Source organism: Impatiens glandulifera, chromosome 2, assembly GCF_907164915.1.
Source record: "Impatiens glandulifera chromosome 2, dImpGla2.1, whole genome shotgun sequence".
NCBI lineage: Eukaryota > Viridiplantae > Streptophyta > Magnoliopsida > Ericales > Balsaminaceae > Impatiens > Impatiens glandulifera.
The window spans coordinates 45,143,325-45,215,125 of NC_061863.1; the positions used below are offsets into that span (position 1 = coordinate 45,143,325).

The following is a 71,801-nucleotide window of genomic DNA, read 5'->3' on the forward strand; positions in this document are numbered from 1 at the left end:
TATCTGTAAAATTATCAAATCATTTCAGTCACCTTAATTTGTCTCTATTGTTAACAAACGTGAATAAATGGAATAAGCCACCGAGATTCCTAATCACGACAGAGCGTTCAATCAGAAAACATCCCTATCCCAAGATTGAAGATCATCTGCCATGGGTTAATGTTACGTCTCTGAAACAATATCATTGTGCCTGATAACATAATATTTATTCCTTCTATAACTAACTGTGATGTGCAATGAATCACCTACGTCGAGAGGAATGATGATCCAAAATATATTATCTCCATTACGACCCACACTACGCGTCTTTTATGTCCATGATTCTCCACATTTTGTAAAAGCGGAATTGTGGCATTTTAGACCATTTCATCAATAATCCCACATCCGTAAGGATTAAATGGATACTTCGAGGACGACGCGAACCCTTCTCGGTGCATATGATAACTATCTTTGTGTTTCGCTTTCTTTCAGTTCAAGAATTTTGTCACCAAATCTAATAGAGTGACACTAATGTCGTGGAGAGTTATTGAGAACCTCCAAATAAGGGAGATTTTATGAGGGCTTCAATATGGGGGTAGGTTAGGTTGAATATGTGAGGTTTTATGAGGGTTTCAATATTGGGGTAGGGCTGCTAGAGGAGATGTTTGAGGTGAAACATGAGTTTGATAGTGGGTTGGAGAATTAACGACTAGGTTTTGACACGGGTCAGGCTGTGGATTAAGGTGGTGGAAAGCTGGCCGTTTAGCATTGAGTTGAAGTTCCAGATAAAGGGCAAACAAGGAACAAGAAAACTAGCCAAGACTCTACCTCTCATACAAGAAATCTAGCCAAGACTCTACCTCTCATCCAAAGACAATAAATGGTTCTATATCATTATGATTAAAATGCCAACACAATAACTTTACATATTTGTCCACAAGCTGAGAACAAATATGTAAGAATTATATAGCCTTTTCAAGCCAAATTCCCTATAAGATCAAGTGTATATAAAGGAAACTAAAACTACAAGAAAAAATAATAACAGAGACACAAAATCAAGGAAAATGGAGATCAACTGAAGAAGAAATGGACCAGTATAACAATCTCAATAAGGAATATTCTTTTTATAGATGTCAAACATTTTTCCTAAATAATAATAAAAGAAACTCAATCACAATTCTGAAAGAAAAAAAAACACAACCTGCTTAACTTTTTGTTACATTGTTGGGACTCAATAAATTCCACCTGCTCATCTTCCATATCTTGACCCCTCCTCTTTCTTTTGGTTGGAAGAACCTGTCACCGGTTAGGATAAAGTATCAAAACCTATTTTTCTGGTTCTAGACATTAATAATCGCTATTCTGGATCAATCTCTTAGAATCGATCAATCAATCAAAGCAAGCAAAATATCAATAGTATTTCAAATTCACAAGATCAAGAGATGGATGCAAAACCTCAAGAGATTATAATCTCTGCAAGCGTTTGATTGCAGCAGCTATCGCTTTAACTCTCTTCTTCCCATGTTTCTTCATCTTAGGTTTCTTCACCTCAGGAGGCATTTCCACTATAGGACCAGGACGGACTCCCTTTTTAAGTGCACTACCTCTTGGAGTAAGGGATGGTGGGATCCTTAAATTTTGAGGAGGCAAAGGACTATGAGGCTTCCACACTAAGTTATTTTTCATTGCGAACCTCACTTTTTTTGCACTCTTCGAAATACTTCCAGTATCAGCAACATTATTGACTTCCTTCAAATCACCAACTTGAGAATCCTGCACATCCTTGTTTTTTGTTCTCTTTCGCTTAGTGGATCCAGGGCCGTCGACCACTGTGATCTTACGAGCTTCCTGTGAACTACCATTCTTCTCTAGGTCAACTTCAGCAGCCACCTTCGCAAATTGAACTTGAAGGTTAGAAATGAACGCATCATTTAAAATTAAGTTACCATCATCTTTTGAAGTTATGTTAACAGAACTGTTGTCACCATTAGCAACCACAGAACTCAGATCACCATCTTCAGTCCCAGAAATTTCACTCTTTCTTTTCTTCTTCTTCTTCTTTTTCTTATCCTTCTTGTTCTCAGTGTTGTCAGTGTTCTCATCTCCATCCTGTGCTTTATTGTTGTCAGTCTCAAAAGCTTTCTTGGCTTTCCTTTTATTCTTCGAACATTTAGTGATGGGAACAATGTGACCGCCTTCACTTGCTTCTTCCACTGGCTCCATATCTTCATCATCAGCAACAACAACAGGAATTGAGATTTCAATCCCGCATGATGCCATATCCTTCTCCAGTTTCAGGAAACCTTCGTGCAAACCAAACAATGTCTTTCTGTTTCCTTGAAAGCATTCTGGGGATGAACCAGATTCATAGAACTTAGCTGAAAAGTTCATCTTAAGAGCTATTGTTCCAAGAAGAAAAACATCACCTTTAGAGTCTGATGATGTTTCACCACCAACCAATTTCTCACGCACCAATAGGTCTATACCCATTTTCAATAAAACATCAAACATATTAGAACCAACTTTAGTAACCAGCAACTTATCATGGCTCTCAGTCATCGCCTTAAGAAAAGGCTTGAAGATAACATCAAGAGTTTCGAGACTAAGTGGAAGGAATTGTTTGAGTTCATCAAGGAAAACCGATGCAATGTGGTAATTAACACCACTTCCAATAAGATTATCTTGAGCACATAAAGCATCCTGTTCAAGCACACACACCAATCGACGAGAGAGCTCCAAATCCCAGGAGTTCCCTTTAAGAAGACGAAAAGAAGCGTTTATGAACCGGCGAATCAATAGGTAAAATTTGTCTAACCTGAGATGATCAATTCCACTCCATTCACGGCGCATGGTTATTAGAAAGGTAGAGAAGTATCGAATAGATAAATCGATAGGAAGAGATACGATGAGAGCGGAGAGACGGTTGATAAGTTCCAGTTGAACTACAGCTTTATCGGCGTGCCAAACGCAGTAAAACAGTCCCTTCCATAGCTTCTTCAACTCGTCGTCGGTGACCTGTTCGGGTTGCTGAGAAGGAAGCCAGGCTCTTAGAACACGCTTCAAAGCTCGATCCCTGACGACCTTGTCACAGGAAGCTAAACGCTTTATTAGCGACAAGGAAGATGATGTAGACAAAGTAGTATCGCCGTTGCCGGCTGCTTCTATGGCACCTCCGTTCATGGTCGAGGAAGCGATTAGAAGCAGGAAAACCCTAGAAAAATACCTGCTTTGATCTAAGACGACGGAGAGAGAAAGGGATATTTATTCATTGACGAAGGAAGCTGTTGTAAAACGAGATTCAACACGGCTGGCAGCACGATGCAGTCGAATCTGTAAACCCTAGGGTTAATTCTGTCATTATCGTAAATAATAATACTTTTTATGGGTACTATTACAACCGCCCATTTAAATAGGGTTTTTTTGAAAAATAAGTCATGTTATTTAGGTTTTAATTTATTATAATGTTTTTTGCATTTAAATTTTATAAAAAAAATATATATTTTATCATTCAAAGTTCATCTAGCTATTTGTTTGTAATTAAAAATACCTCAAAATATATTACTATTATTATTGGCCAACAAAAGGGTGTTTTCGTTAAACCAGATTACGATATGATTGAAAAATTTATAAAAGTTTGATGTGGGATATAGTTATTATTTATTTTATAGAATCATTTCAACTAAGTTGTACTAAGAGAAATTATAAAAGTTTAAGATTCTAACTCAGATATTTTTTTTGGTGGAGTGCGATCCACATTAGTATTTTAATTTATGATTAGAGTCGTCAATTTGGGTTAGGCCCGTTGGGTTGGCCCGCCCCGCCAAATAATTTAGATGGATTGGATTAAAATATTAGAAACTCATTTAGAAGTGGGCCTACACGGGCCAGCCCGCTCGGGTCGCGGGCCTAGGCGGGTCGAGTTTGGGTTGGCCCGCGGGTTGACAAAAAAAATCTAATCTGATTTATAGCCTTAAATCCTAGGCATATGTCGCATAACCCTAGTTTTTTCTCTCCTAGGAAATACTACAGTAGTCAATACTCAATACTTCGTTCATCGGTCGGCGTCGGCTACTTATTTATTATGCATTTCTTCTCTTCGTTCTCGCCTTCAAGGGTTCGTGGATTCAAATTTGGTTCTAGACTACAGCAATTAATACTCAATACTTCGTCCATTGACCGTCAGTTACTTATTTGTTCCGCATTTCTTCTCTTCGTTCTCGCCTTCAAGGGTTCGTGGATTCATATGTTCTAGAGGATGTTGATGCAGACATTGAAGAGAAAGGCGATGAAGGAGAAGGATTTGACATGGATTATATCTGGATTGATGATATTCAAAGAATGTTGACTTTACTGAAATTTCTATTTTATGAATTTTTCAAATTTTAGTTACTTTGTTGAACTATTTGGTCAATTAATGTGTAATAGACAAGACTCTTGTTTGGTGTATATTATGACTATTTGATCATGTTCTTGAACTTTTATTTTCTAGAACTATTAATGATTTTTATTTATTTTTATTTGTAGTGAGACAACCTACGGATTGGTCCGCCTAACCCGCAATCCACCTTGGGTTGGAGATTTTCAGCCCGCCGGGATGGTGGGCCGACCCGTCGTCGACCCGTTAAATGATGAGTTTTGGTGGGTAGGCCCACTCCTCCATGGATTGGTTTGTCTGGCCGCTCTATTTATGATAGATGTATGTGATATTATCTTAGTTAGTCGATGTCGTCTATGTCTTAAGGATGTGGAGACGAACTCTCATCTCCTTTTACATTTTAAGGGTGTCGTTAGTATTTGTAGTTTATTTTAGAGTATTATTGGTATTCATTGGGTTATGCCAAAAATTATTGGTGTGTTGGGGAAACGTGGATTGAGACAACTTAGATTTGTGGGCCTAAAACAATGGGGTTATATTCCCATTATTTTATGGTGGGTAATTTGGTTAGAGAGAGATCGTAGAACCTTCAACAATCTCAAACGATCGTTACGAAACCTTCACAATGTTATTATCCTAACATTATATGAGGTTTGATGTAGAAGCCGACAAATTCAATCGGAGAGTTCATTGTCGTTTTGAAAATCTTCGCACACGTTATTTTTTTATTATTTGTGTAATTTACTTCACAAATATAATATTTTTATCGTTTTACTTAAACAACTATATATTTCATAATATAATGCCTTGATCATTTTTAAAAATAAATAAATAATATTTTGATTAATTAATGAGAAATAATTTCTTTTATTTTAATTAATTATTGTAATGGGGAAATTTGACCAAATGACCCTAAAAAAGGCCTTAAATGAGCTGGTAACCACTTTATATTTTTTTGACGAAAATACCTTCATCGCGTTTAGGGGTGTTCAATATTTGGTCTGAACCGAATATCCGACCGAATTCGAATTCACCGAATTCGAATAAACCGAATTCGAATTCACCGAATTCGAATAAACCGAATTCGAATTATATTTTCGGTTTTCGAATCGAATTTTAAACCGATTCGAATTCAAATACGGTTTTCGGTTTGGTTTTCGAGTTTAGGTTTCAACTCGAAAACCAAACCGAAAACCGAATTCATTTTTATTATTCATTATTATTATTTATTTTTATTATATAACTTATTACATATTATATATTAAATTATCATGGCCTCTTACTAAATATCTAAATTAAATTCATAATTCCTCATTCATTTTCCCCTTTCTCTAGCTGTCCACACCTCTCAACCTCCATATATTGTTGTCCTCGACACTGTTTTACTTTCGTCGTTCAATTGTCGAATATATATTGGCTTTAATCACTAAGCTAAGTTTGCATGATTTATATTTTTTATAATTTAAGTAGATAAGATCTCTTTAACAACTTATTTATTTTGTTAACTCTTTTAAAAAAAAATATAAGTATGGGATGTTCTTTATTTGGTCTAAACCGAATATCCGACCGAATTCGAACCGAATTCGAATTCACCGAATTCGAATAAACCGAATTCGAATTGATTCAAATCGGTTCGGTTTTCGAATTTGTTTTAAAAAAATAAAAATTCGAAGAACCCGAACCGAAAATTCGAAGAACCCAAAAACCGAACCGATGAACACCCCTAATCGCGTTACACGATGGATTGGATCGTCATGCGAAGGGAAAATGTTCTTTATATAAATACTCAAATTTTTTTCATTTCGTTATTTTCCTTTCTCTTTATTTTCTCTCTACTCCGTGTTCTTTCTTAGACGGCGACGGAACCCTAAACGATTACAACACATCATACAAATCGACGACCAAAACCCGTTCTAATATCATGTGTTCATCTTATTGTTCATCATACGGATCATTTTATGTTCTTATTTCTATTATGTTCATTTTCAAACCCTAAACCATGAGTTTGTTCTTATTGTTCATCTTGTTCATATGGATTGTTCATCTTTTTTATGATGATATTTGCATATGATGCTCTAAATCGGTTCCATTTCAGGGAAGATTCATGTTCACGATGGGGCTTCCCGCGAAAGGTCATCCCCTCTCTTGATGGGTCTTCTCGCGATTGGAATCGGTTCCGATGGGACTTCGCGAGACGGTTCCGTTTCAGGGCCAAGATTTGAAGATGCTCTAAATCGGTTCCGTTTCAGGAAAGATTCATGTCCGCGATGGAACTTCACGTCTCACGATGGAACTTCACGTCTTGTGATGAGCCAAGATTTCTTATTTTTTATAGTTAATCATGACTTCATTTGGGAATGTATCAACATCACTCATGGGTTTAAAGAGAATATGTGTTAGCAAAATAAACCTTAATAATCGCGATGGGACTTCACATCTCGCGATGGGCCAAGATTTCTTATTTTTTATAGTTAATCATGACTTAATTTGGGAAGGTATCAACATCACTCATGGGTTTGAAGAGAATCCGTGTTTGCAAAATAAACCTTAATAATCTTACATGAAGGGATCTTAAAGAACATTTATTTTTTTTCAGAAAAGACCTTTGAAGAAACGATCATTGAGTTTCAGATAAAAGAAGACGGTTTAAAATCGATTCGTAAGTCCATTGAAAAAAAGTAAAGAAGAATTTGAGTTGTTAACAAAATGATGACATTCCACTTCAATTATGTTGTGGTTGAAAATAAAGTGGATTGTCCTCCTTTTATTTAACAACTCAACTTCTTCTTTATTTTTCTTCAATGGACTTACGAATCGATTTCAAACCATCTTCTTTTACATGAAGCTCAATGATCGCTTCTTCAAAGACCTTTTCTAAAGAATCTAAATGTTTCCATCTAAGATTAATAAGATTTATTTTGCTAACACAGATTCTCTTCAAACTCATGACTTTATTGTTGATAACTTGTCAAACGAGAGAGATTACCTATAAATAATTTTAAAATTTTGTATTTCGTGATGGGAAGTCGAAGAGGCGCGCGATGGGAAGTCGAAGAGTCTTCGCGATGGGAAGTCTTCGCGGTGGGAAGTCGAAGAGGCGTGCGAAGGGAAGTCGAAGAGTCTTCGCGATGGGAAGTCGAAGAGGCACATATTTCTGCACACACTATACTTTATTTATAATAATGACGCGATGAACATTTCATTTCTTCACTCTGTCGCGAAGACTCGTCTTTCTCTAGCCTCTACTTAACTTCACTATTCCCTGCCTCGACGATTCTTCATTCTCATCTTCTTCATCGTCATCATTAATCAGGTTAGTTTAGTTTTTGGTTTAAACCGTTTATGGTTTATGTTAAGGTTGTATGTTTATGGTTTCGCGATGGGTCTTCTCTTCTTGCTATGGGTTTAGGGTTTATGCTTATGGTTTCACGATGGGCCTCTCGCTATGGGCTTAGGGTTTATGTATAGGGTTTCACGATGATATTTGTATTTGTTCTTACATTTTTGTTGTTGTTCCTTTTGTGGATGGCAGAAACTACCGTTACTGAGTTTCCTAGTAGGATTTCTTGGAAAAGCGCCATTTGCCTCAAGAAGATAGTTAACAAGTTTGATACAATGGATCTTTTGGAGAGGGTTTTGAATACCCAATTCAAATATTTATTCACAGCCCCAGACTTGCAGTTCTTAGGAACAATAGTCCATCATATACTTCTTAGGAGGGTAAGCTCAAACTCGAAGAAGATTACATTCATGGTCAATGGGCAAGAGTTTGTATTTGGTATGAAGGAGTATGTCTCAGTTACAGGCTTTAACTTCGACAGATTTCCTATGAACGAAGAAGAAGATGAATGTTGAGGTTGTCCACCTCTCTTGATGAAATATTTTATAGGGAAAATAAATGTACAAATGAACGAGTTGGAGTCTTGTTTTATGTCATGCACTGACAAGGAAGATGCATGGAAGATGGAGTTGGTATGCCTGATTTGCCAGTATCTATTTGCATTTGACCCAAGGAGGATTGTATTTGTCAAAATCCTCCACATGGTGGAAGACGTGGAAACTTTCCTCCGATTTCCATAGGGGAAGGTCTCCTTTAAAGTCACTCTGAAGGGTCTGAACAAGAACAAGAAGGAGGAGAAATCGAGTATTAATCATTTTGATTATAATGTTTATAGGTTCGCACTAGCATTTCAAGTGTGAACATATGAGGTCATCAAAAGCTTTGTCCCTAAATTCTCCAATAGGAAAGAGCTTAATGAGCCTCTACTCCCAAGGTTGTTAGTCTATCATTCCAATAGAAAGAACACCTTACAGGAGATAAAGTATGTCCTTCAGACCACGGATCTGACTGAGATCCTCCATGGAGAAAAGGTTATACAGTGGGGTGGACTTTGAACAAATAGACAAGTCAACTGATGATTTATTTGAGAGATTTACAGATGGAAAAAGATTCAAAGGTGAAGATGAAGATAAAGATGAAGAACCTACTCTCAAATCTGCCACCAGGAAGAGAAAAGCTGAAACTACTCTCAAAGAAGTCAACCTGAAGAGAAAGCTTACTTATGATGTAGAATATAGTCCCCTGAACATTATTCCAAACCTGCCAACATTTTTAGTCCCCCCACCGCGACATCAGAGCATCATCATTGACAAGATGAACTCATTTGCATTCATTTAAATAAACAATAAAAACAACAAACAAATCGAGAGTATCAGTTGTCACTGTACTTGTGCTCGTCGTGCTCATGGTGGTGTCCGTCGAAAATCGTCGACGTTTAAAAATAAGGAGGAGAAGAGCGGAAAGAGAGAGAAGGAGGAGAAGAGAAATGAAAAAAATTAAGCCGAAGTTGTATTAAATCATAAGAATATTCTGGATTTTTCACACTTTTTTTTCATCGCGTGACGAGAAGGCCCAACGCGTTACGCGATAGAAGTATTTTCGTCAAAAAAATATAAAGTAATTACCAACGCAAATAAAATTATGTGCTGGTCACCGACTCATTTAAGGTCTTTTTAGGATCAAATTTCCTTTAAGTAATGTTTGATAAGAAGGTATGAGTATTTTAATAGGCCCGCTGCCTATTAAAAATAAAAATATGTCTAATTATTTTTATAATAAAAAATCAAAAAATAAAAGATTATTAAAATGTGTGACACTGTGACACATAAATATATATATATAAAACAAGTAGGGCCTTTTCAACTTGGCTTTGTAGCTGAAGAGTTCGACGCTACCCCTCTGGGCAGTGCCCCTATTCCATTCATTACTTGACACGTGTAACATTATGTTTAACCTTTAACCAAAACAAAAAGTAACTATAGTTTATCTTTTACTCATTTAAACCTCAGGTAAAGGTAAATATTAACTTTACTACAGTTTGTCTTCTTCTTAGTTAAACCACATGAGGTAAAAGTAAATATTAACTTTTTACCCTATGCTGCTGCTTCTTCTTCAGCTAACCCCACCTATGTTGTTGCTTCTTCTTCAGCTAACCCCGCCTATGCTGCTGCTCCCGTCCGCCGCTACTCTAGAATCGACTTCGTTATAAGTTAACATGTCTCTCGTCAGTCGCTGCACCAGAAGCGGGATTCAGGATTCTTCGTTGCTGCAATAGAATCGTCGTCCGTTACCGATCGTCTTCGAAACACCGCTGGATGATGATCAATATAGAGCTCATAGGTACGTATCATCTCTTAATACTATTTTTTAATTAACTAGTTTCATAATCTCAAACAATTTTAATGTTATTGTCTGTTTTAGGAATTTCTACTTTAAGTGGGCATTTTCGTTGAAGGAATATAGATATAGATAGGATCTCAACAAAAGTGAAAAGTATATTTATCCCTGTTTATCCTTGAATGTCTTAATGAATGAGTTTTATCTCCTTGTGATGAAGTTTTTAGGGAATTTCATATCTGATTTGTAAAAAAATTGAATTAGATTTAATTTACAGCTTGTTTATATGTGATTGAATTTTTTCATTTTAAGTATTTATGTTTTAAAAATTTTTATGATTTCAGAAAATCAATTGATTTCTTGATTTAAAATGGAAGATAACTTAGTGTCACTTGAAAAGTTGGAGAGACACTATAGTCAAGAAGCCTCAAATTTATCCATGCCAGAAAATATTGAAGAACAAACTGAGAACTCCGTTGTTGATGTTTTGGAGAGTAAACTATTAGTGGGTACGATTGTGAGTAATCTTGAAGATGTTTATTTATTATATTGTCAATATGCACATGCCAACGGATTTAGTGTGAGAAAGGGTGATCAAAGATGTTTTCCTCATACTAACGAGCTTCAATCAAAGGAATTTAATTGTTCAGGTTTGAAAGACGAAAAAAGGTCTAGTAATAAAATTCTAGTTTATCAAAAACTGATCACTAGAACTAATTGCAAAGCCAAATTGAAAATTACAAGGGAGAAAGAGGGTGAATGGAAGGTGAGTAGATTTGTTATGGAACATAACCATGAGATGTTTGCACCTGATCAAACTCATTTGTTGAGATCAGCACGCAATATATCATATGCAAAAAAGTCACTCTATAAGCTATGGTAAATGCTGGAATATCTATCTCTAATGATGTTTCTTTTATGGAAAATGAAGCATGTGGGCCAGAAAATTTAGATTTTGTTAGAAAGGATGCATATGATCATTTGAATCGGTTGAGAAGACATACGAAAGTTGAGAATAGAGATGCTACTGCACTTATTCAATATTTTATAAGTAAGGCGAATAAAGAGACTTACTTTTACTCGAAAGTGCAATTGGATGATGACGATAGGACGATGAACTTTTTCTTTGTATAATTTATTTGTAAACTAATTTATAATTATACTATTTTAATTTTAAATATAATTTTATTAAGTAATTATTATTAATATTTTATTTTATATAAATAATATTTTCTAATATACAAATATTTATAATAATACATAAATTTTAATTAATAATTAAAATTTATTTATATAAGTTGAAGTATAAAGAATTATACATCAAATAATATAAATTATATAATAATATTATTTATTTTAAAATGATTTAATTTTTTATTAATTTTAATATAATTAATAATATAAATTACTTAGATAAAGATTAAAATAATAATTTATATAAATATAAGGACAAAATATTATTTTATATTTCTTAATTTTAAATTATTTTAAAATTTTATAAAAAGAAAATATAAATTAATATTTAAAAATAAGTTAAAACAGTTATATTTGTTTGGTTCGGTATTTAAATAAATATATTGATATATTATTTATTATTCCAAAACGATTTATAGGCATTAATATTTTATAATCGTCGAGAATGTGTATTCACTTGATAATCGATTTTTGCCATAATTTTGCATTTTTTTTCTTCTTATTTTTATGTTTTGTTTTCTTTTTCTTATATTCTCACAAAATTAGATTTATATGCATTAATATTCTATAATCGTCTTCTCGAGTGTTTATTCACTTGATAATCGGTTTTTGTCATGATTTTGTAAATTTTTTTCTTATTTTCATGTTTTGTTTTCTTTTTTTATATTCTCACAAAAATTAGGTTGAAATCTATCTAAATTAGTCTTTCATATTTTCTTTATTTATATAATTAGTATTTTTTTATTTAAAACTTAAACTTAAGTTTTAACATAATTTTTTTTCAACTATATATATAGTTTTAAATTTATAAATTTGTTTTTTTAAATTGAATATTCTTATATTTTATGAAATTTTGTATATTTATTTTATTTTAGTAAGGATATTCGTGGAATGTTTTGATTAATATGTTTACTTATTACCCGTATTAGTGTAATACAAAAAAATAAATTCATGAATTCGCCCTGTATTGGAGTGCCTCAACACGAACCTCCTATTAGTTGGGACCACTTTACGACTATAGACGACCACTTCCAACCAGACTAACTCTCTGGCTGGCCCGACAAACCTTGATTATAGAATCGACCATACCTCCTCCTAACAACGATTGACTATAGACCGTGACCGGTTGCGTTTCTCTACCTTTGGACTTTAATATTTCATCTTCAAAGTTTATTGTTCACTTCTTTCATAGACTTTAGTATTTCTCTACCTTTCCAATCTTATCGTGTTCTTTATCTTTCACCAATATTTCACTGTCCAAATGGATATGGTTGAACCGATTGAGCGCATTTGATCACTTAATGTTAAAAATTGGTGGGAAAAAATAGACATAATATTTCTTATTCTTTTGTTTTTTAGTATGTGAAATTGTTAAATAATTAACCCAAAATGACAGATATATTATTTGTTTCTTTTGAATCTCTTTAAATAGATTCTATTTGTTTAACATATTTAATTTGGTGTTGCTTTGAATACATTTGATGGGTACCCTTTAGTATACTTAACAATATTGTACATAAATTTGAAGATGAAATTCAATAGTTCTATCGTAGAGAAATCGCAATACATCGCAATCAAAATCACAATCGACAATAATATGTAGTCGAGTGTCACGAAAATGTGGAAGTGGTCGTTGATGGCCACATAGAGGTCCCAACCTTAAGTTGTAGTTGAAGGTAGTGAGGAGGCAATTTGATATGAAGTTGTCTTAGATGGTCGCAGAGAGGTTGTCTTTTATAGTTAATACGTCATTTAAATAGTCTTAAAGTTAATGTTAGAAATGTAATTCCTAATAAATTAAATATAAATTAATGTTCGATCTCATTTAAAATAATGATTACTTGCATATTCAAAATAAAATGTAATTAGTTTTGTTGCTGAGTTCTAGTTTAAAAAAATAATTTTGTTTTTAGAATTTAATTTATAACCAAACAAAAAAAAAGTTGTTTTTATCTTTAAACATTATACTACGGCATTTATACCTAAAAAAATAAATATTTTAAATGTCCCTGACTTTTTAAGAGTCTCTTCTTATTTTATATTTTATATTTTTATAGTATTTAATATTTCGAAATCTTATTTTAATTAAATAAATTTTATATTATAAAATAAACTTAATTTATTTAGTAACATATAAAAATATATTGAGAAAATGAATACAAATTAGACATGCTTCTTTTTAAAGTATTTTAATAAAGAAGAAGAATGAGGAATAATGCTATATTATTGAGGTTGGACATTTTTTTAAATTTATTCCTGATTTAAAAATATCTTGGTATGTAATCTGTATCACTAATAAAAATAATTATTATTTAAAATATATAATAATTATATATTTTTTTATAATATACAATTTTAAAATAATTCTTTAATCTATTTAAACTTTTACAAAAATTATATATATTATTTTATAAATTTTAAAATGGTTAGAGGTTAGTATGATAATTTAAAAAACTGACAAAAGATTTTTTTTATCACGTCTCAATTTTAAATACAATTAAGTTAGAATTTTTTTAATCTTGTTATATATAATTTTATAATTATAGTTGACCATTATCATTTTTTATAACTTGCACAGTTGTAATATTAAACTTATTATATCAACTTAAAATTTAAACATGGGAAGACTTTTTGAATTCGGTTAATTTTTTAAATTCACTTATTAACTTCCAAACATTTTAATTTTCTTGAATAATATATATAATTTATTAAAAAGCTTAAAATAATATATTATAAATATTGTATTAAAAGTTATTTAAGATTTTATATTATAAAAAATTTACACTTATTATAAATTTTAAATAATTATAATTTTTATTAAGGTTGTTTGTTAATAATTAGCACAATTTAAAATGTGTAAAAGAGATTATACATGTTATTACACTTATTAATGGTTAAAAAAAATATTAAAAATAAAATAATTAACATTTAAATAAAATAATTAAAAATTAAATAAATTATAGAAAATCAAGTTAATAAGAGAAGGCTCTACATTATTTTGAGCCTTCCTCTTTCTTTCGGATTTTTGTGCTCTATTTAATAAAGAGTAGGAGCATTTAATATTTAGTTATTTTAAGTATTTTTTTGAATTTTATTTTTAAAAAATATGTTTGATTTAAAAAAATATGTTATTTAAGTTTTTTATTTGTTAAATTATTATAGTGTTCTTTTATATTTAAAATTTGATTTTTTTTTTAAGATAAATAAGAATATTTTAGTATTTAAATTGATAAAAGGATGATTTAATAGTTAAAATGATAATGATATTGTAATAAAGAGAATACTTAAAAATTAGATAGAATTTCAAAAATATCTTAAAATACCTATCTCTTATCGGGAGAGTCAGATCTGTATCGTGCCTTCAAAAACAAATAAATTATACATTATAAATAAATAAATAAATTTTATTGTTGTTTTTGAAGGGTGGTTCAGCAAATGAAACATGCACTGTACAGCAGATCTTACCGGCCTTATTATTTATATTCAAATACAATTTCAATAAAATTAAACAATATAAACTTCATTTAAATTGAGTCAATGGTAATAAAAAATATTATAATTTATGCCCATTCAAATTATATTATTTTTACTCAAATAATCAAATTCTTATTAATTATCAAAAAAAAAATGATAAGATAAAGATAAGAAGTCTATTAATTACTTCTTACATTTTAAGATCTATTCAAGATTTTGACAATAAATATTTAACGAATTTCTTTTAAAAAAATTTACCTTAGAGAGAGAATGAGTCAGATATCTTTTGCGGTAATAATTCTATCACATATATTTTAAAAGTATTAAATAATTTCTAAATTCTGCTATTGGCTTAACCCAAATAAATAAATAATCAAGAAATGACTGGTTAGAGAGAGAAACAAAGAGGAGAGAGTATCTGGGTTGGTTCCTTCCGAGCTCCAATTCATCATCTTACGAGGAAGAAGAAGAAGAGTAAGGAGAGGGAGAGAGATAGAGAGAGAGATTTCAATGGCAGAGAGAACCGAAGAGTCATCTTAGGATGAAAGAATCGGTTCATTGAAAATACACACTACTACTAATTACCTTCAATAATTCCGCTTAATTCCCATATTACTACAAAAGTTTTTACGGGAACGACTTATCCTTCTCCCTCTCTCTCTCATTGATCGTCTTTCCTTCGTCGTGTACTAGATTGATAGATAGATAGATCTCAAATGTCGCTTACATATAATATAATGGAGGATCGATCAGTTGATCATGATGCGCTACGCCATTTTCTCTGATTTTCCTTTGCAGATCTCATTGCACCTTGTTTCAATCGTTCAATCAGGTATTATTATTGTCTTTCATGCACTCCTCATTGCTCATGATATCCATCTTTGTATTATTATTATTATTATTATTTGATGATAATCATTTTTTTTGGCTTTTTATGGGATTTACAAAAGCCCTAGTGTCTGTCGTCTAATGAATCTGCATGTCTTATAACACGACAAACATGATGTTTCATTCCAATGTTGTCGTATGGAGGTTTCATGTTTTTTTTTCTCATTTTATGATGAATCGTTTAATACGAATTCTAGGATTATTGTTCAAGATAGATTGATCATTGATCTGTTGTGGAGGCAGTTCCTAACATGGATTTGAACTAGCCTTTTGTGTTTTGAGAAATATTCTTGCCATTTTTATGTAGTCCTGATGATTTTCTTCTTGCTAGCTTCAGGTATCACTTGCATTGCTTGGAAAGAATTCTGTAACTTTCGGTTGATAGATTTATTGTCGGGTTCAAATTAGAAAAAAGAGGATAATTTTGTGGAGTTGAAACTGTTATGCTTTAGTTTCCACATGAGGACAGCTAAAGGATGGCGAGTAACTATGAAAGATGTGCAGTTTTCGCCAACATCTCGCCACCGTGGTCCATTAAAGAAGCCAACATGGATTATTGTTCTGATATCATTAATCTGCATGTTCTTAATTTTTGCTTACATATATCCACCACACAATCGCTCTGCTTGCTATGTGTTCTCTTCTACCGGTTGTAAAGGGTTTTCAAATTGGCTTCCGCCTCGTACTGTAAGAGAACTCAGTGATGATGAGATTGCATCCCGTGTGGTAATAAGGGATATATTACATGCACAATTAGCTAAATCTGCGAATTCCAAGATTGCTTTCCTTTTCTTGACTCCTGGTGCTCTGCCCTTTGAGAAGTTATGGGACAAATTCTTTCAGGTAAGTTTCTTCGCATTGTTTAGACAGCCAAAAGTTATCACAATCTTGCTGAAACGGCTACTAGACTTCTGAAATAGGTTAAGTGGAAGTCTGAGTTGAGTTTCACAATGGTTGCTGAAATTTAAACTATTTATCATTCCATTTTCTATGTTTTCCTCACTGATTTTAATTGTGAAGGAAGAATGTCACTTGTCGTCTATAAATGTTTTGGCAGGGACATGAGGGCAGATTCTCTGTCTATGTGCATGCATCTAAGGATAAGCCAGTTCATTCCAGTCGTTATTTTATCAACAGGGAGATCCGCAGTGACAAGGTATTTTGATCCACTTGAGATATATACTTGACACTCATTTCATGTCACTTATTGCTATTGTTTTGAGTAGAATTTGAGCACTATTAAGTGATAGCAAGCTAGCTAACCTTTTTACTTTTTGACCAATATGCCTAATTCTCTAAAGATGGTACTACAAGTAGACGAGCTTCTAAGTTACAACTTGCGTTGCTTCTGGTTGTGGTTTTTGAAATAAATATGGCAAATCTGAATCTTTACAGCATAATTAGCTCAAGATTAATATAATATGTATGCCCCTGTAAAGATCGCTAGTGATTAGTCATTAAGGCAACAGTAATCTGTCTAGCTCTAGGTAAGAATTTCAATCCATCCCTTGATGCTGATGTCTTCAACCCCATATTGGAGTATTGGGCTTTATATGCTTTTGGCCTTGTTTGATCTTGGGTTATTTAAATAACCAGATACTTATTTGAAAATAACCTTGTTTGTTGTGCACATTCAAATAACCGGTTTATTTGGGGTTCTTTTACCAAATTTCCCTTTTAAATATAGTTTTAGTAAAGCAGAGGATATAGAAGTAGTTTGGTTGATGATTTGAGTGATGAGGGGATATAGTTTTAATAAAACAGTAGGTATCTTCTATTTTTTTTATTAACTTGGATTATGTTGTTAATATGCTTCTATTAATTTAATGTATAGGTAGTATGGGGAAGGATCTCTATGGTTGATGCAGAAAGACGCCTACTGGCAAATTCACTTAAAGACCCTGACAACCAACATTTTGTCTTGCTTTCTGATAGGTGGCTGCATGATTGGAATTCCATTGTTAATGCTATTTCCTGGATCATGTTATATAGTCCAATGAGTAATCTTTTTTGAACTAACAACTTATTGTTTTATTGCAGTTGTGTACCAATACGTGATTTCGATTTTGTTTACAGCTATCTGCTGAACACAAATGTCAGTTTTATTGACAGGTATGAAGGGCATGTTTATTGCCCATATATTTAACATGGTCGTTATTGAACTGGTCATTTAGATGCTTAACTGTCTATGCATTTCAGCTTTGAGGATCCTGGTGTGCATGGAAGTGGCAGGTACTCAGATCATATGTTACCTGAAGTTGAGAAGAAAGATTTCCGGAAGGGAGCACAGGTATAAATAAATCTGCATTTCTAATAAGATGATATTTGTTGTTAAATCTCAATGATACTAATTATTTACCGGGCCTTTATTACTGAATTTATGCAGTGGTTCACTATGAAGAGGCAACATGCAATTGTTATAATGGCAGACAGTTTATATTATTCAAAATTTCGGGATTACTGCAAGGTATCTGGTTCTTTTTGTTTTCTATCACCTGCTTGTGTTGTATATTTGACAAGTCTAGAAAAGAAAAAATGGGTATATAGATTTCCTTTGTAGCTTCAATACTTTTAAAATTGTGCAGCCGGGGATGGATGGTCGCAATTGCTATTCAGATGAGCACTACCTACCAACCTTTTTCTATGTGAGAACGCGTCTTGCCTTTTTCATGCTCTGGTTCTGCAATTTCTAGCATAAGCTACTTTATAAGGAATGAACTATCAATCTTTATGTTGTTTCCCTTTAGATGCTTGATCCAAGTGGCATAGCTAATAGGTCAGTAACACAAGTTGATTGGTCTGAAGGGAAATGGCATCCAAAATCTTACAGGGAACTAGATGTCACTCGCGAGCTTCTGAAAAATATGACTGTATGTCTCTGCAACGTTTACTTTGCATATAATTACATTCTTTTTCTTCAAAAAAACTGCACTATGAGAATGCAAGTCATTGTTTTTAGAAAATTTTGCATTTAACTCGGATAATTGAGTTTAATTTAATCATTTAGAAATAGCTGCAATGCAATTCATTCGCTTAACCTACTTGAAAACTGATGTTTTTGTCATAATTTATGGTTCAACCACAATATAAAGTGATTTTTCTTGGTGTGACGAGTTATTTTAATGAGTTTGTACTTGACATTATATGAACTGCAGTCTATTGATCGGAGTGAGCATATAACTAGCGAAGAAAAGGTGTGAATTCTATTTGAAATGCCTCCTCCCTATTGTGTTTTTCCTTTTTGAAATGGCTGATTTTTTTTGGTTGTAATTTGTTGGCTGCAGAGGCGATATCTGACTGCGCCTTGCATTTGGAATGGAATTCAGCGACCATGTTACCTTTTTGCGAGGAAATTCTTACCGGAAACACTAAACAACTTGCTGGTGCTTTCCTCAAATTACACTTCTAAAATTTGAGTTGAAATATCTTTGGCTTGTAATTCTTTGGTCGTTAGAGCATGCACAATATTGCTTGCGTAGCGAAAACCGCTTTTCCACAACAGTAGGGAAGAATGACGATGACGTCCCACTAACATTTTTCGGCAAAGTCGTGGCTGGAAAATCCAGCTTACGAGTGGGGAAGGATTGATTTATTTTCGCTTCTTCTAGATATTTTGGTTTATTTATATTTTTAGAAAATTTTGTCTACTTAATTGCAATTCAGACAGACAGGTAGGTTATTGATTGACAAAGTTCTGTGGTTCTTGTATCTTATTTTTTACTAAAAGAATTTGATGTCTTTATAATTGGCCCTGTTCCTTTTATGAGTGTCACAAACTAGCACAATTATATAAGCAAAAAATAAATAATTTTGTTACATCAAAACTTACTGTAGAAAAGTAAAAATATAAGTTCCCCAGTAAAAAAAATAAAATATATATTTCTGAGGAATATATTTTGTAAGAGAATATACAAGATTCATTGAGTTTTATTTTAAATATCATACATATATAATAATAAATGAAAAGTTCTGAGTATTTTGCACATGGGTGGAGGAGGGGTGCTTAGATTAAGATCCAAAATGAAATATTTAATCTTAGCTCCACATGTCTATTAATAATTATTACTTAAAAAAATTGAGTAATTAAAGAAATGAGCGGCATAAACGGAAGTAGTCGGAACAGACTATGTCTCAATCTTGGACGTGGGGAATGAGATGTCATTATTGTTTGCAACTAGACCTACTTTTAATATTATATTTTTTTTTTCTAATTTCACTTTAGAGATGCAAGGCCAGATTCCAATTCAATTAATATTAAAAACGGGATTAAGAGTGAGCATAAAATTTACTATCCGAAATTCGAGTCTGTATTTAATTTTTTTTTTCGGATTCGGATAATCCGAACTTTTTAGTTCGGATTCGAATTCGAAATGAAAAAAAATATTTTCGGATATCCAAACTATCCGAAGCTTAATTAGACTAATTGTAAGTTGTTTTATAGTAATTTTTTATTTATCAAAAACTCATTTTCTATATATTCCATTGCAGGTTTTAATGATATAGTCGTATACAATAAATATATTAATTGATGTTATCGAATTATCGTAAAAGATGCTACTGTGACATGGATGATGCTACACTACCTATTGTTGTCAAATTTTTGATTTTACGAACTTATAAATATTTAACTCTTCAATTTAATTTTCGATTTGGACTAATTTATAATTGTATGGAACATTATATTTAAAATATGTGGTGTTTTGATGTATTACTTTCTTAAATATTTTTAATAGTGATTATACATTCAAGACAATGTGCAAAATATTTTGGACAATTTGGATTATATCTGTATTTGAAACAAATCGGATAGATCGGATAGTTTAAAATTCGGATAGTTCGGATTCGGATAATCTGAATGCTCACGACTCGTGACTATGATTTTTTTGAAGAAAATAAATCATGATCACGACATGTTGATATTGATTGAGTTGAAGAGACTTTTGCTAACCGAATTCATCCATACACCTAGACCACGTCTAACCAAAGCGACGTCACGACAACATTCAAGGATAACCTTTGGACTAAAAAGTAGGGTTAATGAGGAATGCTGAAAGTTGTAACCTATTCTGAAAGGTGAATTAGGGAATTTTCTAAGACCTTCCCAGGGATTTGATTTAACATTAATTAAGTTGAGGGACTTTTCGCTGACAGAATCATTTACCATTTTCACTCCATTTGAACTATTTTTTATTCATGTAGGCATCATTAACCATATATATATATATACTTCTTAATTTCAGCACTTATTTTATTCATTCAAACACTGAAATACTCTTAATTTAGTATAATTTTTTTAACTCATATATTTAAGAGAGAGAATAGTTAATAAATTAAAAAAAAACTAATTTAAAATAATTAAGTCAAACAATTTTTTTATACAAAACTTAGATAAACCCATAAAAAAAGAGAGTAATTTAAGGTAAATTAATTAAATATATATTTTTAATTTTTAATTTTAAAATTTAAAATTTTAAATTAACAAATTAAAACAATAATATTTTAAAATTAAATAATTAAATAATTAGGTAAATAAAAGTTTAAAAGAATTTTTTTGTAAGAGAATATATGGTAAAATAAAATTAATAATTTAAAATAAATATATAAAAAAATTAATATTTAATTACGTTGTCTTACCTAAATAATTATGTAATATATAATTTTATTTTAAAAACCTAAAAAAAAAAAAAATCAAAATAAGCATATCAGTATTGGTTTGGCTGTCAAAAAAAAAAAAAACATTAAAAGTAATAAAATAATCCAGCGAGGCGATGATCAGCCAGGGAAGCAATATTGCCACGTCTGCAGCACCACCCACGTGGAGACGTACTAATCACGCGCTCCCATCTGCGTCTGTGCCGGAAACATTTGTTATTGAAAAAAAATCTAATTGCAATAATTGTTCCTTTTCGCCGGCTCTTTGTTTTGAACGAAAGAGGATTAGGGAAAGCTAAACAAACCCAAACGGTTAGAGAGAGAAAGAAAGAGAGAGACCGGTTTAGATAGAAAAGAGACATACATTCATACAAACAGACTGAAGAAGAAGAAGAAGTGTTTTGTCTCCTGCCAAGTTTCAACTCATTTTCTTGAAGAAGAAAGAAGAAAGAACAAAGAAGAAGAAGACTTTTCTTACTAAAAATGTATAATGGATCCACGTCTATGCTATGCATATTCTCTTATATCCACTTTGTTTAGTTTAACACATTTATAATCATCACTACTTCTCCTCCCTCCTGCTCACCTACCCATCTGTCTTCTCAAGCCCTAGATCTGAATCTCCATCACTACATTGCTGTGTTCTGTTCTATAGATAGATCTTCTATATCAAGATCTCGTCTTTATAGCTTATTCACTATTGGGTCAATCAGGTATCAGCTTATTCTCATATGAATTCCATCTTTCTGTCAAACCCTTTATCATGATTCTTTTTTTTTTTTTTTATCTATCACAGCTAACTAATCAAACCATATAGCTTGAAGCCTGTTTAATTATGGTTTAGTTCTATATGAAGATTGTTCCGGGGGGGTGGCATATAAGCATGAAAGACATGCATAATTTACATGCCTCCCGTTATCATCGTGCTCATCAAAGGAAACCAACATGGATTCTAGTCTTGGTTTCATTGGTCAGCATGTTTTTAATTTGTGCTTATATATATCCTCCTCGGAGTTATTCAGCTTGTTATGTATTTTCTTCAACTGGTTGCGAAGCGATTTCAAATTGGCTGCCTCCTGCTCCCAAAAGGGAACTCACTGACGACGAGATTGCTGCTCGTGTCGTCATTAGGGAAATATTGAACACGCCTTCGATTGATTCGGAGAATTCTAAGATTGCTTTCATGTTCTTGACTCCTGGTTCTTTACCTTTTGAGAAGCTTTGGCACAAGTTTTTTCAGGCAAGTAGATAGATAGATAGATAGATCCAACTGCAGATATATATACCAGCTTATTTTGTTTCTAATAGGATTAGTTTTGACAGGGGCATGAGGGAAAATTCTCTGTATATGTGCATGCCTCCAAGGATAAACCAGTGTTTACTAGCCGATACTTTGTCAATAGCGAGATTCGCAGTGAACAGGTTTCTGGTGCTATAGTTTTTCACAATTTTCGGTTAATGGTGCTATAATTTAGATAGTCCTATTGATTTTGGTTTACTGCATAGGTTGTTTGGGGAAAGATATCGATGGTTGATGCAGAAAGGCGTCTGTTGGCCAATGCACTTAAGGACACAGATAATCAACATTTTGTATTGCTTTCTGACAGGTGAGGCGGATTGGTTTGTTTCCTCTGTATCATGATTTCATATCCTTGAGGAACATGCTGATCAATTTTTGTTTTGTTTTCTTTTGCAGTTGTATACCGTTGCATGATTTTGAATACGTCTACAGCTATTTGATAAATTCAAATATCAGTTTCATTGACAGGTATGTGACATGTTCTTAGTCATATATATTATAAAGTACAAAATCATATACATTCAATTGCATTAGAATTAGAATTATAATTCCAATTTCAATTTCAATTCTGATTGAAGAAAACATAGCCATATATTTCTTTAGAGGGTTATTTATTGTGGCTGATATCTGATTAAACAAACTTTTTGTTTTCCTTTAGTGATGCATGTTCTTTGTGTGTCCAGCTTTGACGATCCTGGACCACATGGAATCGATAGATATACAGAGCATATGTTACCTGAAATTGAGAAGAAACATTTTCGGAAGGGTTCACAGGTAAAGTGAAACTCTTGAGATATTTCAGTATTCAGGCTTGGCTTCTGTAATGTAGATGATTCAAACTCATCCAAAGATAAATATTGTTGTTTACTGATGAGCTCTTCGGATGCTACACAAATGATTTTATTTATCAGTGGTTCACAATGAAGCGTCAACATGCAATTGTGGTGACGGCTGACAGTCTGTATTATAATATATTCCGGGATTACTGCAAGGTAATTTTTACTCTAAATAGTTGTAACGAAATTGAGAATATTGGGCTAACTCGGATGTTGTCCCATCTTTACACAGCCGGGATTTGATGGAAGGAACTGTTATTCTGATGAGCATTACCTGCCCACTTTTTTCTATGTGAGGGAGAATAATATTTTTCTTCCTGAACTCGCTGAATCAACCGCACCTTTAAGATTATAATTTCTTATTTCAATTATTTTACCATGTATTATTGTATAGATGCTTGATCCGGGTGGGATTTCCAATTGGTCAGTAACCCACGTTGATTGGTCTGAAAGAAAATGGCATCCAAAATCATACGAAGCACAAGATATCACTTATGAACTCTTGAAGAATATCACTGTAGGATTTACAATTTACATCGTTATTGGCTGTCTTCTGTTAATAATAATAATAATGTGACTTGTTTTCTTGTTGTTGCAGTCGATTGATGTAAGTGTGCATGAAACAAGCGATGAAAGGGTATGTGTTAAGATTTTTTACTTTATTTTTTTTCATTTGGAGGCGAATTTGTAAATAAAATAAGATCGTGTGGTGTGCTGTGTTGCAGAGGGTTCAACAGCTGAGAGCTTGCATATGGAACGGAATGCAGAGACCTTGTTACTTGTTTGGAAGGAAATTTATGCCTGAAGCACTTGATAACTTGATGGATCTTTTCTCAAATTACACATCATCAGTATAAGTGGGAAAATCATCATCGATTTTTAATTCTTTGGTTGGGTCAATGTCAACAACAGTTGGTTGGTTTATGACCATCAATCACCACCTTCATTCTTCCTTCTTTTGTGTAGCTAAGCTTATGATTATGCTGTGAAGTAGCGCGTTTCATTACTTACAGAAGAATAGATGATGACGATTCACAAGAAGGATATTGTCAAAAAAACATTATCTCATTGTTCCTTTGGGGTGGTCAAAATTGGTTTAGCTTTGTATTATTTATTGTAATTTGTAAAGTGTGTCTTTTACAAATTGGATTGAACTAACAGCCCTCCTCTATTTTGAAGATGCAAAACCATCTGTTAGAGCAGTTTGAGGGTGATTTGTGGTTCCAGCCAGACAGTTTGGTGTTTCCTTATTTAGTCCTAGTTTGAGAACACTTCATTTGTGTTATTAGCAGATGGAGTGTATTATTTTTTCTCTTAATTATCTTGAACTTTAATGATAGATTCTAAATGTGTCTTGAACTTTGATGATTTATTTAAGGGGAGTATAATTCCTTCACTTTAAATAAGTTAATTGTGTAGTGATGTACTTTGTTGTTTGTATACCATTCTCTTTGAACTAGATCCTCTTCTTCAGCTTCAATCTCAACAAAATTGGTGTTTTCTTCCGGGTTAGGGCACTCCTATGCGAAATGCCCCCAACTTATTACAACCATAGCACTTTAATTTATTAGGGATATATCATAAGATCTTCATTCATTTCTTCCCAATTATCATAAAGAGCTTCTAAAGAATTTGGGTTAAATTCAATATACAGACATATTAATTTAGTTAGTTAGAAAACACCTAGATTCAGAGTTAGATTTAGGTTTTAACAAAAAGAAAATATAAATTTATTTTAAATATTTTTTTTCCTTAAGTATCTCATTTGAATATTAATTTTAAATGATGAGATAATATTTTGGAATATATCTTAATTATACATATATTAACAAATTTAATTAATGCATATTTTTTTTCAAATTCATCTGCATCCATGTGTTTTCAAATAAAACTGCATGACAGTTTTTTTTGTCCAATTTCCTTTTAATTCTCTCTTTGTAGTTTGTATTATTTCTACATTTCTTTCTTTTATGAACCACTTCTCCATGAAGTAAAAATAATCATTTCAAGCTTAAGAAAAAAAACACATCCCCTCTTGAGGGAGTCGGGATCCAACTTCCATATCTGAAATGAGATTTAGAGGCCACAAATGTTGTTGGGTCTAAGAACTGGATATGATATGTGGGTCTGTGTAACAAGTGTTAAAGAGGGATGAGATGAAAATAGTTAGAGAATGGATTGGATTCCGGCATGCGAGTTGCAGCCTGCAATAGAATATACTGTTAAACCTAGTGATTAACATGGCCTGGTCCTCCAAGAACTGAGCCTTGTTTCTGCCAAAGGGATAAAAATGGAACCCAAAATCACGCGAGCCAGATGGGTCTTATTCTGAAAGGTTCTTCTACTCCTCTCGATCTACCAGAAAATCATTTGTACATTTCAATCTAATCGTCCCAACATAGCATGATGAACCCCAAAATGACCCATGAGAAATTATCCAATCATTACAACTAGTTCTCTTGCAAACCAAAATGCATGCACAATTGAAGGGTCTTAAAAACTTTTAAATGCTCAAGTCAGTTGCAGAATAAAATACACCATCATTGGGTTATGTATGACAATAGTCTATAGCAGAATAAAAAGGATATAAGCAGCCTCTGGAATGAAAAGAAAAATGATTCAAGCTTTAATGACCAAATAAGTACCAACCTCTTCTTGTTCACAGTTTACACAACACAAGACTGTTACTCTGTACAAACTGAGAGTGTATATAATATATCCAAGCTGGGCCCAACTCGCTCCAATTGAAATAAATGGTTATGAAATAAAAATACAAATGTGAAAGCACACAAAAATCGCACTCACAACAATAATATGAATGAATGCCAAGCAGTTAAAAGCAAATAGACTGAAACCAAAGAAATACCACTACATATCATTGAGACTGCTAGATGGAGACAAGAAATACAAAACTCAGGCCGACCTTCCTTCCTTCCTTGATCAACGACTACGTACGAGAATATCACTCAGTACAGAATCAGCAAAATAAATAAATAAACACACACAGGTGCAGCAGCAATCCCTTGGACACCCACCACTCCCAAAGTAACTGATGATCGATGTAAAGAAATTTTTTAAAAAAATAAATAAAAACATCATAATAATATGTCATTTCAAAAGGGGAAGAAAAACAAACTCACATGTAAAAACCAGTAGAGAGCATTGACCGGGATCAAAACAAGTGAAGGGACATTTTCAGTTTGTTTTGCTTCCATTTTGGCAGTTTAAGAAAAGCATCTTTTGTCATCCCAAATTTCTCCCTGAACTCTTGAGAAGACAGATATGTCTGCACATACATTTTATCACATGGAACTAGTTAGTTTCAGTTTTCACACAATAAATGAAGACCTCTCATTTTTTTATTATATATTTTTATTTATTCTACCTCTCGTTTGGTGATGTCAATTTCTGCAATCGGATCTGTTGATGTCGTTTTAAGTCGATCATACGGGTATACAGGCAGCCCATCATCATCTTCAGCATCATTCTCTTTTACGTCTTCCTGTATGGTTGAGACATCTATTTTGCTGCTTATAGGGTTATCCTTAGAATTTGTCTCGGGTTTTGGCTTAGAGACTTCGGGAAGCACTTCAAACATAACGAGAGAATGCCACCAAATTCAGATCATAAGAAAAACAAATTGAGATCATAGTACATTTTAAGAATCTGGAATATGTATTTACCTCTGACAACGCGTGGTATAATAGTTTGTTGAGAAGGTTTTTCAAATGTTGAACCGATTGAAGAAATGACAGATGATCTAGGAGCCACGGTTGTGGAATCGGGAGTTACAGACTTTGGGTAAATCTTTCTCACAATTGGCGGAGGTGTTGAAAGATTCCTTGCATTTGCATTCTCAAAGTTAGCAGCTAATGCATTGAAGGCTGGAGATCTTCCCCTCACTCTTACTCGTTCAGGACTGAATGACATGCTTCGAGTACGTTGGGATTTATCAGGAATTGTGCTGGACCGTCCGCTGTATGCCACTGTTACCCTCCTTTTAGGCTTCTGAAGAAAAAATTTACACAGGAGGAAGTAAAGAATTGAATGTAAGATCAGATCTCATATAATCTTGAACTGAACAATAAGGGTAACAGGTAGGAGGAATTATTTACATCTAAAGGTGGAGCACCCCCACTTTTGACCATAGCAAGTTTCCGCTGAAATGAGTTTCCAGGAATCTGCATAGAAAAATACATTATGAACTCTCTTTTTCTTTTATTTTTTCAAGTATCTTGCCATCATAGTCCACATGATTACATTAACATATGCACAATACTACTTACTGAAGATTTTGAGGAGTCCCATTCAAAGAACCGTGTGAAGAAAGGTGGTTCACTTCCTTCCATTACAATATAAACTGGAGCTTCATGAGATAGTTTATCCAGAAGAAAATCACACTGAATAAATTTCTGTGGAAATTGGAAGAGACATGAATATTGTTAGAAATCTCATTTTGTAATCAATTGAGTGAACATTATTTGGGGAAGAAGACATAAATATCAAAATAGTTGCCGGACAGCATGAAACTTCTAAAACGTAATTCTTAATTTCCTGCTCGCCATGGCATATTCCACAATCCACCATGGACAATTATTTATGTTTTTAAGACAGGTGAAAAAGCTCTCAAGTCTCAATCAAGACATAATAGGTCAGAATCTTAAGTATACTTCAGATTTATTGTTATGAAGTCCTACCTCTGCAATACTCAATGCCTGAATCTTAGTCTTGGAATTGACCTCTTGGCCAACCCAGATGAAAATATCTGAATGGCAGTCCAGGATAAATATATCTTCTGTCATCAAGTCATCTTGACTGTAGTTATATATTTCTGTCACCTGCAAAAAAAAAATAATGTCACTAGACCACATAATGATACTGTCTATAAATTTAGTGAATGGAATATATAGAAAATATATATTCTTGCTTGGACTTTTATAAAACCCATCTAAGTATGTGAAAAGTAACATATTCAAAAGATGATCTCACCTTTAGATTTCCTGCAGCATATGTGAATTCAGCAGAAATTCCAATGCGAGCAAAGAGTTATAAAATCATTAGCCTTTACAACAAGTGAGATACAAACAGAAATAGAGATATAAACATGACTGACTAGTTGGAGACATCGCTCCTCACCTTTTGTATAAGCACATGTGAACAAATGAGGATCACCTTCAGCAACTCTTCCAAGCTTTTGGCTGGGATATTCAGATTTTCCACCCAGCAAATCCCAAAATTGTTCAGACTCTACACCTTCTTTCTGTGGTTTGGACTGCATGTTTGGCTGCAAGAACACATCTAGCAAGCAGTTTTAAGATTGGAACTAAATTAAAAAGAGGAGGCAGCTTGACATAAATTAAGCATGTACTGAAAAAAATGGAAACATGACTTTCCAATAAGGCTAAGAACAAATCGAGCAGAGCTTCAGCTTGATTTGCAATATATGCCTTTAAATTTTCTTATTATGTTTAGAAAATATAATGTTAGAAAAATACATTTTTATTTACATCATAGTAATAAAAAGAACATTAAGATATTAATATGTAGGATATTTTAAAACATTTTCTAAGAATTTGTTAATTGAACCTAATCAAACTCAAGCACGAGCCTATAAATTTTATACACAAATCAAGTTCAAGCCTAATTAAACACGTTATTTTTTCCTTATTTTATTTTATGAATTTAAGAAGCTAGCACGACCCTCCACTGTCGTGACAAGACTCTTGTCACTTGAATTACCCTAATTCTAGAACGACCCCTATTTGTACTATCAAGATATTTTTTTAATAGGCTCAAGTCAGGTATTGTCCTATTTCCGTTGATTGGTTAAGTAGAGAGTTGACAACTAATTAAGAAATATTAAAAATAGTGTCACTGTACCTTTACTAGGGGTTTAACTACCTACTGCAACTTCAAAAAATGTAGATAGTACAAATGACCAGCAAAGAAAGGAAATGATTCATCTTATGTTATGCTAACCTTTATCACATCCAGCAGCCTCTCAATAAGTTCCTGGTCCACTGAGGTTGTAAGGCTTCCAGACCACGTAAACAATGTAGAACCATCGTGCAGTATGTAGCAATAGGAGGAGTTTAGAGACGATGCCACCTGATAAAAAAACAACAAAAAAGGAGAAATTTTATTCTCAAAATATGACTACACGTATATAGGGCTAACAAATAAAAGAGCGAGCAAAATCTAATCAAAAGGTTATGGGTATGGAAACCATAGTTTTGGAAGTGCAGCAAGCAGGATCCATATTGAGCTAACACTACCGTGAATCATGAGATCAGATAAGTGAATATGTTCGGTTTTGACAGGATTAGGCTATGTACCCTAAGGCATTATTATAACTGGATTTAGCTAGATATAAAATATTGCTTTTAGCATCTAAGTTAGGCATATAGTTTGACAAATTATATGGAAAATGCAGCTAGATGAAGATACCCTTTTGAAAAGAAGATACTAAACAAAATTTAAGATGACTGCCAGTGCGCAGCATTTACAATGTGAATTCCTACCCATACTTTGTAAGAGAGTCTCAAGGAAAGCCACTAGATTATCTTTGGAGACTGATGGAGAATCTCAAGGAAAAAATGATTTGTAGAGACAATGCTAGAGATGTGGAAAAGAAGACTTACAGGTTCAACTTGAATTGCTTGCATATTTTCAGGCCCTGAACCCTGAAGACGAAATAGTGCAAGTCCTTCCTCTGAATATGTCTTGTCTGGGAGTTCTTGCTCTGAAACGTACTTCTTGTATGCCTCACTCTTACCACCCTGACAGGTTTAAGACATATTTTGAAGAAAGAATTACATATTTTTCTAAATTCTCTATTAATTAAATTTTAATTAGAAATTGTCACACCTTGTAAACAACAAAGCTCTGAAAGATAGACAAGAACTGAATCGGTTCATTGCCCTCATAAAAGCGTGCCTGCGTATCCATAATAACTCAATTATTAACATGATTAAATATGCAATGCTAGACAATGAAAAACAACTATTCAGGGAATAGGAGTGTACCTGGACAGCTTGAAACTTAAGGGACTCGACCATCTTGCTAGCCTGAGAAACAGCTGAAGCTTGATCTTCCTACATATATTATCAGTAATAACATGATTAGAAACTATCTTCAATCTTTAAAAGAGAAAAAGAAGGTGAGGATCATATGTCTGCTAAATAATCCATTCATGCAAACATGGGTTGTTTTCTTGTTTATTTTGATAGTGGGCTTCGGGGAGATCCAATGTTTACTCCCTTTCATTCCAATTTAAGGCCACAGTAATACTAAATGACAATTTATCAAGGAAGACTCATAATGCACAGAATCAGATTCAGTTTGTCACACATGAATAAATATTCACAGCCCAGACAAAAAAGGAGATAAGAACCAAAAAATCAGTTAAAAAAGCACTAGAATTTTTCACACCTGAACACTTTGCTTGCCAAACCAGGTCCCTATAAGATATTCCTCCTTGTCTTCTCCTGGGTAAGTATATTGAAAGATGTAACAATCTCCACTATAAAATTTTGATTGAGCAGAGGTTGAAAGGAGAGTCTTTCCCTGCCCACTTATATGCCAAACCTGTCCAACCAGTGGAAGATATTATAAATTCTTTATGTCAGATTAACATTTCCTTGCCTACTATTACAAGGAGTCAGAACATAAGGACATGGCATGTAGAAGCAAGTACTCAAACTACAGTTCTTCAAACACTTTCAGCTTATAAATATACTAGAGTTCTTGCAGATATTTACAAAGTTAAGACATAATAAAGTAAAAGGGAAGAATGGTATAGCAGCTATTATTCAGCTTTTTTCTCTCAAGCATAACTTAATATGACACAGCCTGCTTTACCCCTTCTATCTTTGTCATGCCACCAGCACTTTCATTAACCTGTATCATCAAAATCTTACATAACTTGAAGTTACTGTACACTCTTTTCTTCTTGTGGAGCATAAACAGGAAATGATGTTCCCCATGGAGCACTATATATACTAACAAAGGTCTATCCGCTCAGGACATTGCAAAGAAACAGAAGTATCATCTAAGCAAAAAAATGTTTCACATCTAAGATTTCTGACTTATTTGCATAGAATACGCTTCATGGAGCTGTGTGACATGTTGCCTAGAGACAAAGATCATTACATATCCTGTTTGCAAAAAATTTAAGTTAGACACCCTACCTGTAGCTTTCCTGTGCAGTCAATAAACGGCTGAGGTTCTTGTTTAGGAGGAGCAGCTTTCAGTAGACCCTTTACATTCACTCCTTGACGTTTTAGAAGTGCTACAAGATAATAGATTAAACAAAGACCTTCAGAATTTATAGACGGGGCAACAAAAATAAGCATAAGAATCAAATTGAAGAAAGTTTTTTGTTACTTACCTGCAACCTTTCCTCTTCCTTCTTCAGATACTGCTACCTCAGAGGATTGCTTCCAAGAATCAAATTTTGACCTGAACATAACTGTCTCGAAACCCTCAATGACACGGACTATATGACAATCTTTTCGATTAAGGCTGCTGACATGTTCCTGTTGCATATGTTAACATAGATGAAGCGAACAGTATCTCCACTGAAAAAAGAAGGCTTTATAAAATCAAATCAATACCTCTGTAGCTCCACTTGCACTTTTTCTTTCATCAAGAGAAGTACTTCTACCCATCCAGACAAAGACTTCCAGTCCACAGTCCAGAATAAAACAATTTGTGGTGTCTAACAGATCCCTTGTCAAAGAATCAGCCTCCACAAGCACTGCTTGCCCCTTTACTACTCTGAGATAAGAAACATGCTTATAAGTGAAAGTTCAAAACAGCCCAGTTGAGCACAATAACCAAATCAGTCAACAAGCACATGCACGTCAAACCTCAAATGTATAATCTAATGGACAATAAATAATGACTTGAACACAAACAAAGTTGCCTTTCCAATGTTCAAAGTGTGTTTCTTGTGATTTTGGTTTTCCTTTCATTTCCTTCAGTTTTGTTGAAGAGACAAATAGTACATAGCCGTTACAGTTTTGTCCGCACTAAAAAACGTGACCTTCACTCTTAAGGAAACATCAAGATCTATTCTGATTATAAATAAAAGGAGTAAAAGTTGTGAAAGAAAGATTTAAAGATAAAAGTCCATAGTCGTTAGATTGCAAGAAAGCATCTAGTGTAGTAGTGCATTTTTGGGAGTTTGAATCGAAAATACAAGTTTATGTTAAAAGTTGTCCACAGGCTATAATATTACTTATTGCTCATAAGCTTGGTGTCAGGTATAATAACAAACTATCAGAATACTGTGTTTGATTAGTTAATCTGAAATTACCTAGATACTTAAGATAGGTTCTTATGCTATGAGAGGCCTTTCAGAGATTAGAGAAAGATCTATGGAAGTATCAAGAGTCGAGATTTAAAATTATACAAAATCTTTTAAATTTTACCCAAGAGCTAAAGATAAATGTGGTTATCATGTGAAATGAGCAGTTTGACTGTCAAAGAACAACTTTTGTGGACAAATGCACATGGTAAATTTAAAGAATTACCTAAATAGCTTGGTGGGAGCAGCCTCTTTAGAGTTATCGTCATCATGGGTTGTTTTCCTAGGAAGTGGAGCAAAGCCACCAAAGAAACCCCAAAATTCACCACTTTCAGCATCAGCCATCAATTTTCCACCCTCTACATGGATAAATGGTTAAAACGAATTGGTCACTGGCAGAACAAAAACAAAATTGCAGCCCACTTTATGTTGACTTACCAATAGTAGCTATGTCACATTTTCCTTCATGGTAATTATCTTTAATGTATTGGACTACTTCCAGGGATTTTGCCCTCTCTTGTATGGAAGAGTTTGATCCATTGAACTGAAATATTTTCGACTTTGTATCCAGGATAAAGATGTCATCCTGACTGAGTGATGAGCGGGCAAATGGAACCTATGTACATGTAGAAGGCTCTCAATTTTTAAAGACTATCTTGTTTACCGAATATCAGAAATGCACTAAAGAACAAACACTTGCCTCTTTAACATGAACAACATGCTTTCCTTTGCAAACAAACAGCTTTGTCTTGTACTCTTCTTCCTCTACATGCTTAAATCCAGATGCTACCCCACCTTCTAGGGGTATAATACATGGCTTGAAATAAGATAAGAATTTCTCAGTTTCATGGCCTTGTACCTCCCGATACTGAACAGCACGCCCACCTAGAGCTGCATCAAGTTCAACAGTTTTGACAGCAGCAACACCAGCTTCGTCCTGATTTAATAAGCAGAATGGAGATGGTCGTCAACAACAATAAAGGAGAAGGAAACAGTTGAAACACACAATTTTATCAACAAAGATTATGTTATATTCAAGCTTTCAGAAAAGTAAAAAATAAATAAATATATGTTACCTGGCTGGTATTTTTACCGAGCCAATAATGGATATCATGATGCAAGGCACCACTTCGTAGAGCAGTTGTCTGCAAAAATTAAAAAAAGGTTCAGCTATTTGAATTATTCACTGAGATACTATAAATCTCATATTCAATTTCAAAGGAAACACAGTTTATGACATAAAATGTATCAGTATCCAGTATATTTAGGAAGAAAAGGTGCATCATAATAAAAATGACTTAGAATTTTGAATATTTATGCTTTAATTGGCTCTGATCATCAAGTTGGATCAGAGTTAGTAAGAAAGATATAAACAGACCAACAAATACAAACTTAAGTATTAACGATAGAAAATATAAAAAAACTTGCATTAGAAATATCAGCACAATGGAGCTACAAAGATGACACAAAATTCTCATAGCAACTATTGGTGTCAGTTGTTAATTCTGGACAAAATCCATTAACAGAAAAAATAATCTACTTCTAGAAAATCTTGTTCAACTGTAAGGAGATAGAAATATCACAATTAGCACAAATAAGATTATACAAGTCCAATCAGCCACAAAAGTAATTACTTTACTTGAAGGAGTTACCTTCAAAATGACATATGAGTCCCCTGTAAAAAACTTTCCATGAGAGGACTTAGGCACAATCACCGGACGAAAATTTTCAATTCTCCATACTTCAGTCCCGCTATGAATAGTTAAGGAAGTTCAATGTGGATAACCAACAGAGATGCCATGGCTTATAATAGGAATATACCAATTTCATATCTAATTTTCGTAAAACATCACTGTAGCTCTTTTTCTCATCAAACCGAAGGAAAAAAAAAACAGAAATTTAGACCTTCATAAACAATATTGCAACCAAAATGCAGAAGACACATTATTATCTCAGCTGTTGGATATAGAACATTGCAAAAGAATTATGAAAAAGGATACGCCTTTTGTCCAGCTCCCTGGAAAGCTGGATCTAAATCTCTCATTGAAACAGACATTCTAGCTGTAGATCGTTATAAGTTCTTCTCTTGTCAAAATCTGATCTGGAAACAACAACATTATTACTAGAAAACTTTATAGATCCAGCACAAGAAAAATAGAAGTCAATGAAATAATAGAGCATACTAAGAAGGTTTCAAAGTAAACAATGAATCATATTCACGGGATTAAGGGACTACAATATCAAATGTAAATCACTCTTTCCACAAGACTAATGCTCTCTTCTTTCATGGGAAATATCTATACCTTCAATAATCTTGCAGGAAACTTTTCATTTACCAATCTTTTCTGTTCCAACAGTCTTTAATAGATATTATTATCAATTACCTATTCTGAATTGTCCAGTATGAGTACTGAAAATTTCTCTATTAATGGCAAAAAGAACAGCATTAGATAGATTTTCTACAAATTTACAACAGAATGTAAAAGGTTCTTTCTTAGGGACAAAAATTCATCCTTTCTTGAAGACATTCCATTTTGTGACAATTCGTAGAAACATGCTTAGATGAAGTTTATATCTAATAAGTAGATTATCCCTGCAACAACATATTCTTCTCTTTGTTAACATGTCAAATCACTAATCAGTATCCCCCGGATCAGCAAAACTTAATCTGGTTTAGATTATCCAATCAACTCCAAGAATTATAACCCATTTGAAAACAATATCGAATCCGAAACGTATGTATATAGGGAGATCGAGATAAGCAGCATTTTCCATTCAAAATCAAGACATTCAGCCAAAACAGAAACTAATCAGATGACTAAATCATTAACAAATTCCCTAGTCTAACATTTACCCGTGAAAGAAGAAACCGATCAGAAGAGAACACGAAGACGCGTCAACAGATCCAAGCTGCCGATTGATGCAAGACTAATCTCGATCGTGGCCAGGCAATTGCAGCTCAGGGGGGAGATGGGTATGATTCAGGCTATGGAGGTGAATAACAGCGATGAGTCTAGAGAGAGAAAGAGAAAAGTTGGAGGGTTGGAAGGAATGATGAAGGCCAAGCGTGCTTATCACTAACTGTAGACTAATAAAGGCGTATACTCGTCAAGATGAACTGTTAATTGATTGAATAATAATAATAAAGACTAGGTTTTTGACATAACTAGAAGAAGATTAATAATGAAGGTAAAATTCTAACCTGCAAAAACCCAATTCGAATAGGGTATCAGAAGAAGAATAGTAGCAGTAAAAACTCAAGAACAGAAGAGTGAACTGATGAGAGAGAAAGTAGAGAGAGGAGAGAGAAGAAGCAGATTCTTTCGCCAGGTATTATTCGTTTGTTCTATTTCAACCAGATATGTTTGGTTTCAGATTTTTATGTTGAAATGTTTTTTTTTAATAACTGAATTATGATATTTTAAATTATTAAATACAATATAAAAACAAGTTTAAAAGTATTTTTAATAAATAAAATTAATTTTTAATGTGTGATTTGAGATGAAAATAAAATCATAACCAAACAGAGACCTAAGCTATATACTCGCATGGTTTTCCGTTTCTTATATTATGTATTTTTAATTGATTTCATTTTGAAGTTATTAATTTCCTAGCTTTCTGTTTTTTTGGTTTTATAAATGAGATTTTTATTTGAAATTAGTCCAACCATATTTAGTAACAGCTTGTTTGAATGTTTTTTTTTGGTATTTAAAATAAATAATTTAATAATTAAAATAATAATATTATAAAAAAATTCTAGATTAGGGTCAATTAGTTATCAAATTTTAAGTTACATAAATAAAATATTTGTTATATTATAAAATTTATAATGATCTATGAAATAATTAAGTTGATAAACTAAAAATAATTTTTATACAAAATGGAGGATAGAATCTAGATTAGGATTTAGAAAATAATATAGATCATTATTCATAAAATAATATTGAATTCAATAAAAGAAATATTTTTTCTTTCATTTTTAATTTTTACATTTTTTATGATAAATTAAATATTGGATATTTGACATCTAACCACACATTTCATATTAAATATATGAATTTATATTGAAAATATTATTTGTAATTTCTTAGTCAAATATAGATTTAGGTGATACAAAAGTTTCTATAAATCCACACCTCACATGTTGCTTTGGGTCTTGTTTATTGTGGGGTTATTTTGGAATAATTTGAAAAATATATACTTTATAAAAAAGTAGTTGCAATATTATTATTATTTTATATTTTAAAAATAAAATAAATATATTAATATTTTAAAAGTCATTTGATTTTGATGGTTGGATTACCCAAAATTCACATATCATATCATTTTTTTAACTATTTAATTACTTAATTTAATCAAAATATAAGAATATTCTTATTTTAGTTTTGTTAAATTTAAATATTAAATATAAAAATATTATAATAATTCAACTAATTAAAATTTTAAATAACTTATTATTTTATCAAATAATAACTTTTTTTTTAAAACAATCAAATAAAACCCCTTCTCAAATAACTAACATCAAACAAGCCCTAGTTGATGTATCTTTAAGTTGCGTTTGTTTATTTGTAATTTGTGATTATTGGCCGGTTATGATTTGTATTTTAAAGAAATTATTGAATTTTTATTATAATTTTGATGCATTCATAAAATTGAAAACTAATTAAATTGTTTTATCTTAAAAATAATATAGTTGATAATTTGGTAACAAAAAAGGTTAAAGCTTTCTTTTGGATTAAATATTTTAAAAATCATATAGGCCATTCTACTTTTATTTTTCTCTATATATATTAATTGTAATGAATTTATTATTTATATTTATTTGTTTAAAGTGAGAATTATTTATTTAATTTTATTTATATATATTAATATTGATTTAAATGAATTGTTTTTTTTTTGTATAACGTAATGATTAATATTAATGAATATTTATAGTATTTTCAGCTTATGTTGGACCAAATACTCTGTCAAAAAGTGGGAGAGGACCACAAAAAAAGTAACGTTCCAACCTTTTTTTTCTTTCTCATCTTTAATTATTTTTTATTTTGCTAAATATTTATCACTTGGTATAGATAGTAACCACTAGCTTGCATAATTTATTTTAAAAAATATATTTATCCATCAATTTGTTAACATTTAAAAGTAAAATTCATTTTACTTTGAATTATGATAATTTAGCATTCAATAATATATTTTCTTTTGGTATTTACATGCATTTAAAGAAATATTTTTTGTATTGTCAAATCCCTTTTACATGAGAAGTTGCTTTCAAAGGAGAATTGACTTCTCTTGCACCTTTTAAATCCACTATCATTTTCATTAGATCACCTAAAACCACATAAATATAATTTGTGTTATTTGTCCAAAAACTTTTTAAATATAAATCTGACATGATATTACCTATAATCATCCTTTTAATTTAAAAATGTTTAAGTGGGATGTGAGTATCGTGATTTTTTATCTCTCAAATAAAATTATCACGGTTTCACCATAGTCTCAAACTTCGACCTAAAATATTTTTAGCAGGAATTAAATATGAAACATTTGATATCTCGAACAATATAAAACTTTCATAAATAGTTAGATTAACAATAATTACACAAATATCATAGTTGAAAATATATATCAGGCATAAGATAAAATGTTTTGAGGATAAGAATGTTGTTACTCTGATCTATCCTATTATTCTGAAACAATTAATGCTAAAATAAAATAAAACAGCAAAATAATAAATTTGTTTATTTGTTGTTTTCTATTTTAACTTATTTGTTTGAGTTTCACTTAATGACTTGTGAGTTGAGGTCATCATTACAAATTTGTTTTATTTTTATTAAATATTTTCTGTACACAATATTTTTTTTTTAACAAAACAAAATTAAGTGTTATATTGCTAAATAGAGAATTAACTTATAAGATAAAAAAAAATATACACTTTTAAAAAGTAAAATAAGGAGAGTACGATTTATTAGTTAAACGGGTTGTCGAAATCCGAGGGAAGGGTTTAGTGAATCTTCATATTACAAAATAGTCAATTTAAATGATCTACAAAAGATATTAATTAAATTTTATTTTATATTATTAATTTGTTTAGTTATTGCCTAATTATAAAAGAAATCAGAATTAGGTTGGTCAAATTTTAATTGACTGCTTGAAATTAATAAAGTATTATTTTTAGAATTATATATATATTATGAAATTAAAAATTAATATCATTTCAAAAAGTTAGATTACTTCCTAGATATAGAAAAGAAGTAATTTCAGTTTCATATATCTCACCACTATATACATTTTGAAAAAATATTATTATTATTATTATTATTATGGCTGGATTAAAGAAAATTATAGTGCAATACATACGGATAAAATTATAAATAAAATAAATTTGATAAAACATTATTTCAATGTTTAAAATTCTTAATAACTCACGAATAATATATTAAAATATAAAATTAAACACTCTTATTTTATATTTTATTCACTTCAGTAAAACAACTCATTTTTTCACATATCTCATTACATTTGTTTTTCCAATGAACACCTTACACTTTTACTTTGGTCTATCAAATATTTGATTTATATTTTTTAATATTTAACATCGTGACCTCACATTTTGATCAATCAAATATTTGATATATATTTTTTAACCACTTTCAATTATTACCGGCCTATAAATCATCGGCAAACCACACCTCAATCACACTTAGTTAAAAGGTTGTACATGTTTTGTTAGGTTGCAAGTTCGAAACTACATAACCATTTTAAGTTTATAGGCGGGTCAACTCACAATCCGACTCAAGTATTTATGTATTTTCACATATATATCCAAATTAACCACAACTTTCGACCCGGCAATCCGGACACTTTGAAAATTAAGCATAATTATATATATATATATTAGTTAGTTAAAAAATTGAACTTATATTGTTAAGAATGTCTCGCGTTTATCAAATTTGGTGTTAAATTTAAAATATAAAGTCTTTTTAACATAGTTGGTTAAAGAGTTGTACTTGTTTTTATTAGGTTGTAAGTTCAAACATACATATAGCATTTTTAATTTTATTTTTAACCGTTTTAAGTTTATGGGCAGGTCAACCCACAATTTGACCCAAATATCCATTTACTCTCAAATATATATCCAAATTAACCACAACTCTCGATCCAACAATCCGGACACTTTAAAAATTAAGCATCATTATATATATATATATATATATATATATATATATTAGTTAGTTAGTTAAAAAAGTTAAACTTATATTGTTAAAATTATCTCGCGTTTATCAAATTCGTTGTTGAATTTAATATATAAAGTTTTATTAGCCTAGCTGGTTAAAAAGTTGTACTTGTTTTGTTAGGTTGTAAGTTTGAAATATACATATATCATTTTTTATTTTATTATTAACCGTTTTAAGTTTATGCCTGGGCAACCCACAATTCAACCCAAATATCCATTTACTCTAACATATATATCTAAATTAACCACAATTCTTGACCCGATAATTCGGACACTTTGAAAATTAAACATATATATATTCCAACTTTATTATACGTTTTGAAATTTCATATAGTGATTATATATTTTTAAATTGCATGTTTTAATATTAAACATTTTTTAAAGTATTTAATATATATATATATATTCAATATTGTTTTTACAAGAATGAGACATTAAATGACGTTTGAGACTATATTAATTGCATGAAAAATGAGGGTGTGTTAAGTCAAAATAGTTAATCAACTATTAGTATTAATAAATAAGAACTTAATTGTGTTTATTTAATCCTGTGCAGATTAAAGAAAACCAGAAAGAAAATGTTGCTCGGTATTTTTTGCAAACTTTGGATTTTTATATATAAAGACGCATCCGATAGTTTATATAATCGATTTATATAAGCACGCATCCGGTATTATAAGTCTCCGGTATTTCTTAAAAATCGGATTTTACAAGACACGTAACCAATAGTTTGTATGATCGACTTTTTACAAACACGTATTCGGTATTCTATAAAAGATCGGTATTTTATTAAGCGCGCCCGACCTGTCTACTCTCCGGTATTATATTGAAGCGTAGCCAGTTATTTATGCATCAATTTTATATAAGGGACGTGTCTGAGATTTTGCAAGTTCGACATTTTACAAAACTATCCGATAGTTTGAACTTCGGTATTATACTAAAGCGTATCTAGTAGTTTATGAATTCAGTATTTTTTGTAAGCACGAGTTTGGTTTAATCTTCCGGTATTATATAACTTCGGTTATATAAGAAGCGCATCCGGTATTTTATTGAAACCAAATTTTCAATAAAATCAGTATTACATTGGAGCGCGCCCGGTACTTTAACATTTCGGTGCTACATTAGAGCGCTTCCGGTATTATCAAAAGATAACTTTACATGTCTCCAATATTTGTTTCCATATTTGTGCAAAGACTGATGAAGATCTTTTGGCAGCAGTAGAGCTATGTTAAAAGAACAAAAAATAAGCCAAAACTTCTGAGATATACGTTCCTCAAAAATCATAATCCCATTAATGAACATCTTGGCTTATTATCATCCAAGTACAAACAAGATCAAAGGGGAGCCTCCTTGATGTACTTTTCTGGAACTCAACCAATCAAGATTAAGACAGACGTTTTATGAAACAGATATAACTGTTGAGCAGCAAATATGTCCGTTGACATCTGCCTACATAAGAAAACAAAAGGACAACTTGTTTCCAACCTGACCTTACCTTTGAGACAATAAGCTTTACGAATTCTTGAACTATCAATTGTTATTCACAACTCTCAAGCTCTAAAAGTTTTATAAGCCTTTAAGTGTATTAGAGTGTTAATAGTATTACAATACTAGCTATTCCGTGTGAGTTGATTATCATTGTAAGTTGACATAATTTGTTTCTATTCAACATAGTGTATGTGCTAGGAGTTTGAAAATAAACAGTAACTAAGTCCTGATTGTTCGACTGAGTTTGTACAAATGTTGTATTGAACCAAATATTCTAGTGAATATCCTTCATAAGATTGAGAAGAAAGGGTGATGTAGGAGCTTTTACTCCGAACATTCATAAACATCTTTTGTGTCTTGTGTTCTTTTCTATCGCATCATCCTAATCATGTTGTATTGCTTCAAGTCGAAACAAACATTTCTGCACTTGAACTCCGTTCAAGAGTTTGTGACGACTTGCGAATAGTAGAAACGAATATTAACTTCTAACAGAGTTAATATCAAACGAAGTGTGTGTAAGCGTTCAACGTAAGCAAACCCCTGTCTTTATCGTTGATCCCGATCCTAACAAGTTTGTGTAAACGTTATGATGATGTAGTACATGATTTCTTCAAATCGGCGAAGGTCATCGGCGACTACATCTCTGCCGAGGTAAATGGTACCGAGCTCACCATTACAGAAGCAATGTTCGTCGAGATTCCGAAGCTTCCGAGAAAAGGCCAAGACTTCTCGCAAGCGTTTCCACCCAACGTTTTATCTTCAATGTAGTCCATTTTCTCCAATAGCAATATTCCGGTAAGCGTAAGCGGAAAGAATGACTTAAAGTGTGAATATCACATTCTCTGTGATATTGCTGCTAAAGAGCTTCAGGGAAGAAGTGGAAACTACGACTCAATCACCCAGTCCAAATTCAATATGATGACTGCTATAGTCAGGGGCGACAACGTCAACTAGGGACTCGTCCTATTCAATATTCTGTGTGAAATGGTGTCTCCCCACACCAAACGAAGCTTGAGTTTCTCAGTCCAGATTGATTGGATTTTGAGGCATTTATTCATTCAAACGGGCCCAGGTACTCCATTAAACCCTAAGAAAATCATACCACCTGTAACTGTTGGTAGATATATCACCAGGACAACTAAAGCCAAGGAGTCTAACTCCGAAATTTCCGGCCAACAATCTAGTGGCGGTAAAATAGCTGGTGCAAAATCGGTTGGTAGAAAGTCGATGGGCGGCCATAAACGTTTAAACACATCCACATGTGCTACATCATCAAAAAGACTCAAATCCGGAGTTGAGTCCACTACGAGTACAAACAGTGTTGCAAGAACCGGACCTAGAGAAACCGGTGAAATCACCTCATCTTGAAAGAGAACTCGACCTGAGGTAAATATTCATACTCCCCCTCTATTTAATGCTTCATGTATACCGGCGAAAAGTGTAGTTCCTCCTACTACTCCGATTGAGCCTACGGTTTTAGAGGTTCAATCGGGAGTTATTGACGTTACAACCAAGATTTTTGATCTCGTTGTTATCGATCGGTCCGATATTCTTGAAACTAAGCGGTTGGAATTCTTTCAAACTGACCGGTTAGATGTTGCTCAAACCGATTGGTCTGATCTCCTGCAAATCGGCTAGCCTGAAGCTACTACAACCAGTCAAACCAATGTTTCTCCCATTACTCAGAAAGAGGCTCCAACTACGGTTATGGCCTCTTCAACTACTACTAATATGAATGTTGTGATGGCCGTTAATGAAAACTTCATTCCTATCCCATCATTTCTTCAAGGGATTCTGCATATTGCACCTGCTCCAAACGAAAATGTCATGAATAGGGTTCCGGTTGAAACACTTACAAGGAGTTTTTCCTCTTTTGCTGAAATGAGAACAATAAGGAGGCTTGAGTTCAGAGAACCGATTCCAGAACCTAAATGAACGGAAATTATTAGGGAATGAAAAGGTACTGCTTCTCCACCCTCTGAATCACCTCTTGATGTTACTTTAGAGGTACATACATCCATCTAGTTGATACTTGAATAGGCTGAAGCTGACGCCAAGATAAAAAATGATCTATTTAACTCTTGTGTGAGTCTCAAATTGGGAATGAGTTTTAGTGAAGTGTTCCCAGATGTAGCAAAAGATGAGAAGTGGTCGAAATTACTAAGCCTGGAAGAGGCAATCTTCTCCATCACTAAAACTAAGTCTGTCACCGAAGGTCTCAAAAGAAGCGCATTCGTGGAAGCATATTCAAGGGGCCACACATTATTTCCTTTTTACAAAGCGTGCTAGTTGAATTTTGACCCGGTTGCAAACACGGAAAGAACAGATGCAGAAGTGATTAATCATCTAAATGAGTTATTGGAGGAGTACATTTCCACTACTCTCAGGTACATGGATGGTGGTGAAACCTCCAACTCGGAAGAAACCGAAATTCCCGCTCCTCGAACCGACTTGAATCACCATGACGAGAACAAGCCTTTAGACTTTGTTGAAGAAATGTCTCACTCTCAAGGAGGGACTCAAATCATAAGAACCAAGCAATTGTCGATTGAAGAAGCTAAGACATCAAAGCGAGAGTGGACTAGCGTAGAGGAACGTGAACTATTCAATGACTATGAAGTAAAGGGGTCTTGTGCCAAAGAGGAGTTCTGTATCCCAAGGCAAGATTGAGAGAGCATTACTGAAGCTTAGAAAATTACATATGCTGACGTAACCGATTCAGGTCTTCTCGGATCAGAGTCTGAAGGTAATGAGAACGAGGATGAACAAGATACAATTCATTTAAATCCATCGTTCATAATAGACAAGGGTACTTCATCCTCTCATCGAGTTGAAAATCCTGAACCGACCGGTAGTGAAGTTCCTCCTCCAAAACGATCGATTATTGAAAAAGAGATTTAAGTTCAAAATCCCAAGCTGTCGACTCCTGTTCACTCATCTTCGGGTAAGTCTTCCAAGTCCAAAGAAATTTCAAATCTTAATCGTCAAAACAAGGATAAAATTATTAAAGAACTGGTTGGTCCAGAAATGTCTATTCAAGTTAGTACCCGTCGTGTTGTACCTATTCAATCTGTTCCAATTGGCTCCTATATTTCTACTCGATCCAATTCCGAGGAAGAGACAATAAGACCGGTGGATGTCCGACAAATCGTAATGGAGGTTATGGCTCCCTGGCAAGAAATTCTTCACTCTTTCAAGATATGTCTGGACCGAATATAGGATTCGCAAGCGTCCTCCTCAAACGCGCACAAACAAGAGCTAAATGAAATGCGACAAGAGCTCAGCAAGGTGGAACCTCTTTTCAACAAATCCTTTCATCTTCACAACAAATCCTTCCACCTCCATAACAAAACCAAGTCTTCCATTGAGGTTCTTATGTCACAAGTAATGGAGATGACTAGGTTATACAATGTCGTAGGTGCGGAAAAACTAAGAGAGGACGAGGTAGTTGCTCGACACCTTCAAGATGAAAAAAATGCAACCGCTGAGGCTGTTAAACAAACTGAGGTTGATGAAGACATGATGACCTTATCCCAAATGGTAACTCAACTTTTAAACCAAAGCTCTCGATCTAAACGAAGACTTCGTCGAGGTGACGCCTCTACTATTGAAGATGCCCCTGCTCCATCAAGAGGAAAGGGTCGCGTGCGTAACACTAGGGGCCAACCCAACATCACTTTTATGGAGGGGCTAAGAGAAGACATCATCAAGAGAACTTCAAGAGGAAGACTCTAAAACTCTATTTTCATTTTGTGTTTTTCCGTTCTATATCTTTCAATTATAAACTCATTAAAATGCTTTTGTTGAACTCTTTGTTTTTGATTAATTGCATTCCCTGTTTCAGTTATTAAACAGGAAAGTCAAATGATGAATGTTAATAATATTTTGATTAATTTCTAGTTTTGATAGTTTTAAGTTAAAACAATTAAAAAGGGAGAAATTGCTAAGAAATAGATAACGGGCTTTGATAATTAATTCTAAACAATCAAAGAGAGATAAATTGTTAGATTAAAATAGTCAACGATTATAAAATTACCACGTTTTGAATATTTAGTTTAAATAATTAAAAAAGGAGAAATTGTTAAGTCAAAATAGTTAATCAACTATTAGTGTTAATAAATAAGAACTTAATTGTGTTTATTTAATCCTGTGTAGATTAAATAAAACCAGAAAGAAAATGATGCCCGATATTTTTTGCAAACTTCAAATTTTTATATATAGAGACGCATATAGTAGTTTATATAATCGGTTTTATATAAACACGCATCCGATATTATAAGTCTCCGATATTCCTCAAAGATTGACTTTTTACAAGACACGTAACTAGTAGTTTGTATGATCGGCATTTTACAAGACACGTAACCAGTAGTTTGTATGATCGACTTTTTACAAATACGTATCCGGTATTCTATAAAAGATTGGTATTTTATGAAGCGCGCCTGGCCTGTCTACTCTCCGGTATTATATTGAAGCGTAGCCGGTTATTTATGCATCGGTTTTATATAAGGGGCGTGTCCGACATTTTGCAAGTTCGGAATCTTACAAAACTATCTGGTAGTTTGGACTTCGATATTATACTAAAGCGTATCTAGTAGTTTATGAATTCGGCATTTTTTTTGTAAGCACGAGTCTGGTTTTATCTTCCGGTATTATATAACTTCAGTTATATAAGAAGCGTATCCGGTATTTTATTGAAATCGGTTTTTCAATAAAAATCGGTATTACATTGGAGCGCGCCTGGTACTGTACCATTTCGGTGCTACATTAGAACGCTTCCGGTATTATCAGAAGACAACTTTACATGTCTCTAGTATTTGTTTTCATATTTGTGCAAAAACTGATGAAGATCTTTTGGCAGCAGTAGAGTTATGTTAAAAGAGCCAAAGACAAACCAAAACTTCTAAGATATACGTTCCTCGAAAATCATAATCCCATTAATGAACATCTTGGCTTATTATCATCCAAGTACAGACAAGATCAAAGGGGATCCTCCTTGATGTACTTTTCTGGAACTCAAGCAATCAAGATTAAGACAGTCTCCTTATGAAGAAGATATAATCGTTGAGCAATAAATACGTCCGTTGACATCTACCTACTTAAGAAAACAAAAGGATAACTTGTTTCCAACCTGACCTTACCTTTGAGACAACAAGCTTTATAAATTATTGAACTATCAATTGTTATTCACAACTCTCAAGCTCTTAAAGTTTTACAAGCCTTCAAGTGTGTTAGAGTGTTAAAAGTATTACAATACTAGTATTCTATGTGAGTTGGTTAACATTGTAAGTTGACAGAATTTGTTTTTGTTCAATAGAGTGTATGTGCTAGGAGTTTGAAAACAGACAGTAACTAAGTCCTAGTTGTTCGACTGGGTTTGTACAAGTGTTGTATTGAACCAAATCTTCTAGTGAATATTCTTCTCAAGGTCGAGAAGAAGGGGTGACGTAGGAGATTTTACTCTGAACATCCATAAACATCTTTTGTGTCTTGTGTTCTTTTCTATCGCATCATCCTAATCATGTTGTATTACTTCAAGTCGAAACAAATATTTCTGCACTTGAACTCCGTTCAAGAGTTTGTGACGACTTGCGAAGAGTAAAAACGGATATTAACTTCTAACATAGTTAATATTAAACGAAGTGTGTGTAAGGGTTCAACGTAAGCAGACCCCGTCTCTATCGTTGATCCCGATCCTAATAAGGTGTTTATCAAATTGAAACTTCCCTAAGAGTTATTGTGCATTGAATACCGTCGAACACTTGCTAAATAAAAAAATCAACTATGACACCTCCTCTCTTGAAGATGGATTCAATGAGTTTTTCAGAATCATTATTCAGGATCATATGGACAACCTTATTAGAGTCTTTGGTCATAACTTTAAATGCTTTAACTCTGTTATGCCCGAGGTCCTAGCAATTCATCAAGGGATATTGTGGATCACCAATTACACAATATCATTTTCGAGTCAGACGACAAAAATGTAGTATTTATTATTTTGATTCACCAAAAGAAAGTCATTAGAGCTTCGAACATGTTATGCAAAACATTAAACAAATTATGTTTTGTCACCACCACTTTAAAGTTCAGTTTATTTTTCACGGTGCTAATAAACCCGCAAATTGAATAGTAAAACATTATCGGCAATTTTATGTTCCAGCAACACTAGAATTATTTTTAATGACATTATTTTTCCTTAAGTTATTGGAATATAATTTATAAAAAAAAATGAGACTCGCTATGAATCAATTTTATTTAATGTTGTATAACAATAAAATATGATTTTATTTTTTCTTAAATATATTTTATTTATTTTTAAACTAAAAAATAACAAATAAAATAATATAAATAAATAATTTCATTAAGATTTTTTATTATAAAAAGTTAATTCACATTCATTCAAATAAGAAGTTACATATAAAAAAACCAATTTACAAATAATACAAAATAACATCAACAAAATTAAATTAATTAAATAAAAATATTTATGTAGTTAGTATGACAAATATACAAAAAAAAAAATAATGAAAAAGATCTTACAATCTTGAAATGTGTTGTGTTGATAGTGACTTCAAAGACGAACTCGTTTAAATTTTATAACGATGAGTGTTGAAGTAAACTAACTGAACAAACCAATTAAGCGATGTTGAAAAAATATCTCCCAAACTTTTTGAGCAATAGTGAAAATTGTTTTTGTCACACTAAAAGAATATTATGTTACATGATAATTGACAATCTACATATATGATATAAATAGTAAAAAATACATACAAATAAAAAGATACATGTAAAAGGACTTCCAATAAAAAAGATGAATACATTTTAAATAGAAAAATGAGATTGTTTTTATTAAGAGTTACAAAATATATATATATATATATAATTTTCGGTCTTTTAATGTTAGTTATAACTAGAAAACTCATGCAATGAGTCAAACTAGTTATAATAATAGTGTTAGATCTTGAATAGTCATCATAGGGGATAATGTGTGAACATTGGCTAGAGAGTTAGTTTTTTTTAAATTAAAGTAGAACTCACATGACACCCCATAGTCATGTCCCCTCGCTTATAGATAAAATCGAACCCGTGACATTTTGGTCTCTTAAGACAACTTTTGTCATTAGGCTACCTTGATAGAATACGTTACTTAGAAAAAGTTAGTATTTTATGTCATTTGTTTTATTGTCTTTATTTTTCTTTGTTCATATTTTTCATGTTTCTTCCTTGTTTTAGTATTTGTGTGTTGCTCTATTTTTTTTGTCAATTTTTTTTTTCTTTTTCAGTTTGTTGTTATTTTACTTAAACTACTTTCTTTAGAATGAAATGAAATTAAAAAAAATAGTGTCAGATTAAAATTTAATAGGATAGTTTAAGTGGGTTAATTCGATGTTATTAGTACATGTAGTGCATGTATCTTACTCATGAGGTGACACATATACACAAAAATGAAGCATCACCCTCCTCATTTGTTGATTTTATTCTCTCTGTCATTTTCTTAGTGAATATATGCACTACCTATAATGGTAGCATCAAACTAATCGTTTAAGTGATAAGAGTTAGTATCTAATAATTTAAATATTATGGGTTTAATTTTCACTTAAAATTTTATAAGTTGTATGATTGTCACCATGTCGATATCGCAAAAAAAATTAAACATAAAAATTTCACTCTAATTGTCGAAGATTGAAATATTATACTATTTGCGATTGTTGAACTAATTTTGTGTGTTGATATATTAATTATTAGAAAATTATTCTTTAAATGTTTTGTTAATGGATTGGTATTTTTTGGATGAAGGAGAACTAACATAACACTCCACCGTCATGACCCCGCTTAAACTCAAAGCGATTTCAGATAAAATCGAACTCGTAACATTTTGGTCTCTTAAACGGTGATATATTAATTATTATTTAAATATTTATTTTCAATTTAAATGGTGTTTTGAGTTTAAGAATTTTTTTTTAATAAATTAGTTAATTTATTAATATGATATTTGTTAAAATATTGAAGAAATTATATTGAAGTTAAGATATATCTAATATATACATTATAATAAACTTCCAAAGAAACTTATATAATAATATAAATATATATTATTTTATATTATAATAAATCACAAATTTTTTATTTATTGTTTAAAAGTCTTAATATTTAATTATTTCAATATTTTATAAATTCTTAAATTATTTATTTTATTTACAAGTTATTTATTTATCAATTTTATATTATAAAGTAAACTTAATTTAACCATGAGTAAAACCTATATATAGATAAAAGAGTACAATTTGGAATATTTTTTTTGTAACGAGTTAAATTAAAGGAAAAATATATGAATACAATTGAAATGTTTCTTTTGTAATACTGTTTAATTATATTATAAAGTATTTATTGAACAACTCAATTATGTTTATATTACTGTTTAAGGAATAGTATATATATATATATATATTAAAATTAAATTTAAAGAAAGAGTTAAAATAGATTTAATAATAATAAACAAATAATGCAATGGGCAATTATAGGTGGACAAGGCAACGTGCAGACTTGTATTTAAAGGGACAACGGCAAAGGGACGTGCCCCGTTGGTTTCAAAATGGCCGACTTTTCCGGGGCTGTTCTTTCCTTGCCCAAAATTAGATTTTAACTTTTATTTATTATAAACTTTGAATGATTATAACTTATATACAACTATTATTCAATAATCACAAGTCTTGATTTAGATATTTAGATGTTTCATTTATTTTTATTATTTAAAAAAAAAATGAGAGCAGGCTAACGATACAAACAATACCAAAAGTGAGGGTTCAAAGTGAGACCAAACACACTATTTTAGAAACAACCATCAAAACATAAAAAACACAAGTATTATCAACAAACAAAAATAAAAAAAAGATATTTAAGAAAATATCAATGAATTCATCGCTGGTTTCACCGTCATAATAATAGGGTTATGGAGTAAACGCATCGCTCGACCACAATTACTGTCTTATGTTTCTTTCGAATCAAATGGTCCACTAGAAGATAACAATGATAAAGACCCATCAACTCAATTAAATGAGTTCGAAGTTTTATCCAAAATTCCCAACAATCGATTATTAGCTCAGATATCACTCACTCAATATCAATTATATTTTAAATTAGACTTCAAATCACACCCTCTCTTTTGCAATACAAAAATAAGTTAGGTATCATCATGACCTCATTGCAACAAATTCTGCAGCGATTAATCATTATACATTATTTGTCAGGCATCAAAATGAGATTTTTTGAAAGAAATTAGAATTCCACATCTTCTATCAAAAGAAGTTATGCATAGGTGATCATCTACTTCCAACTTTTCTTTGTTCTCTCACAAAGAATGGAAAATTCAGTAAAATTATTTATTATTATTATTATTTTAAACGACTGTTTTGCCCTTTTTTTTTTTTATGTGAAATGAAACATGGAAAACATAAAAAAAGAAGTAGAGATCCTATCCCAAAGAAGTCATAAGTCATCTCCGCAAAATAAAGTGTAACAATAGTCAATTTTAATATCACTTAAGTTTATTTTTTTTATTTTAATATCATTTAATCATTATTGCACTTAAGCTTACATCAATATAGATTCATCTTATAAGTTATAAGTTAAGGATCCTTCTACTAAATTTATTTTATTATGATTTATAGGGTATGTCAAATATTATAACAGTATTAATGGACAATAACACAACATGAGTACTTTGAATATTTTGGATGCATGTATCTCACATCTTTTAGTCCCGTATAATTGTGGATGAAATATCTTGATGGAATTGAAAATTCTTTACAAATAATAAACTAAGGATTAAGCTTCCAACAAAATCATGCTAATAAATGGTGATCGGTTTTAGAATCAAAGCAATAAAATAAATATCTTATCAAATTTCATCAGTTTACGCGAAAAACACACTAATGTGCAAACCAATAAGAGAATATATATAACTTCCAACTCGAGATTTAAAACACAAAGCACCATCATGAACACTTCTTAGTGGTAATTAAGATGATACTTCGATAAGTAAATATATTTAACTTATAATTAATCTCACATTTCTAAATTAATTAATTTATCTTGTTATCACACAAAAATATCGGATTAATAACAAAAGTTAAAATTTCTACCCCGAAGATTTGTCCTCTTCCCTCATATAGAGAGATTCGGATGGATCAAACAACCGCCCAAATATAAAAGGCTGTTGAAACCCGACATAATCATGATCAATTTTTTGTGGGGTACAATATTTATTTCTTAAAATAATTTGTATATATTATTTAATTAAATATAAAAACAAATATTTCAAAGCCAACTATAATGTAAGCGATGGGCATTGGGAAACATGTGAATTATATATATATAAAAAAAAATTCAAAAAATATTGTGTTGAAGAAAAAAAGAAAAAACTTGGTGACCCCATAAAAAATTAACAAGACAAAATAAATCTAGAATCTTATAATTTCATTATCTTGTTTGATCTATTTATCTCCTCAACTCCGATAAATAATCGATGTTTCGTTAATGAGTTATTCAAACTATCAAATAAATATTAAATATTTTGAAAGAAATGATTTAGTGGTTGCTTAAAGAAAAAAACTTTTTTCAAACTAAAATCAATATATTATAATTAAACAAGGTGATCATGATCTTCTACCTAACTGTTGATATTTGTGTCTCTCCTTTTTTTTTTCTAGATATTAATTTATGAAAATAATGATGATAATTGATGACCTTAAAGTGGTTAAACACATTAACTTAAAATTATTGAAAGATCAATGGATCTAAAAGTAAAAAAGAGGAAGACTAAATGAATAAACAAAGAATGGAAAAAGGTGATTAATTAATTAATTAATTAATTAAGCATCTTGATTTTTGAGTGCTCATTGACTTATGATAAAAATAATCAAAGTAAAAGAAACCAAGTTATAGAAAGATGTGTGGAGAGGTTGATCTTCACCTTGATTGTGATTTAATTTATGAAAATCTTTTTTTTTTGTTTTGTTAATACATATGTTTTGATTACTAATTATTTTATAAATTATAATGGTCGTGCAAAGATGAGGACCACTGACTTGGGAAGAATTTGATCATGGGAATAACATATTTCATTGCTTCAATTGTCAATAACTTGTCAAATTTGGTTATATATATAAGAGATTAATTTATGTTGTTTCAATGTTATATTTTTCATAACTTATATATTCATGTTAACAGCTATGAGTAAGTCAATACAATACATTTTCATCAATATATTTAAAGAAAAAATCATTTTTAATTTGACTATCATGATTCATGAATGAGATTAACCATCAATACAATACTTTTTCGTCACAATATTTACAGATTTTTTTTTATTTTATTATTTGTGTTATGTAAAATTATTTTGATATAATCTGACAAGAAAAATTATCACATCTAAATAAATTATTTATAAAGTTTATTGGGTTGTGATTTTTTTATAAATAATTTTACTATTTTTTATCTATTATATCAATTAATTTATTAACTAAAATGTTAAAAACTTATTCCATATTTTTAAATTCAATTGTAACCAAAATCATATTATCCACTCTTTCATATTCACGTCATTCAATTTATTAATCAAACTACACTCATTATATATTAACACCCTTTAAATTCTTTCAAAAATACATATAATTTTTCGAAATTATCGCCAATCAATATTTTTTAAATAAATTATTATCCAACAAGTTATAAAATATCTTTGTCGGACCGCGAAACGAGTGATTGACCGTACCGGTTTCTAGTTTCAATACGTGTACCTTACGAACCGGTCAAAATTCGGTTTGACCGGAGACGAAAAACTGATCCCAAAATTTTTGATTGGAAAGTTAGTCCAATTTTGTTCCATTTTTCTCTCCCAACACCTAAATTTGTCTATTCGATTTATATACGTTCATTCTACCCATCTTCCTTGCCTCCATCGTGTAAAAATTAACTGAATTAAAAGACGGACATTCGTTGTCTTGGTTCCTTTGACCACGATCGAAACCTGAGGTTTGAGGAACATATCGTGATGAGACATGACGCGGCGAGTCCAACGGAGGCATGGAGCCAACCGCCTCGACAAATCCACCATCGCAATAGGGGCAAACATCAACGGTGTTGGACAGAACCTAACGAATCTAGTGCACCTATAGCACAAAACCTAACGAATCTAGTGCACCTATAGCACGAAACCTAACGAATCTAGTGCACTTGTAGCACTACTAGGACACCATGAAAGATTTGAGTCTCAAAACATAAATCTGAAAAGTAAAACAAGTTAGAAAGCCATCGTCAACAGTTTCGATGGGTAGAGTTTGTGGTAGAGTTTGTGGTGAATAAGATGTGTGTATAAAGAAGAGGAAAAAGAAAGCAGTGATAATGTATGATTGTCGAGAAATGTGTGTAGAATACCCTAAAACCCGGTTCGACCGGTGGTTCATCCGGTTGGACCTGTCGAACTGAAATTCGTCAAAACAATCTGTTTGATTCAGAACGGTTTTCAAAACATAAAATACCTCGTTATCTTAAAATAAACGCCAATTACTATTTTTTTTACTCAAATTTTATTTAAAAATAGAAAATGTAAAGTATTTAAATATTTTAATTTATAATTTTATAAAAGGCATAGTCATTTGAACAAATTCTGATTAAGAAAATAATTTTAAAAACAATCAATTATTTAAATAATACAAACAGAACAAGAAAAAGAAAAAAAAGAAAGCTGTGATATATTTCATCAGATTTAATATATCTTTTTATTATTTAAAATGATTTAAATTAAATGATTAAAATATTAAAAAACTCTCAAATAAAAGTTTGATAATAAAAATACTTATTTGGCATGATTTAAAAAAAATAAAAAAAATTATAATTGTATATCGTTATTTCCGTTCTTGGAGTTTGGACCTCGTTTGGTTACCAATAATGGAAGAGAACATCTTCTCTTTTTTCAACACTTGATGACAAAAAGAACCCCAAACATCTCTCATATTACTTTCTCTCTCACACACAAACACACACACAAAACACACAATCAAGGAAAAGCCACCACCTGGAAATAATAAAAGTCCTTTTCCCCACTTTTTTATGTCAAAATAAATAAATTATGTTTTAATTATTACATAAATTTCCACATCTGACCAAATCAATCCAAACTGAACCCAAGAAGTCATATGTCCTATCTCTCTCTTTCTCTCTCTAAAGTCCAAAGCTGGCCCCTTTCGTCTGCTCTAGGGTTTTGACCAGTGATTCTCACAACTGGGGTTGCACTCTACCTGAAGAAGAAGAAGAAGCAGCAGCCAAACAACGACCTAGGTGAGATTCTTCAATCCTTAAATATTGAATTTTGAACTGTTAGATACCCTGATCATGACTTTCACAATCGGTTCTTTGTTGATCAAGTCGATTCATTTCGTTCCTTATTTTGTTTCTTACCTAAATTAGACACACGAACTTTAAAGTTGGTTTATGGGTTTGGTTTTTAATGTGCCCATGTATGTATGCCTTATTTTACTTTTATATTTCATTCAAATATATAGGACTTCTGGAAGATGCTTGTAAACTTCCTTGAGGAGAAAAGTCAAATCTTTTTGCAAATTGATGGCAACTGAGAATCCTATTAGAATACACGAGACTAGTGGAAAATGGTCTTCCTCATCTGCAAATATGTCTACAGATGAGTTGCGATTGTTTCTGAGGGGTCCAAGAGTAGAGGGTAGTGGAAGAGATGTGATTCCTAGTAGAAGTGAAAGTGCACCACCAACTGTGGAAGGTTCATTGTCTGCTATGGGTAAACTTTATACTCGTCAGAAGGATTTGTATCTGAAGAGTAATAGTTTAGTAGGTGAAGAACAGATTTTCGGTGAACCGTATTATTTGCCATACTATGGTTCTAATGTTAATTTAAATCCACGGTTGTCACCCCCACTAACTTCGTGGAGGAACCAACAGACCGATCATGTTTTCAATAGTGCTAATAGTGATAATTGGAGGTTGTCATCTTTCAGTCAACAAAGCCGTGGTTCCTTGGATTTCACTAAAAATAAGCTCCATACTTATCGAGAAGATTCTGAAGATGATAGATCACCTCATGGAAGTTCTGCACATGAGGCTGGAACAAGTGCTGGGTTCTGGCCTGGACATATTGAAACATCATCATCTGGTCAATATGGAAGTCTGGATGGACTAGCACAGGTAAATATTTTTTCCTTTTACTTGGGCTCTGTGCTGGCTTGGGTGATTGTGCTTCTAACACTTGTGTTTCAATTTTTACAATGCTGCAGGAAGATTTTGTTCAAACCATATCACCTTCTTTAACCCATGAATCAATTGAGGAAGCAGTTGAATATGTTGCTGATTTTGGCTCTACGCAAAATGCATCACTGAACTCAACAAACACTGCCACTTCATCTCCTTCAGGTGCTGGGATAAATACCGATCTGTCAAAAGGTCTTGTTTTAGTCTCCATGACTGCAACAAACATGCCGTTTACACCAACTTTTTCCAGTAGGGTGTCAAATGATACTGATGTTATCTCTGACTCGGATCTTGCCTCTATGGAATCTAAGATGATGACAATGAATTTATCTGACGAGCAGAATCTAGGAAGGCATACACAGACGGGCTGGCAACAGAGTCATCAGTCTAATAATCAGCTGCAACAATTACGATCACAGCAACAAAGAAGTGGATTTCAGAATGCCAACCCTCAATTTGTTGTACCTCCTCCAATAAATCTCACAATCCCTGGGATGAGTCAATTTTCACACGGTCCTCCCAGTTTTGCTTCTGCAGAGCAACATGCTATACTTAATTCGTCTGGATATGTGAATCCACCTTATAGCCCCGTTGCTATGGCTTCCTCAAGTACCTTTTACCCAAATATGCATCCTTCTGGTTACTTTTCTCCTCAGTATGGTGTAGGTGGATACACTTTGAATACCCCAACTGTTTTCCCAACATTTATGCCTGGATATCCTCATGGTGCTATTCCTGTGCCATTTGATCAAAACTCAGGCATGGCAAACTTAGGAGGCAACTTGCATGGAGTTGATATGCAACAACTAGGAAATCTCTATGGACAATTCGGTTTCACAATGCAACCAATGCTATCAAATGCTTTTCAAATGCAATATACCGAACAGTCATACAGGAATCCTTACAATGTCCCAGGTCAGTTTACACCCCTCATATCTCCAGTTGCTGGAGGTAGCAGGATTGATTCACAGAAGAAGGGTTCAGAATTTCCAGCTGGCTCACATCACCAGAATATACAATACCAGGGAGAATTGGGTGTTCTTCATAAAAGGGGCGAGGGGTATACAAGTCATTATGTGAATCCTCCAAGCACTAGCCTTCCAGGATCACCAGTTCCTGGGGTTGGCTCAGCTGGATTGAAAAATGAGTTGAGATTTGCTGAAGGTTCTTTTAAAAATCTGGGTACTTATTCCAGATGGCAAGGTCAAAGAGAAAATAATAATTTCAACACTAGAGTACACTCTTTCCTTGAAGAGTTGAAATCTGGTAGAGGTCGCAGATTTGAGCTGTCTGATATTGCTGGACATATTGTTCAATTTAGGTAAGTTCTTCCAACAACTCCATTTGTCCATTTTATTGCTGTTTATGTTTCTTAAGCTTTTAACTATCATGAATGTTGAATTCCAGTGCGGATCAGCATGGGAGTCGATTCATTCAACAGAAATTGGAAAATTGCAGTGCAGAAGATAAGGCTTCTGTTTTTAAGGAGGTTCTTCCACATGCCTCCAGGCTCATTGTAGACGTTTTTGGTAATTATGTCATTCAGAAGGTATTCATTCAATCATCAGAGTTCTCTTCCCCAACTTACTCATATCTGTCTCTTAAATAGTTTACTTACCCATTCTTTCTCCTGAACTGATACAGTTTTTTGAGTATGGAAGCACTGAACAAAGGAAGGAGCTTGCTGATCAACTTGCGAGCCAAATTTTATCACTAAGTCTTCAGATGTACGGCTGCCGTGTAATTCAAAAGGTGGGCGTAAACAATGTACTGATAATTGCAAAGAATGTTAATAATCTGGGCAAATATTTTTCTTCTTTTTTGTTGCTAAAACTGTGACTGTTCTTACAATCGATAAATAAATCACGCCTCACATGAATGTTACATGCATCTGTATCCAGGGGATAATGTTTGGTTGATTTTGTTTAGGCACTTGATGTTATCGAACTGGATCAGAAAGCAAAGCTTGTGAGTGAGCTGGATGGACATGTTTTGAAATGTGTTCATGATCAGAATGGGAATCATGTTATCCAGAAGTGTATTGAATGTATTCCAACAGATAAGATTGGATTTATTCTTTCTGCTTTTCATGGTCAAGTGGAAACTCTTTCAATGCATCCCTATGGTTGTCGCGTTATTCAGGTATTTTACAGAACAGAATATTGAGATGAAACGTTGTTCCTAACATCTTTAACCCAACATATACTTACGAGAGATGAATACTTTTTTTATGTTAGAGGGTACTTGAGCACTGTATGGATCAACCCCAAAGTCAGTTTATAGTAGATGAGATTTTGGAGTCTGTTTGTACACTTGCCCAAAACCAGTATGGCAACTATGTTACACAGGTTAGTGTTAGTTCCCCACTTCATTGTTTTACTCTACTTGACTTCCTATTTTGATGTCACCCTATAAAACTCTTGGCATGTACACGTTCAAAAGGATAATATATTTTCATATTACAGAATGTTTGGAACCTGATTCAACCCTAAATTTCTTTTAAAATTTTGCTGTTTATGTTTGGAACCCTAAATTTTTTCTTTTGTAAGTATATATATATATATATATATATATATATATATATTTGCTTACTTGGATTGTGATGTGGCAACTGGGAAAGCAAAATGGAAAACATGTGTATCCTGTATGTGGGTGTATCAACCCATCATATGAAGCATTTCCTATTGTATTTCCTCTAATTTAATGGTCTGTAATCTATTAAGTATGCATGCTATGGTTCTTGGGCTCAGTTTCAATGTTGGGGCACCATGTTTGCTTGCATCCTTCTGTTAGTTTATATGCCTTTAAGTTTATTTTATAGCATGCATTTTCATAGTATTGAAGCTAATTGATTATATTGCTACAAACAGCATGTGTTACAAAGGGGAGATCCTCAAGAAAGAGCCAGGATTATAAGTAAACTATCGGGCAATGTAGTGCAAATGAGCCAGCATAAATTTGCATCGAATGTCGTTGAAAAATGTATAGAGCATGGAGATTTTGCTGAAAGGGAGATGTTAATTCAGGAAATTACTGGCGGCAAAGATGGAAGTGATAACTTATTGGTAAGTTTGATAACTTTGGCTTTTTACTCTGGAATTTAATCTCCATTCATATGCTTCAGATAATGGTTCCTTCTCTAATCATGACTGTCCAAGCATTTTTAGTTAGAGTTGGTATCTTAATCTGTATCTCAGGATTACTTTCTCAAGAAAATTTGTAGCTGTCATCTTCTTATAGTTCAAGCATATTCTTTAATGCTTTTTCCATTGCAAGAAGATTATTATGGTCTCAGTTCTTAGACTCTCTGTTAATTGTGGATACATGCTTAGTTGATCTTGTTTCCTTTGATTGAACTCATTTTTGTGTTCTCTCTTTGTTTGTGTGTCCAAGGTAATGATGAAAGACCAATTTGCAAACTATGTTATCCAGAAGCTACTAGACACCTGTACCGATAGTCAAAGGGAAATGTTATTTAGCCGCATTCATAACCATGTGAACGCACTGAAGAAGTACACTTATGGAAAACATATAGTGACTCGATTTGAACAGCTATATGGAGAAGGTATGTTATTGCTTGCTCCTAAATGTTTAACATATTAAATGCTTTATGACAAATTAACATAATGTATTGATGGCACCATTCTTCTCTCACATTTTCATATTTCTTTCTACAATCTTGCAGAATTGGCGCAGAAATCTGATTCATGAAATGAACCCATCATCGCATTGGCTAGGGAAGAAAAAAAAATGCAGTTATTGGAAGGTGAAGAAATAAAAAATAATGCTAGTGCATAGAACATATGTACTGTACATGTATTATGGGAATTATTATTAGGTTGTCCTGTAGTTTGTGTTTGTTTGTTTGTATATAAGGTTTGATTATGGTGTGTTTGATAGTTAGTTATGGGTATCTACTCAAACTCATGTTGTAAATTGATGAATTGTTGTATTTTGTTAACTCATGATATGGATGGATGGATTTTTCATATCAATATTTGTATAGTGTTGTACTTGCAGCTTTTTCATTAATGCACATCCAGTAAATAAGGCAAACAATGGTTAATGCTTTCAGCTTATTTTTAGTTTACTCTATTGAGAAAATTATCATTTTATTTTGAGAATCATCTACATTTAGATTTGATATAAATATAAAAGTGCTGATTGATCAGATTCGTTTTTATGATTTAAATGTGGTTGTTTGTGGTTGCTAAGTTGGTAACACAAATACTGATTAGTGAGATTTTGTGGAGTTTAGAATTTATTTATTTTTGATAAAAAATACTTAAGTATTTTAGTATTTTTGTTAAAGAAGAAAGGGGAACAATATTATATTTTTAGATTATTGTTATTTAAATGAGTAATGATAGAGAGCGATAATTTGTTATTATGAATGGTGTGTCAACATGTGAGTGAATTTGAAAAATAAAATTTCTCTCTTATTAGATTTCAAGTTCACTCATATGTTGAACACAACATTCCCGACATTATTCATGACACTAAATTTCAACTCTCTATTTTTACTCTATTTAAATTAACCCAAACGAAAGTGAATTCTTACAATTTAAAAATAAATATCATTTTATAAACAATTTTAGTTTTATTCGATTTTAAGAAAGAAAAAGAATTAATATTTGTTTAAATAAATGAATAAATGTAATTAATTATATATATATTATTAATTTATACTCAATTATATATAATTTTAAAGTTATGAATGTATACATATTTAATTATATATAAATAATAATACTATCAACATCTTACGATTTGAAATAAACTATGATTTTGACCGAATTTGGATAACACATTTATTTTAATATTTCTGACATTGGAACATACATACACTTTTCATTATTTGCAATTTAGTTAGTTAATTAATTTATATTATATATATACTCTAATTTAATTTGGGCATGTTTACATTGTTGTGATTAAAGAAGAATATTATATTTTTGAATTATTGTTATTTAAATAAGTAAGGATAGAGAGCGATAATATATTTAATTATGTTTTATAGTGTTCGGGACATAATCGGGGTGAGTCGGAACGGAGGACACAAATACCATCCCCGCCCTATCCCCGTTCGGTTTCGAGGAAAAATCGTCCCAAACGGTACAATTCGGTTCGGTTTTCGCGGGGCGGTTTCAAATTGCCATCCTTAATTGGCGTGTCAACATGTGAGTGAATTTGAAAAATAAAATTTCTCTCTTATTAGATTTCAAGTTCACTTATGTTGAAGACATCATTCATGACACTACATTTCCGTTCTCTATCATTACTTTATTTAAATTAACCGAAACGAACAATTGCCTCAAATGAATGAAGTGAATTCTTACCATTTAAAAATAAATATCATTTTATAAATAATTTTAATTTTATACGATTTTAAAAAAAATATATATATTTTTTCAAATAAATGAATTAACGTAACTAATTTGGTATATTATATATATATATATATATATATATATATATATATATATAAATTAATTTTATACTCAATTATATATAATTTTGAAGAAATGAATGTATACAAATATTTAATTATATATATAAATAATAATAATATTCCGATCTTACAATTTGAAGTAAACTATGATTTTGATCCAATTTGGATAAACCCATTTATTTTAATATTACATGTAATTGAAACATATATACACTTTTCATTATTTGCAATTTAGTTAACTAATTAATGTAATATATATATATACTCTAATTTACTTTAGGCATGTTTCCATTGAAGTGATTCTTGGAGATTAATTGTGTAAGTAGTTTTTAAATTGAAAAAATGTCCTAGTTTCGATTCTTAAATTTTTCACATGATCTTACCTGAAAGAACAATGGTCCAAAGTTCGATTCTTTAAACTCACAAAACACACTTAAATCAAAAATATTTGAGTAGGAGTCAAACCTATAACCTTAAACTATTTAGACTAAAATTACTAAGAATGATGATGGGTAAAAAACATGAAATAAATGTTTGAAAACAAAGTATATAGATTCATTCCAATTGCATAAGCATTGGAAAGCCAAACATATTATTCCTCATGAACTATGAACTGAGGTGGTAGAATTTGAGAGAAGAATATAAATTTTAAAAGACTAGAGAAGAGAAAAAAAAAAGAAAAAGGTTTTGGTTTGTAACTGAAATAAAATTCAGCCAAAGGGGGGTGGTTGTTCATTTCTCTAAGTCAAATACATAATATAAATATATATTCTTCTTTTGAGCTCATCCATTCAATTTCCTCCTCACACGGTGTAATGTTGTTGGATGTTGTCAAGATCAAGTCCTTTCAGCTTCACCACAGACTCAACATGTCCCTTCAGCGTGTTCAATTCTCGGAGTCTGCACTCGTTTACGAAAAAACATCATGCGATTGATCATTTGATTATAAAAAACAAAATCCAATTCATTGATTGATTGATTGATTACCTTGCAATTTCAGCTCTCCTCTTGGCCTGTTCAGCAATTTCAGACAGCTCTCTGTAACTGCTCTTGTCGTTGAAAATGTTGGATGCTTCTGGCGGTTGAAGCCCATGTAAAGTTCTTTGAGCAAGTGCCCATTGTGCTTCTCTTTCCTCTTTACCATAGTCATTCTTTGTGGTGAAAGCAATCTGTTACCATCCCACCAATAAATAAGTCAGTTTTGGTTGGCACAATGACAAAATGAAATGAAGTGAAATGAAAAACATACCCTGTTATCGATCATGCTGTTCCATGCCTTTCCACTTAAGACATAACGAATGGCAAACTTCATCAGATCAAGCGGCACATAAAAGACAATACTGTAGAGCCATATAACACCGGCCCAACCCCATCCACATCCCTTAATCCTTGCAAACTCCCAGTGTGCATAAACCGCAATAACTGTCGCTACCTGAAATTGTTGTCAATTTCAGTTGGTGTTTTCTTTTAATATATAATAAGAAAACAGTTTAAGATTCTTCTTTTCTCTTCTCTTACCAACTGTGCAGCCATGAAAGCACCAAGCAACAACAATCCAGGGCGCTCCAAAAACGACCAGCTACGAGAACGAGTCACAAAAATCAGAGCCTGACTCACAATACTGACTTGAAGGTATAGAGCAGCCATCATCTCATCGTTATGTCCCCTGATAGACCTCACCCCAAATGTATTCTGCATTATCATCATGTTCATACAAATTTAGACATTTTATATATATATGATTATTCAATATAAAACCCTTTCTTCTTCTTCTTCTTCTTACCGAGAAAAAATCTGTATCGTGCATTATCCAGAAGAATATAACAGTCATTAAGGCCATGTAACCTCCAAGCACAACACCCGTGGCGAAAATCTCTTTCAACTTCCAGCTATCTGGCAATGGAGATGGTTTCACTCTATCCTTTGAGATGGTCATAATTGTTCCTGATAAATCAATTTTGTCAATAAAATGGAACATGATAACTTCAAAGAAAGAAAGCTGTCTCAAAATTGAACCCTCTCACCGTCGTTAAGGATGGCAATGATCAAAACCATGAAGGGAGCAAAGTCGAACCTCCATATTAAAGCAATAAACATGAAGCCAAACTGAGAACAAAACAAAAAATGGAAGAAAAATTAGTAAGGCAAGACCAAAATTATTAACCAAAAATGTCATTTTTCTTTCTGAAAAAGGTAACTTACCACAATACGAATAGTGATAGAGACTGCATATATCTGTGAAAGGAAGAAAAAAATGAACCAAACTTGTTAGTGATCTTCATAAATATTGATAATTATGATAGAAATTCAGGAGGAAACATGAAAAGAAGTTAACTGTGTAGTTCTTCATCCTCTGGAAAATAGCTCTGCTGGTCAACACCGCACTGATGATGACACTTAGACCTGGTTCAGTCAGCACAATGTCGGAAGCACTCCTGGCTGCATCAGTGGCATCAGCAACCGCAATACCGATATCTGCCTTTTTGAGAGCTGGTGCATCATTAACACCATCGCCTGTCATTCCACAGATGTGCTTCCTTTCTTGCAACTTCTTCACAATTTCATACTTGTGCTCTGTTGGGGAAGAAGAAGATGATCAATAATCAAGGGAAATGAGAAGCTTGGTATAAAAAAAAGGAAAAGCGTTTTTACCAGGGAAGACTCCAGCAAAACCATCGGCTTTCTCAATCAACTCTTCAACAGGAAGGGAAGCAATGCTTGAATCCTTATCTTGACCAAGTAGAGTGGCAGATGGATACATGTTTGTTCCCATTCCAAGTCTACGTCCAGTCTCCTTGGCAATAGCAAGTTGATCACCTGGAAAGGGAATGATTAACAAATAAGACTTCTCTTCTATGAGACATAAAAACCATAGCTTTAATTACCTGTTATCATCTTGACATTTACACCAAGATTTAGAGCTCTTCGGATGGTTTCAGCACTATCATGCCTAGGAGGATCAAAGAGTGGCAAGAGTCCAGCAAATTGCCATGGACCACCTGCACTGTCTTTTGATTTCTCTGGAACTACCTGAAATACAAAATAAAGGACTTGATTGTTAGTTAAGCAAGCAATTGAATCACGTGGGAGATGATTAACTGAAATGATTATGAAGATTAGAAACCTGTCTTGCAACACCCAAAGAACGCAACCCACGGTCAGCAAACTTATCAATAATGCTATGGACCTTCTTCTTCACATCTTCCTTGGCATTGCAAAGGGTTAAGATCTGTTTCCACGTAATAAAAACAGAAAGAAGATGATAAATAGCTGTGTTCTCTTCCATAAAAGTTGAAAACAAATGAAAATAATAGAGGTACCTGTTCTGGGGCACCTTTGCTAGCACGATGCCAGTTACCATCAGCATCAATATAAGTCAAGGCAGTTCTCTTGTCCACGGGATTGAATGGAAGGAAATGCACCTCTCTGACACCAGCTCTTGCCTACCAAGTATATTTCCAAATTCCAATATGAGGTTAATTACCAAAGTAACTTGTAAGTAAAAGTAGTTCCAAGGATGGAAGTAAAAGTTGTACCTCTTTTGGATCACCAAGCATACCAACAATGGCAGCATCAATTGCATCTTGGTTTTCAGTCCTAGATGCCCTTGCAGCAAGCAATATAACAAGATCTTTGTCAATTCCTTTAGTGAAACACTCAATCAAGTTTTTGTCAACGCTAAGTTTGTTGAGCGTCAATGTTCCTGTCTTGTCACTGCAAAGTACGTCCATGCCAGCCATCTCTTCAATAGCAGTCATTCTCTTGGTAATGGCACCTTGCTGTGATAGCTTGTGGGAACCGATAGCCATTGTCACTGATAACACAGTAGGCATAGCAATTGGAATACCACCAATCAAGAGAACCAGTAAATTGTCAATTCCGTCTCTATACGCCCTATGCTGGATGGGATACATGACAAGGATCTCTATAGCCATACCAATGGCAATGGAAATGATACAGAAGTTTCCAATTGATGTCAGAACCTTCTGGAAATGCCCGACTTGGTTGGTGCTGTCCACAAGATGTGCAGCTTTACCGAAGAAAGTATGAACTCCAGTAGCAATAACAATTGCCTCAAGTTCACCTTGTTTGCAAGTAGAACCTGAGAAAACTTCATCATACGGGTTCTTTGTGACTGGCAGTGATTCTCCTGTAAGTGCAGACTGGTCTATCTTTAAAGGATCTCCCTCAAGGAGACGGGCATCAGCAGGAACGATGTCTCCTAATTTAATGCTAACGATGTCACCTGGCACCAGTATCGCAGCTTCCTGTTCGCTCCATCGTCCATCCCTTAGTACCTAAAGAACACAATTATACCGACACACAATTGTTCAGAAATGTCTTCACGTGCATGAAAATGATAAATACACAATCGTGTATGTATTACCTTAGTCTTTGGAGCAAGATTAGCCATGAGAGCTGCAGCTGCATTACCAGCATTGTTTTCTTCAATGTAACTGATGGTAGAGTTAATCACTAGCAAGCAAATGATTCCAATGAAATCTTGCCAATCCGGGGGCTTCCCACCACCATTAGCCAGAGCAATAGCCATGATAGCTGCAGCTTCCATCACCCATGAAAGTGGATTCCACATGAACCCAAGAAACTTTAGAAACTTGCTCTCCTGTATTCATAAATTATATATATATGTCAGAATGACAAATTTATTATGTCTCTTGCAATTTGGTTTAGAGAAATGAAGGACCTTCTTCTCTTCCAACTTGTTTGGCCCAAAGATTTCCAGCCGGTTGTTTCCTTCCTCTGTAGACAAACCCTCCCTCGAACATTTCAGCTGTTCGAACACTTCCTCAATAGGAACCTTTTCCTGAATTTTTCAAACACAAGACAAACCAAGAAAATATATAAATAATATGATAATAATGCATGAAACTAAGAATATTCTCATGATAAGATGTTGATACAAGGAACCAGTACTTCAAGTTCAATTCTACCAAATTAGTAATCAATCCACAAACATCATCAAATACACCCCTAAGTAAGCTTCAATGTTGATTTTGAACATTTTAAAATTGTTCTAAAGTAAAAACACCAAAGATGACTTCACCATGACACCATAAATAAACAACTTTACCAAATTTCCACCTTTTTTATTTTCTAAAAAAGCCTGTGGATGGAGAGTCAGATTCCACCAGATAGAAAAGATGAATGAATAAGACAACCCAACTATGGCCGGTCGCGTATTAAGTGAACGAGACCCATAAGTATGACATAATTTTTTTCAGAAAAGTGCCAAAAGATCCTATGGAAGATAAGGCTTAACAAAATCCTGCGGTAGACAATCTGCGCGTGATCATCACGCAGTAAAAAAGAAGTCAACTTTACCAACTTGTGCCTGCATCACGATTTCTTCCCTTTCCATTCTGTATTTCTTTTTCCCCTTATTTAAAGAATGTTCAGCCATATAAATAAATAAAAAATATTTGCACTATATTATTATTATTATTAGTAATGACTTGACAGGAAAATAAATAAATAAATATAATTGTTGTTATAGTACCACGGATCGTACAAGACAAATTTCTCCCGAAAACATATAATTACAAACTGTTCATATTCCTCTCTCTAAATATTATATTAAAAATTTAAAACACAATTAATTATAATCAATTCTTCACAGTAATCAATAAAATATAAGAACTGGTCCCACTCTATAAAAGACTGTACAATTTTCAGTTATCTTATAAAATATAAATTATTAGCTTTATATTCCCCGTAAAGTAAGAAAATGAGGCATGAATTTATAGATATATATGTAGATAATTGACTCAAAATATCAAAATCCGACTGTTGAATTTTGATAAATAATTTCAATAAGAAAGGAGAATATGTAGCTTTTACTTTAATTCCTAAATTAGTGAGATCACATGAAATCAGGATGAAGATTTACTTTGTAATATCTTTTACCATTTCAAATCACTTTTCCTTAAAGTTCGTGTTCGTTCTCAAGAACACCGTGAAGAAAAGCGCAAAAACTCGCACCGATGACTAACAGTAACAGAGATTAATTTGTATATCAGTCAGTACGATGCATAAACAGAAATCAATCAATCAATCAATTATACCGATTCACATACAGAAACGAAAGAACTGTATAACGAAAGAGATTAAATAACAATCGAGATTTCTAGATCTTAGTTTATTGATTGCATTTTTCAGTAAAATGACCTAGAGATGAAACTGATCGGAGAAAAACACAGGCGAACGATAAAACTACGATCGAGATAGATATATTGAAAGAGATGGAGAGATATATATACCAGATCAACTGTTTCATTTCTGATTCCTTCGAGGCTGATCGCCTTAGTTCCCATGGCGTAATGAAATCAAGAGCGGATGAGAGAAAATCGAAGATGAGAAGAGATCTCTGCTCAGATCTCCAGCATGAGTCCAATGAGAGAGAAGAAGAGAGGAGCGATTTGGAGAATTCTGCTTCCCTTTTGTATTTATACCCGCACTCTTCACGCTAACCCCATATTTTTACGCCGTTAACCCATTTCTATACGATTTCTTTCTGTTACTTTTCTACGCCTTGTTTGGTTTCTTATATCTTTACTATACCCTAAAGAAAGAAAACGTCATTATTATCTTTTATTTATTATTTATTGGTGTAATTTGTTTTTACAATCTCAATCTGATTTTATCAATTTTTTATTTTATATATATATATCATCTAAGATAATAATTTTAGTCTTTATTTTAAAAACTAGTATTTATAAAATAAAATTAATATATATATAGTAAATAAATTAAAATTATATTCTAATTTGATTAATGATATAGAAATTAGAAAGCAATTTAATCTTGATTGATTCTTAGAATATAATGGATAAAAACACTATGGTAGATGATATCAAGTGATAGGAAAATTTTATAAAAATATTTTAAATGATGAGTTAGTTTTAATTTTATTTAATTTAATAAATATATAAATAACTGGTACGAGTAGACTTAAGAGACCTCGGTGTAACGGTTTTTTTTTTTGATTCTATTTTGATTGTGGAGATGATTTAATTCTAGTTAATTAAAAAACAAAAAGTGAAAACAAATAAATAATTATTTAAGTCATTCATGAGGTTTTAAATAATCTTATTTCATGATGTCCTATTATTTAAAGATTATTTGAATGACTCTTGCCCATGTACTGGTTTTTTAATAAATAAATTAATTTTTTAAATAAGGATTGATTTGTTTAAAAATAAGGTGGACTTTTTTTTTGTGATATGTTTAAAAATAAGGTGGAATTTTGTTGTGATAAAATAAAAGATATTAATATATATAATGATAAAATAATTTATTTATTTTGAAATTAGAAGTATTTTTGTATTTTAGTTAATGAATTAAATAACGTGATTGATTAAATATTAGAGGAATGATGTTTGTTTGATTATGATTTGATTTATTTTAAAAATGTTAATAAGTTTTTAAGTGTATCAAATTAATATACTATACATAAGATAGTTAAAAACTCATATTAATGCATTAATAATTAATAAGTTACTCAAACTATAAGGCTTAAATCAAAATTTATTTTTATTTAATTTAATGACATTATAATTGAGTCAAAGCTTAAGATCAAAATAATAGAGTTTAAATAGGTTAATTATTATTACTTACCAAACTCATTAAGGTCAAAGAAGATTCTTTTCATAAACAGATTATATATTTGGTAGATTGATATATATATAATAGTTTCCTTTTATTCTCTTATTATTATTATTATATATATTTTTTAGAATATTTTTTTTTAAATTATATAAAATAATTTATTTTATCACAAATTCAAAATATGTGAAACTGCAATTATATATATAACACTAAGTAATCTTGCTATTTTATCAAGTTTTATTTAACATTTGTTTCAATCTTGATATGTATACTAGCTAATTGTGTAAAAAATACTACAATATTTCAGAAAATATAACTGAAATAATTACTCAAATATTTTGATAAAAATGCATTAATCTTTGGTTAAATACCTATCTATTCTTCAAAACTTAAAAAGAAAATACATAATTATCCAGCCTATATATTTAAATTATTATTATTTTTGTAACATAATATTCATTAAACCTTTGTCAACTCAACCAAAATATTATGGTATGAACTACTTAATTATATTTCAAATATGCTAAACTATGCTTCTAAATAGGTTTTATATTATAGAAATTATGCCAATTAATTAAACTGTTACATGGTAATTTTAGGATGGTGATTACAATGATTTCATGTAATCAAGAAATTATTTTCTTGAAATTAGTTTACTTGACTATCAACACTCATGAGATGATTCAAAACAATTGGTGCCAAACAATTTTGTTATGAAAAAGGATTATGAGGCTTCTCAATGAAGTGATATAAATGGAAAGAAATGTAAGGAAATAACAAAGTAAAAAGGGAAATGTCCACAAGTCAAATGAAGAATTATGGTATATAAGTTGTGAAGAATTGACCCAAATATTGTTAATCATAGACTTAATTGGTTAATTAAAAGAAAAGTCTTTCCATTGAGTTTGATGGATCAATTACAATTGAATTAAGAGAGGTTTATTATTGTAGATACATTATTTAATCCATTAAGAAGTAGATTTCAAAATTGGTGATGACAAAGACAAATTGTTTTAGCAAGATATTGACTTGACTATGACTTTTTTTTTATATTGCTTATGAATTTTGCAACTAGTAAAATCCCAATTAAGAATGGAAAGATGGGTAGATTTAAAAAATATGGGATAACAAATAAAAAAATTGTATTTAATATATCCATTCTATATGAGAGTAAAATATTATATAAAGCTCGTTCCATAAATTCAAACCATGCTCCATACTCCATATGCATATGTTGATCGGAACGAATGACTCAATTTAAACTTTTTAAGTTACGGGTAATGTTAGAGACTATCGAAATTATTGAGAATTGTGGATTAGAGCAACTAAATGAGTGTAATTATAAAATAATGACTCTTACTTTATTTTATATTGAAATTAATCGATGTTATAGATAAATTTTGAGCTATATAATTTTTCAGACTAACTAGATTTTCTTGAAAAGCTTGTACAATAAATTCAAGTTCTTTAAAAATTGATATTACACATTGCATAATGAGAAAAGAACATGCTTACCAACCTCCTTCCAACTATTTATACCTCCAAAATTTTAATAAAGTAAAAAAAAATGAGGATCAATAATGTTTTTAAAGATTTGACCAAAATTATAGTATGAATGTTTATGTTTACAAATAATAATAAATTATTTGCAACTTAATATAAATGTTATTAGTGAAAAATAAGTAGTTAAAATGTTTATTTTGTTAAAGAGAAATATCGATAATTTTCAACATTTACAAAATAAAATTTTAAAATATCATAATTTAACTCTTACTTGATGCATTTCATATTTTTGAAAACAAAATTATACTAATTAGAGCTTTTGTATACCAAATTTATAAAGTAAGAAGATTTAAAACTATATATAATCTAACTAAAACAAATATGGAAATTAAAAAGAATAACTTGTTATAAAATGTGACCCCTTAATTAATGTGTTTAATTTGCAAATTAGAATTGCAATTTTAGTAGGTTTCAATTAAAGGAAGGTATACAATCAAAATATTATTTGATTTATCTTACTATACAATGTGCATCTTGGATATTTTTATTAGTAAGGAATTTTTTTTATTAACTAATTATATTTTTCAAATAAAACATCAAAACAAAAAATAAATTATATAACAAATATAGTCGAACAACAATTTTAAATTGTCATTAACTCATTCAATAATGCAAAACAATAAATTAGGAGTGAAATTAGAAACTTTATTACACATTCCTTTTAATAATTATATATTTTTAATATTTTATTTTCAAATTACTTGAAGTCTTATTTGAATTTAGTTATTTAAATAATATTGATACAGGTTATGAAAATTAAATTATTGAGTTAAAACACTTTAAAAATATATTAATATTTAATGAAAAGTAAATTTTAAAATAAAATAAAATATTTTAATAATTTAGTTATAAATTAATTAATTTGACTAATGAATAATAAAATATTTAAAATTAAAATAACTGTTACCAAAAAAATGCCTAAAATAAAAAAAATTAACCAAACTTTCAAAATTTAATTTAGTAAGCTATTTTTTTTGACATCTAAGCTAAGCCTGTGATAAGTAAAATTAAATATAATTCAATTGTATCTCTTTTATTATCTATCAAACAGTACCTAACATAAAATATTTTTGTAATTTGGTAAATCTGCACAATTTTTTAATATAAAGAAATAAATCAAATCATAATAATATTGTATTTATTAAATTGAATAATTTATTAATTAAAATATTTTAATAATTAATCTTTAAAAAATTCAATTATTTTATTAAATGTTTTTTTAATCATATGAAAATTCCAAACAACCTCTAAAATTTTAGATTACACCTTGAATTTGTATTTTTTTTTATTACCAATCTATCAAAACAATTGAGATAATTGTTTTTTAGAAATATAAATATTTTTTACATAAAATTTTGAGATAATTGTTTTAGAAATATATATTGGAATATCTTAGAAAATAATTAACTATTTTTTTGAAATAAAATTGATATAAAAAGTGGTATATTAAGATTATTATAGAAAAACAAATCTAAA

At 31.8% G+C, this 71,801-nt stretch overlaps 6 protein-coding genes across 8 annotated transcripts; 3 read left to right on the plus strand and 3 right to left on the minus strand.

Annotated features, from left to right (window-relative positions):
- Positions 1-1,036: 1,036 nt before the first annotated feature.
- LOC124926504 (ribosomal RNA processing protein 1 homolog B-like) lies at positions 1,037-3,289 on the minus strand. Its single transcript, XM_047466740.1, has 2 exons — positions 1,435-3,289; positions 1,037-1,275 (listed from the first exon to the last, which is right to left on the minus strand). Exon 1 carries the CDS (start codon positions 3,157-3,159, stop codon positions 1,444-1,446), a length of 1,716 nt encoding a protein of 571 aa, XP_047322696.1. The 5' UTR covers positions 3,160-3,289; the 3' UTR covers positions 1,037-1,275; positions 1,435-1,443.
- Positions 3,290-15,924: 12,635 nt separating this feature from the next.
- On the plus strand, positions 15,925-19,070 carry LOC124926115 (glycosyltransferase BC10-like). The gene is made up of 10 exons (XM_047466285.1): positions 15,925-16,430; positions 16,645-16,743; positions 17,422-17,522; positions 17,628-17,699; positions 17,787-17,877; positions 17,974-18,054; positions 18,173-18,232; positions 18,335-18,457; positions 18,743-18,781; positions 18,872-19,070. Exons 1-10 carry the CDS (start codon positions 16,047-16,049, stop codon positions 19,001-19,003), a joined length of 1,182 nt encoding a protein of 393 aa, XP_047322241.1. The 5' UTR covers positions 15,925-16,046; the 3' UTR covers positions 19,004-19,070.
- A 2,444-nt stretch (positions 19,071-21,514) lies between these two features.
- On the plus strand, positions 21,515-24,811 carry LOC124926114 (glycosyltransferase BC10-like). Its single transcript, XM_047466284.1, has 11 exons — positions 21,515-21,952; positions 22,036-22,479; positions 22,563-22,661; positions 22,746-22,846; positions 22,936-23,007; positions 23,223-23,313; positions 23,451-23,531; positions 23,608-23,667; positions 23,770-23,892; positions 23,974-24,012; positions 24,101-24,811. Exons 2-11 carry the CDS (start codon positions 22,090-22,092, stop codon positions 24,230-24,232), a joined length of 1,188 nt encoding a protein of 395 aa, XP_047322240.1. The 5' UTR covers positions 21,515-21,952; positions 22,036-22,089; the 3' UTR covers positions 24,233-24,811.
- Positions 24,812-25,973: 1,162 nt separating this feature from the next.
- Positions 25,974-35,854, minus strand: LOC124927960 (villin-4-like). 2 transcript variants are annotated; one of them, XM_047468473.1, is made up of 24 exons: positions 35,540-35,854; positions 34,686-34,781; positions 34,338-34,437; positions 33,762-33,830; positions 33,386-33,622; positions 33,124-33,301; positions 32,912-33,044; positions 31,991-32,153; positions 31,765-31,912; positions 31,565-31,665; positions 30,807-30,962; positions 30,401-30,469; positions 30,243-30,311; positions 30,017-30,154; positions 29,355-29,483; positions 28,512-28,659; positions 28,365-28,375; positions 28,073-28,213; positions 27,662-27,787; positions 27,491-27,556; positions 27,059-27,383; positions 26,761-26,963; positions 26,516-26,661; positions 25,974-26,424 (listed from the first exon to the last, which is right to left on the minus strand). In XM_047468473.1, the coding sequence occupies exons 2-23, from the start codon at positions 34,739-34,741 to the stop codon at positions 26,548-26,550; spliced, it is 2,880 nt and encodes a 959-aa protein (XP_047324429.1). In that variant the 5' UTR covers positions 34,742-34,781; positions 35,540-35,854; the 3' UTR covers positions 25,974-26,424; positions 26,516-26,547. The 2 variants fall into 2 exon arrangements, with proteins under 2 accessions (XP_047324429.1, XP_047324428.1); XM_047468472.1 differs by having other exon boundaries at positions 34,686-34,786.
- An 18,727-nt stretch (positions 35,855-54,581) lies between these two features.
- On the plus strand, positions 54,582-59,703 carry LOC124923868 (pumilio homolog 6, chloroplastic-like). Of its 2 annotated transcripts, XM_047463847.1 has the most exons (10): positions 54,582-54,742; positions 54,967-55,621; positions 55,711-57,005; positions 57,092-57,233; positions 57,329-57,436; positions 57,614-57,826; positions 57,922-58,032; positions 58,555-58,749; positions 59,078-59,249; positions 59,370-59,703. In XM_047463847.1, the coding sequence occupies exons 2-10, from the start codon at positions 55,028-55,030 to the stop codon at positions 59,393-59,395; spliced, it is 2,856 nt and encodes a 951-aa protein (XP_047319803.1). In that variant the 5' UTR covers positions 54,582-54,742; positions 54,967-55,027; the 3' UTR covers positions 59,396-59,703. The 2 variants fall into 2 exon arrangements, with proteins under 2 accessions (XP_047319803.1, XP_047319804.1); XM_047463848.1 differs by lacking the exon at positions 57,922-58,032.
- A 1,966-nt stretch (positions 59,704-61,669) lies between these two features.
- On the minus strand, positions 61,670-67,574 carry LOC124925753 (plasma membrane ATPase 4). The gene is made up of 16 exons (XM_047465833.1): positions 67,415-67,574; positions 65,842-65,961; positions 65,524-65,760; positions 64,673-65,434; positions 64,457-64,579; positions 64,261-64,365; positions 64,022-64,166; positions 63,789-63,953; positions 63,472-63,710; positions 63,339-63,371; positions 63,161-63,242; positions 62,920-63,080; positions 62,655-62,828; positions 62,386-62,568; positions 62,124-62,305; positions 61,670-62,036 (listed from the first exon to the last, which is right to left on the minus strand). Exons 1-16 carry the CDS (start codon positions 67,466-67,468, stop codon positions 61,940-61,942), a joined length of 2,862 nt encoding a protein of 953 aa, XP_047321789.1. The 5' UTR covers positions 67,469-67,574; the 3' UTR covers positions 61,670-61,939.
- Between the last annotated feature and the right edge of the window lie 4,227 nt (positions 67,575-71,801).

Excerpts from the sequence above, each read along its gene's own strand:
- LOC124926504 (XM_047466740.1), bottom strand. The coding sequence starts at position 3,159 with ATGAACGGAGGTGCCATAGAAGCAGCCGGCAACGGCGATACTACTTTG.
- LOC124926115 (XM_047466285.1), top strand. The coding sequence starts at position 16,047 with ATGAGGACAGCTAAAGGATGGCGAGTAACTATGAAAGATGTGCAGTTT. Across the intron at positions 18,055-18,172 it reads AATTTCGGGATTACTGCAAG|CCGGGGATGGATGGTCGCAA; the intron begins GTATCTGGTTCT and ends AAAATTGTGCAG. Across the intron at positions 18,458-18,742 it reads AGCTTCTGAAAAATATGACT|TCTATTGATCGGAGTGAGCA; the intron begins GTATGTCTCTGC and ends TATGAACTGCAG.
- LOC124926114 (XM_047466284.1), top strand. The coding sequence starts at position 22,090 with ATGAAGATTGTTCCGGGGGGGTGGCATATAAGCATGAAAGACATGCAT. Across the intron at positions 22,480-22,562 it reads TTTGGCACAAGTTTTTTCAG|GGGCATGAGGGAAAATTCTC; the intron begins GCAAGTAGATAG and ends TAGTTTTGACAG. Across the intron at positions 22,662-22,745 it reads GCGAGATTCGCAGTGAACAG|GTTGTTTGGGGAAAGATATC; the intron begins GTTTCTGGTGCT and ends TTTACTGCATAG.
- LOC124927960 (XM_047468473.1), bottom strand. The coding sequence starts at position 34,741 with ATGTCTGTTTCAATGAGAGATTTAGATCCAGCTTTCCAGGGAGCTGGA. Across the intron at positions 31,666-31,764 it reads AGGAAGAGGAAAGGTTGCAG|CACTTCTAAAACGTCAAGGA; the intron begins GTAAGTAACAAA and ends ATTATCTTGTAG. Across the intron at positions 26,964-27,058 it reads TATACCACGCGTTGTCAGAG|TGCTTCCCGAAGTCTCTAAG; the intron begins GTAAATACATAT and ends TTATGTTTGAAG.
- LOC124923868 (XM_047463847.1), top strand. The coding sequence starts at position 55,028 with ATGGCAACTGAGAATCCTATTAGAATACACGAGACTAGTGGAAAATGG. Across the intron at positions 55,622-55,710 it reads GTCTGGATGGACTAGCACAG|GAAGATTTTGTTCAAACCAT; the intron begins GTAAATATTTTT and ends ACAATGCTGCAG. Across the intron at positions 57,006-57,091 it reads GGACATATTGTTCAATTTAG|TGCGGATCAGCATGGGAGTC; the intron begins GTAAGTTCTTCC and ends GTTGAATTCCAG.
- LOC124925753 (XM_047465833.1), bottom strand. The coding sequence starts at position 67,468 with ATGGGAACTAAGGCGATCAGCCTCGAAGGAATCAGAAATGAAACAGTT. Across the intron at positions 64,167-64,260 it reads CTTTGGGTGTTGCAAGACAG|GTAGTTCCAGAGAAATCAAA; the intron begins GTTTCTAATCTT and ends TTTGTATTTCAG. Across the intron at positions 63,954-64,021 it reads AAATGTCAAGATGATAACAG|GTGATCAACTTGCTATTGCC; the intron begins GTAATTAAAGCT and ends TTCCCTTTCCAG.